This window comes from Metopolophium dirhodum, chromosome 1 (genome assembly GCF_019925205.1).
Source record: "Metopolophium dirhodum isolate CAU chromosome 1, ASM1992520v1, whole genome shotgun sequence".
Classification (NCBI taxonomy): Eukaryota; Metazoa; Arthropoda; class Insecta; order Hemiptera; family Aphididae; genus Metopolophium; species Metopolophium dirhodum.
The window spans coordinates 156,252,098-156,320,632 of record NC_083560.1 but is presented as its reverse complement, the minus strand read 5'-3'; the positions used below and the strand labels follow the sequence as shown (position 1 = coordinate 156,320,632).

General features: G+C 31.3%; 11 protein-coding genes across 11 annotated transcripts in view; 7 read left to right on the top strand and 4 right to left on the bottom strand.

Annotated features, from left to right (window-relative positions):
- The first annotated feature begins 9,564 nt into the window (after positions 1-9,564).
- On the top strand, positions 9,565-10,041 carry LOC132933437 (uncharacterized). Its single transcript, XM_060999723.1, has one exon. It carries the CDS (start codon positions 9,565-9,567, stop codon positions 10,039-10,041), a length of 477 nt encoding a protein of 158 aa, XP_060855706.1.
- Positions 10,042-12,461: 2,420 nt separating this feature from the next.
- On the top strand, positions 12,462-12,938 carry LOC132933435 (uncharacterized). The gene has a single exon (XM_060999722.1). The coding sequence runs from the start codon at positions 12,462-12,464 to the stop codon at positions 12,936-12,938; it is 477 nt and encodes a 158-aa protein (XP_060855705.1).
- Positions 12,939-22,800: 9,862 nt separating this feature from the next.
- Positions 22,801-24,278, top strand: LOC132937518 (uncharacterized). The gene is made up of 3 exons (XM_061004334.1): positions 22,801-23,959; positions 24,023-24,085; positions 24,144-24,278. The coding sequence occupies exons 1-3, from the start codon at positions 23,258-23,260 to the stop codon at positions 24,228-24,230; spliced, it is 852 nt and encodes a 283-aa protein (XP_060860317.1). The 5' UTR covers positions 22,801-23,257; the 3' UTR covers positions 24,231-24,278.
- Positions 24,279-24,402: 124 nt separating this feature from the next.
- LOC132933434 (uncharacterized) lies at positions 24,403-25,650 on the bottom strand. Its single transcript, XM_060999721.1, has one exon. It carries the CDS (start codon positions 25,648-25,650, stop codon positions 24,403-24,405), a length of 1,248 nt encoding a protein of 415 aa, XP_060855704.1.
- A 5,342-nt stretch (positions 25,651-30,992) lies between these two features.
- On the bottom strand, positions 30,993-34,949 carry LOC132935001 (uncharacterized). Its single transcript, XM_061001433.1, has 7 exons — positions 32,853-34,949; positions 32,677-32,787; positions 32,308-32,618; positions 31,945-32,254; positions 31,763-31,867; positions 31,232-31,706; positions 30,993-31,169 (listed from the first exon to the last, which is right to left on the bottom strand). The coding sequence occupies exons 1-7, from the start codon at positions 34,696-34,698 to the stop codon at positions 31,100-31,102; spliced, it is 3,228 nt and encodes a 1,075-aa protein (XP_060857416.1). The 5' UTR covers positions 34,699-34,949; the 3' UTR covers positions 30,993-31,099.
- Positions 34,698-35,824, bottom strand: LOC132933433 (uncharacterized). Its single transcript, XM_060999720.1, has 3 exons — positions 35,164-35,824; positions 34,952-35,096; positions 34,698-34,827 (listed from the first exon to the last, which is right to left on the bottom strand). Exons 1-3 carry the CDS (start codon positions 35,552-35,554, stop codon positions 34,698-34,700), a joined length of 666 nt encoding a protein of 221 aa, XP_060855703.1. The 5' UTR covers positions 35,555-35,824.
- A 6,708-nt stretch (positions 35,825-42,532) lies between these two features.
- LOC132933432 (uncharacterized) lies at positions 42,533-43,009 on the top strand. Its single transcript, XM_060999719.1, has one exon. It carries the CDS (start codon positions 42,533-42,535, stop codon positions 43,007-43,009), a length of 477 nt encoding a protein of 158 aa, XP_060855702.1.
- A 2,420-nt stretch (positions 43,010-45,429) lies between these two features.
- On the top strand, positions 45,430-45,906 carry LOC132933431 (uncharacterized). The gene has a single exon (XM_060999718.1). It carries the CDS (start codon positions 45,430-45,432, stop codon positions 45,904-45,906), a length of 477 nt encoding a protein of 158 aa, XP_060855701.1.
- A 2,419-nt stretch (positions 45,907-48,325) lies between these two features.
- On the top strand, positions 48,326-48,802 carry LOC132933430 (uncharacterized). Its single transcript, XM_060999717.1, has one exon. It carries the CDS (start codon positions 48,326-48,328, stop codon positions 48,800-48,802), a length of 477 nt encoding a protein of 158 aa, XP_060855700.1.
- Positions 48,803-52,961: 4,159 nt separating this feature from the next.
- Positions 52,962-68,535, top strand: part of LOC132935453 (uncharacterized) — a 20,070-nt gene continuing 4,496 nt past the window's right edge. Inside the window, exon 1 of the mRNA XM_061002003.1 lies at positions 52,962-53,165. The gene's annotated coding sequence lies outside the window, so the exon portion shown is untranslated. The remainder of the gene's footprint in view (positions 53,166-68,535) is intronic.
- On the bottom strand, positions 63,455-64,102 carry LOC132934055 (uncharacterized). Its single transcript, XM_061000334.1, has 2 exons — positions 63,867-64,102; positions 63,455-63,659 (listed from the first exon to the last, which is right to left on the bottom strand). Exons 1-2 carry the CDS (start codon positions 64,100-64,102, stop codon positions 63,455-63,457), a joined length of 441 nt encoding a protein of 146 aa, XP_060856317.1.

The following is a 68,535-nucleotide window of genomic DNA, read 5'->3' as shown; positions in this document are numbered from 1 at the left end:
CTCTACCGTGTACATTTTTTTATACATATAGATTTTATATAAATATAAGATAGAGTCTATAGCAAATTAGTATTTAGTACAGAGTCTGCACCACGCAGTCACTAACTTCTCGGGCAGATGCTTTTCGCTCTGTCCTCAAATTTATCTAATTTCTTTATAAATGTTTAATTATTATTATTTTGTCTTAACAATAAAGTACTATAAATAACTTATACAACTTGTCTCTCTCCAACCTTCTCTCCTACATTAACCATCAACGTCGACGAACTCAAAATATAAGCGAGCAGTGAGGGATCACTACACGTCTTTTGGTGTCAGGTGTGGGGTCACCTGAAGGAAGAATTCTAGTATCCAACCTAGAATCGAGTACATCAGCGGACCTCGAGTTCAACCACGTTGCTGACAATAGGAGGACCGAGCCAAGACATCAACTACATTCAACATTTGCAACTGCAATCAACAGTTCAACTACATTCAACATTTGCAACTGCAATCAACAGTTCAACTACATTCAACATTTGCAACTGCAATCAACAGTTCAACTACATTCAACATTTTCAACTACAATCAACAGTTCAACTACATTCAACATTTTTAACTACAATCAACAGTTCAACTGCATTCAACATTTCAACTTCACTCAACTAGCCAAGCAGAGCATCAGCGACGAGTCAGCAGAGCCGTCAGCACGCAACCATTTAGGACCGGACAAAAGAGCAATGAATTTCGCACTGTAAGTTGTTATTTAAGCAATTATATAGTATATGTCTGAGAGTCCAAATAGGTGTTGGTCAGTAGTTAGATATAACCCGCAAACTTTACACACGACAATTATGAGCGTAACATTAGGAATTGACTCCGCCTTGCGCGGCATACCTAACTTTAGCGGGGGCACTGAGGCAGATTTAGCCTCATACATAATCGAATGTGACTATGTAATGAACAATATTCACGAAAATCTTAAAACGGTAGTTTTTAACAATATAGTAGCTAAATTAAAGGGGACCGCTTTCCAGTCTGCCCGATACCGAAATTTTGCAGACTGGGCCGAACTTAAAGCCCACCTTCGAGCTGTTTTTGGAACACCGCATTCCATTAGTTATTTACAATCGCAAATGAGCAATATTAAACAACGTTCCGACGAAGACATACGTAGCTTCGCCGGGCGTACGGAAAAATGTTTTCATGAATTAGTAGGAGCACTAACTGTAGGACTAGAGCCAGCATCAGCCACAGCAGTAGCTGCATCTTATAAAACGGGAGCGCTTACCGCATTTGTTAACGGGACGCGACCCGAAATCAGAGCATTATTAAAAGCACGCGACGTATCCTCTTTCGAAAAAGCCGTTTCTATAGCAACCGAAGAAGAACAGGATTTACAACACATTAATCGCCGTTTTAACACTAACAAAAATTACGGGAAAAATAACGCGAATAAAAAGAATATTAAATGCAATAAATGCAGTAAGATGGGCCACTATGCAAACGAGTGCCGTAGTAATACAGGTACTTCATACAGCACGAATTTTAGAAATCCCATTAACAGTCGCGACGATAAAACCAGTATAGTAAAACACGAGTATCAAGGGCAGGTCAGGTTCTGCGCGTACTGTAAGAAAACAAATCATAATATAAAAGATTGTAGGAAACGTATTTACAACGAAAGTAAAAAAACCACTAGTAAGGAAACCGAAAGTCCTAGCACTAGCCGTACCGTAAACGAAATCAACCAAAATCATGTAAGAATTGTAGCCAATTTCGAAGAAGAACATATAATGTGTGGATCAGATAATTTCCAACCTCATAATATTAAATTATTAGTCGACTCCGGCGCGGAGATGAATCTCATTAAAATAACCGCACTAGAAGGACAAGTTGTCATAAACGAATCCGAGAAACGTACGATAAAAGGCATTAACGAAATTCCAATATTTACCGTAGGCACTATGGTAACCACTATGCAAATTAACAACGTCGATGTGCTCATCAAATTCGACGTCGTTTTTGGCGATTTTCCAATAAACGAGTCGGGCATCATCGGTCGTAACTTTTTAAAACAAAACAAGGTTATCATGGACTATAGCCAAAATCTATTAACAATACCAGAAGAAACTGGTTTTAAAGAAATTATATTACCGCCGCGTAGCAATTGCGTACTTCTCATAAAAAACGACGAAAACATAGGTCACGAGAATATAACTATAAAAAAACAAGACGTGAACGAAAACGTAATAATCGCGAACAGTATCAGTCCGGTTAACAAAAATAGCATTATTAGTAATATAATAAATATTTCAGAAGAACCTTTCGTGATAGACGAGCTTACCACACAACATATCGAGTGGGAGCCATATAATGAAACAGTATTTACAGCATCTTTTATAGATGACAAACAAACCGATCGTATAACACAAATCAAACGCGAAATTAAAACCGACGATTTGAATAAAGAAGAACGGGAAAATATTTTAGCACTCTGTTGTAATTACGCGGACCTGTTTTATTTACCGGGTGACTATCTTAGCGCCACGGAAATCGTGACTCACACAATAAACACACCGCGTTGCACAAAACCCATTAACATACGCCCGTATCGTTTACCTTGGGCATACCAAGAAGAAATCGAAAAACAAATTAAAGAAATGAAACATAACAATATTATACGTGATTCTAAATCACCTTTCAATTTTCCACTCGTGGTAGTGAAAAAGAAAAATTTAGATCCGACAGGGAAACCCAAACTGCGAGTGTGCGTAGATTTCAGAAAACTTAACGAAGTAACCGAGAATGAAGCTTATGGCCTCCCAAACTTACTAGAGATATTAGAATCCCTAGGATCATCCAAATACTTCAGTACTTTGGATTTGGCGGCAGGTTATCATCAGCTGCATATAGACCCGGCCGATACACATAAAACTGCTTTTTCTACAAAATCCGGTCACTACGAATTTTTACGCATGCCTTTCGGGCTGAGCTCAGCTCCAGCCACTTTAACGCGCGCAATGAAATCTGTACTCATGGGACTTGAAGAAATGTGCACTGCATACCTAGATGATATTGTAGTACACGGATCTAGTCTCATGGACCACCAGAAAAAATTAGAACAAGTATTCAATAGGCTGCGCGTACACAAACTTAAATTACAACCTAACAAATGTTCTTTCTTACGAAAAGAAGTATTGTATTTAGGGCACGTAATAAACGAAACCGGAGTTTCCCCGGACCCGAACAAATTGAAATGCATTCGGGAATATCCTAAACCGAAAAATGCAAAGGATATTAAGTCATTTTTAGGACTATTAAATTACTATAGACGTTTCGTCGATAATTTTGCAAAAATAGCAAAGTCATTAACTTATTTACTTAAAAAAGACGTACCATTCGTTTGGACCGATAATTGCGAACATAGTTTTGAAGAACTCAAAAAAGCTTTAATGAACCCACCGTTACTAGTCTATCCCGACTGGGAAGCGGGAAAGTTCAATTTAATGACAGACGCAAGTCAGTATGCAATAGGAGCCGTTTTATCTCAGGGGGAAGTCCCTAAAGACCAACCTATCGCGTACTCCAGTAGAACATTAAATAAAGCGGAGTGTAACTATAGCGTTATTCAGAAGGAATTATTAGCCATCGTCTGGGCCGTGAAATATTTCAGACCATATTTATACGGTCGTCATTTCAACATTATAACCGACCATCGACCTTTAACATATTTATTCGGCATTAAAGACGCGTCATCACAGTTAATGCGCTGGCGATTACAACTGGCCGATTACGATTATGACATTACGTACCGGGCTGGCCCCGAGCACTCGAACGCCGACTGTTTATCACGAATTCGAATGATACAAACCGGTCCGGCCAACGCAATTAACGGGTTCAATGAATTCGAAGCCGCGGAAAGCAAACCCATCTTCAATTCAAAAATTATCGAAATCGACAATGATATAATCAAGGCCGTAGAGACAGAGAACGTTATAATACTAGTTTCGGAAGACAAAGTCATAATTAACCCGGCAGTGCGTGAAGTAATAAAAAACATTGACGTAGGTCAAATACAGTTTTCCGATGAAAACAAGTTTTGTACTATCCAAAGAGACCCGAATTTATTAATAATTTATGGTTTTAAGCCTACGTATACAACACCACTCGAAGCCGAGGTCATTTACCAAGCCATAAACAATTTAAAAACGTTTTGCATAACAAATAAAATTAACTCGTTTTCTACGAATAAATTAGACGCGTCCACCTCACTCACCAGTTACTTACGTATTCGAACAATGTTTCGGCATATTTTTAAAGCAACCGACATTGTAGTAAAAATTTATACGGGTCAGCAATTAACCGAAGACGAAAAGAAATTAATAATTTACGAGCACCATAACTCACCGTTAGGGGGACATGCAGGTGTATCGCGCACAGTAAAAAGATTAAAACTTTATTATAATTGGCGCCACATGAAAAAAGACGTCAAACATTATATTAAACATTGCGAATTATGTCAAAAAAAAAATAAATTGTAGGATACATTAAGCCATACAATTATATTCATTTTATTTTGGAGACGGGTTATTATTATATTATTATTTTTTTTTATTAGTATTATTATTATTATTATAATATATTTAAGATTTTATTATCAAATTATTTTATGAGGATTACGGGATTTTATTAATTATAATACTATTTTATTATCATTCTATTTATTTTACACTCGTAATCATATTACTATTATTAGTAGTTTCCTGAACAGTAGAACGGGTATATTGAATACTATTAAGTTAAACTTTTATTATAAAACTATATTTAACTAATAAGCTGAAACGATTTTCAGACTTATGCTTCTGATAATACCATTCACGTCGGGGACTTTTCGATACACCGACGAACCACTAACACGACACTCTGGCCTATACTACGAGAACCGGGGACCTTTGAAACTTATTACGTCTCAATGGGATCTTACTGCATACATTAATCTTACTAAATATAACGAAGAATTCGAATACATAAACGAAGTAATAGATAAAACGAACGAATTGTGTGTTGCATACATGCACGACCCAGTTACCAATAACTTTAATTGTAACAACTTACTTAAAACAGCCACCGCTATAGTTGATAATTTACACAATAAAAAGACACAAGTCTTAGATTCTATTGGTCACATAATTACTAAACGTAATGCTTTAACTAAACTCGTTACAAAAGCAGCTAAATTAATATACGGAATATGCAATTTAGAATGCATACAAAAATTTAATTTTAATATAGCAAAAAGCCAAAGCACTTCGCAATCTAAACTAATAAAAGAACAAATTAAAGTAGTACAACTACAGAATAATATAGTGTCACACAACATTATATCTTCGGTACCTTTAACATTAATGGTGAACGAAACGACAAACAGTACAAGGGAACAACAAATAAAAAATTATTTGACAAAACATTTTATACACGTTAATTTATTAATTACAAAACAGATAGAAGAAACAAACACACTATTAGAGGTGATACAACAAGCTAAAATGGGAATTATTCATCCAAGTTTAATATCTCCAAAAGAGTTATTAGAACACGTTAAAGACGTTAAAGTATCATTACCTGGGGGCACCGATTTACCAACTGATTTAGACATACAAAATATTTACGAATTGATAAAGCTCTCAGACATTACTATATACTATGCAAATGACAACTTAGTGTTTATAATTTCTTTACCTTTAATTTATCAAAATGATTTTAGTTTGTATAATTTAATACCTGTGCCAGTGTGCACCGGAAACGATTGTTTTTATATAAAACCTAGTAATAAGTATCTAGCTATAAGTAAAACGAAAGAACACTATGCTCTTTATGACGAATTGTATTACACACATTGTAAACACGCTAGAGACTTCCTTTTGTGTCCTGAGGGTAATCCGTTACATCCACGTGCTAGTAGACCAGCATGCGAAGTACAATTACTCCAAGATCCTATAAAAGTTCCAACAAACTGCGAAATCATGCACGTACAAATGGGTACATCCATCTTTCACAAAAAACGATTCAAAAACGAGTGGATCTACGTCACTAACTACGATTTAGTATTCATCACCTGCGACGAAGATAAAGAATCCACCAGCCATACACTAAAAGGTGTAGGTATCTTAAAACTAAACGAAACTTGTAAAGGGTACGCCGCTAGAGACGTACTCTTACCAGGAAAAGTCGATTACAAATCAGAATATATGGATTTCAACCCAAAATCAGCTTTGGAACCCATAAGGGATATGCCGTTCACCGACAACGACAACTTAATGGAAAACTACCATGTTAAAACAAATAATATGGAGGACCTACATAAAGTGTCAGGTTCGAACAAACAATTAGAAAAACAACAAAAAGTCGACAATAAAATCAACGAGCTACAAGACACGCAGGAACGTAACGATTATATACTATATGTAATAACAAGTAGTATTTTTATGGCAGTAATCATATTAATAATAAATATGGTTAAAACAAAAACAGTAACAAATCACACGGAAGTAGCACAGTCACAGGAAGAAACAGAGGAACTTAATGCAAACCCAGTGATGTCATTAAGAGGAGTCGACATGGTCGAGTTTCCACTCGCGCCAAGAAACAGCCCTACCGGCTACCCAACACTGCGAACATTCTTGAATTAGTGGAAGTCGGGGACTTCCATCTTCGAGGGGAGGAATGTAGTAAACCTGCGTTTCTACGAATATATTAAGTACTTTTCCGCGGTAGGACAACAACAACAAGGAGATTAACTTTCAACTATTCGATTCCAAGAATCGCGTACATGTACGTACCTAGAGTTTTACGACGTAATTAAAACTTCGACATCAAATATCTGCAAAACAAACCTATAATAATTTAAGTGCCAATAAAGAAGAGTGCCAATCGTACATTCGGGTTGTTTTGCAATAACAACGTCCAGCTCCGGTTCCCTTTCAGATATCCACCTCCTGGGCTCTACCGTGTACATTTTTTTATACATATAGATTTTATATAAATATAAGATAGAGTCTATAGCAAATTAGGATTTAGTACAGAGTCTGCACCACGCAGTCACTAACTTCTCGGGCAGATGCTTTTCGCTCTGTCCTCAAATTTATCTAATTTCTTTATAAATGTTTAATTATTATTATTTTGTCTTAACAATAAAGTACTATAAATAACTTATACAACTTGTCTCTCTCCAACCTTCTCTCCTACATTAACCATCAACGTCGACGAACTCAAAATATAAGCGAGCAGTGAGGGATCACTACAATAATAATCTAAAATATTTAAATAAAGTGACAGTTGACTATAATTACGAGAGTTGTGTAAAAGTGCATGCTGTAGTAAACCATGTTTACTCGTATAGTTGACGTTTCCTGGTATTAGGTATTTTTACATATTATTTTGTCCTTTGGCCTTTTTGATTAGGAAACGCGTATTCATGGATACTGGGAAAAACGTAATATAAAATATTACATTAATTATAAATGTTTTTGTAACTAGTGCTTATTCATGAATATTCGGCGTAAACAACTCCTATGCATGTATTTTAGTGAGCCTATCCGGTGGCTTTGTCGGGGTCACGCCACGGATAAGAGGTCATGTGTATATAAGGGTACTAAATTAGTACATAGATTTAGAATTACTTTTTACTAGCTTACTGCACGTAGTTCTCAGGTACCGAGCGTAAACTCTGCCTACAAATTTTAAGTGCAAATGTATTTTACTTTGTGACTATTTTATTTTACTTTATTTTATTAAACTTACTGTTTAACTTATAATACAATCGTGAATTTATTTACTATTTCCAAACATACCTTTGTGACTCTACCAACTTATCAACAACAGGACATCGAAGCACGTCATTAAATAATTAAAGTGTACAAGTGTAGCACGAGAGTACTACAATGCCCACGGGTCTATTAAGTGTTTATAATAATTATTGTTCACCCAATGATAGAGGTCTAGGCCTAGGCGTCTAGCTAACTAAAGTAAAACAAGCTTACGATATACGCGCTCTGGTGGCGTACTCCTCAACTCGCCGATTATATAGTTTTATACTTAGAAATTTATTTTGAAAAAAGTAAGTTATATAAAACATCTTGGAGCTTATATTGACGATCAACTCAAATGGAATATGCATATTAATTATATAAACAATGTTTTATGTCTTTTGTATCCTGTGGAATATCTTATCACCTAATTTGAGAATCTTAACATACATTAGCTTGGTACAGTCTACTATTACTTATGGTCTACACTTTTTGGGAAGTTCTTACGTGTCACATCTAATTTCTACTATAATTAATTCTCTATTAAAATTTATATTTTTCAAGCCAACGCTACACCACTCTAGTCATAATATATACAAAGATTATAATCTTCATAGTTTAGATTCTTTATATTTTAAAAATGTTTGCCTTTTATGTTTAATTACAGCAATATTATTGATTCACAACTTTATAATGCAGTATTGTATATCTTAGAGTCTGTATGTCTGTACATGTGCCATGTTCTGTGTCGGCATTCTAACGAAAAACGGTTTATGTGTGTTGTAGAAAAGTGTGAAAAAAATCCAAAAACATTTTTAAAATGTTCACATTATATGATACACATAAGGGCACATATAGGCTGTAAATATAAATGTAACATGTGTAATGATAAGTATTCGACTAACGGGAACGTTAATCGGCATTAAACACGCAACAATAATGTTTTGCCAAAATAAAATTAATAACAATTTGTTTAATTTTACTGAATCTTTGCAATTCTTCTAATGTAGTTATAAACCAATTATACATTTACTTTAATTTTGAGCGGGGTCATGAGTCAGAATAAAGGTTGACGATCGTGCGATGACTCTGTTTTCTACTGTTCTTCAAGAATATCCAAAAAGTGTATTAAATCTGATCCAATCTGCTAAACATTTATATGAGTAGTAATTCTCTTTACTCTGGTCATTATCCGACATTATACCAGGTATAACATAATTTTTAAGGATATAAACCAATGCTTGTCTACTATCAAATGTATTTTACGCCACTGTACTGTATTATACCGTATAGAACCTATTAAATTGAACACGGGTTATAAAACCATTGTTAATTATGAAACACGAATAATTAAAAAAATGGCCAAAAGTTTGGAAAAAATTTAAAAAAAACACACAATATTGTTATACTGCTAAATCATAATATAGTATTACTATTGTAAATGGATTTACTCCGTAAATAAATAAATAAAATAAATTATTTTAGATCATTTTTTCGAATCATGCTACCAATTATGATGTACCATAATATTATGTCCATATACCTAGTGACTAGAAATGATTTGATATAAAATATTTTAATTACAATTCATATTTCATCGTAAATTATGTTCTTAAAATATTACATAAATCTTCTTAATACATTTCGAAATAAATTTGGATTTGAGTAACCTTATTATTTGCCAACTAGTTAGTATATCTACTAACTTTTTGTTCTGTAAATGTTAATTAGCAACAAGCCAATAAATATGATATTAAGTCATAATAATGATATAATAATGAAAAATTCTGGTAAAGATTTGGAGACTTACAACTTGACTCTTTTATGTCCAATAAATAAATCAAAAATGAAACTGCCTGTCAAATCTGTCAAATGTAATCATTTGCAGTGTTTTGACTTGCAAGCTTTCATTTCTTTGAATGAGATAGAACCCACATGGCTGTGCCCTATATGTTCGAAGTCCTGTATCTTGGCTGATTTGAAAATAGACTCTTTCCTTTCGTTTATTATCAATAGTATAAACTTACCTAAAACTTGCGAGGAAGTAGAGCTTGATGCGAATGGTAAATGGAAACCATGTATATTGAACAGTGATAGTCGTGAAGGTATTTTGGGTACATCTTGTGGCCCTTTAGAAAAAACTATTCTTGAAATTGATTTGGGTAACTCAGATGATGAAGATCTCGGTGATATTGTAAAAACAGTATTACCGATAACAAGTGCAGGGAATTCCAATGGTTCAATAAGATACTAATAATTAAATTAGATAATACGATACGGCTTTTTAAATTTAGTACAAATGATTATATAACATTCAGATATTCAAGTGTTTTTTTTATCGATTGTTAATCATTTAATCAAATAATGTTTAAAATATTGTATGAAAAGCAAAGCAACGGACTTAAAGTTGCGTATTTCGTCGTCATTTGATTTTTCTATTTTTTTTCTACAAAAGCTTCAATTCTATCGAATGGTTAAAGACGTCTATATTGGATTATAGTTTTAACTAATGCATTTTTAATTTCTTGGAGTAACTATAATTTTTTTGATCAAAATCACGATTAAAGTTGCAATGGTTGCCCGACGGGCTATGGCACAAGTGATATAACATGGTAGTTGAAATTGCTCGCAGAACCAGCTGCTTAACTGAGTCTCTATCCGTGAAAATAATATAATTGCTAATGATTTAAAATTTCATATTCACAAACATTTAAGTATTGTGAATTGCGACAACGATATAATATAGTACATAAATATTCTACTACGGTCCACGAGCACTACAGAATTGTTTAATCATGAGAATTAATATTATGAAGACACCAATTCCGTAGCTCGTCGGACAATCATCATATCTTTAATCATGAATCTTATTTGTGAAGATAGATCCAGCCTAGTTCGCTCTTATACCAAAAATGAAAATTAGTTGTCATCAGTTATATTAAGTTGCATTGTATTTTTATTTAATTTTGTATTTACGTTTTTCAATATTATTAATTATCAATTGATGTGTTATTATTAATGACATTTTATAATTTAATTCTTGTGTATGGATTATATTGTATAACTGTAAAAGAAAAATAGTTTTTAATTTGACTCAATAGTATTTTATGTAGAATTAAATTCATTAGAATTTAAATAAAACTTGTATTTATCATTTGAATGCATAACTAATTGTATTTTATTTATTTGTATTCAATATTTATTTTGTAAGTAATTGAAGCAATTTTTTTTATAAGTTGGAGTTGGAAGTATTATGCCAATTTATTTTTTGGGTGGGGGTAGAATATTTCCCTCACCCAACCCTGTTTTAAATAAGATATTATAATTAAGTGGAGGTGCGGGCCCTGATTTTAAATGTCCGACCAGGCCATTTTTTTTAAATCCGCCACTGGTAGGTAACTAAATGTTTGAACACAATATAATATTATTATTATTTATAATAAAAATTATAATAGTAGGTACTTATAATTCTAGTATTATAGTATGTTATAGATATGTGGAATTTTTAGGTGTAATTTTTGTTCTATTTTCAAATAAATCTTCCGTACCAATTTCTTACCTTCTTTAACATTTTTATGTTATGTTTAAATGTAGGATAAATATTTTTTTTAAATATTTTTTCAACCTCATGTGCCATGTTCTGTGTCGGCATTCTAACGAAAGACGGTTTATGTGTGTTGTAGAAAAGTGTGAAAAAAATCCAAAAACATTTTTAAAATGTTCACATTATATGATACACATAAGGGCACATATAGGCTGTAAATATAAATGTAACATGTGTAATGATAAGTATTCGACTAACGGGAACGTTAATCGGCATAAAACACGCAACAATAATGTTTTGCCAAAATAAAATTAATAACAATTTGTTTAATTTTACTGAATCTTTGCAATTCTTCTAATGTAGTTATAAACCAATTATACATTTACTTTAATTTTGAGCGGGGTCATGAGTCAGAATAAAGGTTGACGATCGTGCGATGACTCTGTTTTCTACTGTTCTTCAAGAATATCCAAAAAGTGTATTAAATCTGATCCAATCTGCTAAACATTTATATGAGTAGTAATTCTCTTTACTCTGGTCATTATCCGACATTATACCAGGTATAACATAATTTTTAAGGATATAAACCAATGCTTGTCTACTATCAAATGTATTTTACGCCACTGTACTGTATTATACCGTATAGAACCTATTAAATTGAACACGGGTTATAAAACCATTGTTAATTATGAAACACGAATAATTAAAAAAATGGCCAAAAGTTTGGAAAAAATTTAAAAAAAACACACAATATTGTTATACTGCTAAATCATAATATAGTATTACTATTGTAAATGGATTTACTCCGTAAATAAATAAATAAAATAAATTATTTTAGATCATTTTTTCGAATCATGCTACCAATTATGATGTACCATAATATTATGTCCATATACCTAGTGACTAGAAATGATTTGATATAAAATATTTTAATTACAATTCATATTTCATCGTAAATTATGTTCTTAAAATATTACATAAATCTTCTTAATACATTTCGAAATAAATTTGGATTTGAGTAACCTTATTATTTGCCAACTAGTTAGTATATCTACTAACTTTTTGTTCTGTAAATGTTAATTAGCAACAAGCCAATAAATATGATATTAAGTCATAATAATGATATAATAATGAAAAATTCTGGTAAAGATTTGGAGACTTACAACTTGACTCTTTTATGTCCAATAAATAAATCAAAAATGAAACTGCCTGTCAAATCTGTCAAATGTAATCATTTGCAGTGTTTTGACTTGCAAGCTTTCATTTCTTTGAATGAGATAGAACCCACATGGCTGTGCCCTATATGTTCGAAGTCCTGTATCTTGGCTGATTTGAAAATAGACTCTTTCCTTTCGTTTATTATCAATAGTATAAACTTACCTAAAACTTGCGAGGAAGTAGAGCTTGATGCGAATGGTAAATGGAAACCATGTATATTGAACAGTGATAGTCGTGAAGGTATTTTGGGTACATCTTGTGGCCCTTTAGAAAAAACTATTCTTGAAATTGATTTGGGTAACTCAGATGATGAAGATCTCGGTGATATTGTAAAAACAGTATTACCGATAACAAGTGCAGGGAATTCCAATGGTTCAATAAGATACTAATAATTAAATTAGATAATACGATACGGCTTTTTAAATTTAGTACAAATGATTATATAACATTCAGATATTCAAGTGTTTTTTTTATCGATTGTTAATCATTTAATCAAATAATGTTTAAAATATTGTATGAAAAGCAAAGCAACGGACTTAAAGTTGCGTATTTCGTCGTCATTTGATTTTTCTATTTTTTTTCTACAAAAGCTTCAATTCTATCGAATGGTTAAAGACGTCTATATTGGATTATAGTTTTAACTAATGCATTTTTAATTTCTTGGAGTAACTATAATTTTTTTGATCAAAATCACGATTAAAGTTGCAATGGTTGCCCGACGGGCTATGGCACAAGTGATATAACATGGTAGTTGAAATTGCTCGCAGAACCAGCTGCTTAACTGAGTCTCTATCCGTGAAAATAATATAATTGCTAATGATTTAAAATTTCATATTCACAAACATTTAAGTATTGTGAATTGCGACAACGATATAATATAGTACATAAATATTCTACTACGGTCCACGAGCACTACAGAATTGTTTAATCATGAGAATTAATATTATGAAGACACCAATTCCGTAGCTCGTCGGACAATCATCATATCTTTAATCATGAATCTTATTTGTGAAGATAGATCCAGCCTAGTTCGCTCTTATACCAAAAATGAAAATTAGTTGTCATCAGTTATATTAAGTTGCATTGTATTTTTATTTAATTTTGTATTTACGTTTTTCAATATTATTAATTATCAATTGATGTGTTATTATTAATGACATTTTATAATTTAATTCTTGTGTATGGATTATATTGTATAACTGTAAAAGAAAAATAGTTTTTAATTTGACTCAATAGTATTTTATGTAGAATTAAATTCATTAGAATTTAAATAAAACTTGTATTTATCATTTGAATGCATAACTAATTGTATTTTATTTATTTGTATTCAATATTTATTTTGTAAGTAATTGAAGCAATTTTTTTTATAAGTTGGAGTTGGAAGTATTATGCCAATTTATTTTTTGGGTGGGGGTAGAATATTTCCCTCACCCAACCCTGTTTTAAATAAGATATTATAATTAAGTGGAGGTGCGGGCCCTGATTTTAAATGTCCGACCAGGCCATTTTTTTTAAATCCGCCACTGGTAGGTAACTAAATGTTTGAACACAATATAATATTATTATTATTTATAATAAAAATTATAATAGTAGGTACTTATAATTCTAGTATTATAGTATGTTATAGATATGTGGAATTTTTAGGTGTAATTTTTGTTCTATTTTCAAATAAATCTTCCGTACCAATTTCTTACCTTCTTTAACATTTTTATGTTATGTTTAAATGTAGGATAAATATTTTTTTTAAATATTTTTTCAACCTCATGTGCCATGTTCTGTGTCGGCATTCTAACGAAAGACGGTTTATGTGTGTTGTAGAAAAGTGTGAAAAAAATCCAAAAACATTTTTAAAATGTTCACATTATATGATACACATAAGGGCACATATAGGCTGTAAATATAAATGTAACATGTGTAATGATAAGTATTCGACTAACGGGAACGTTAATCGGCATAAAACACGCAACAATAATGTTTTGCCAAAATAAAATTAATAACAATTTGTTTAATTTTACTGAATCTTTGCAATTCTTCTAATGTAGTTATAAACCAATTATACATTTACTTTAATTTTGAGCGGGGTCATGAGTCAGAATAAAGGTTGACGATCGTGCGATGACTCTGTTTTCTACTGTTCTTCAAGAATATCCAAAAAGTGTATTAAATCTGATCCAATCTGCTAAACATTTATATGAGTAGTAATTCTCTTTACTCTGGTCATTATCCGACATTATACCAGGTATAACATAATTTTTAAGGATATAAACCAATGCTTGTCTACTATCAAATGTATTATACGCCACTGTACTGTATTATATCGTATAGAACCTATTAAATTGAACACGGGTTATAAAACCATTGTTAATTATGAAACACGAATAATTAAAAAAATGGCCAAAAGTTTGGAAAAAATTTAAAAAAAACACACAATATTGTTATACTGCTAAATCATAATATAGTATTACTATTGTAAATGGATTTACTCCGTAAATAAATAAATAAAATAAATTATTTTAGATCATTTTTTCGAATCATGCTACCAATTATGATGTACCATAATATTATGTCCATATACCTAGTGACTAGAAATGATTTGATATAAAATATTTTAATTACAATTCATATTTCATCGTAAATTATGTTCTTAAAATATTACATAAATCTTCTTAATACATTTCGAAATAAATTTGGATTTGAGTAACCTTATTATTTGCCAACTAGTTAGTATATCTACTAACTTTTTGTTCTGTAAATGTTAATTAGCAACAAGCCAATAAATATGATATTAAATAATAATAATGTTCGCAGTATGCAGTTATTTTAAAAATAATTGTATATTGTAACGGCGCGTCCCTGCATGATGTATTTAAGTACTTCAAGTTGTATAAATAACTAAATAAATAAATTAATTAAGAAATAAAGGGCATTTATAAATACATAAGAATAGAATTGAACTTTCAGTCTGTGAGTAGGTAATTGAATAAATAAAACAAGAAGATGATTGTTGATAATGTAGTAAACCTGCGTTTCTACGAATATATTAAGTACTTTTCCGCGGTAGGACAACAACAACAAGGAGATTAACTTTCAACTATTCGATTCCAAGAATCGCGTACATGTACGTACCTAGAGTTTTACGACGTAATTAAAACTTCGACATCAAATATCTGCAAAACAAACCTATAATAATTTAAGTGCCAATAAAGAAGAGTGCCAATCGTACATTCGGGTTGTTTTGCAATAACAACGTCCAGCTCCGGTTCCCTTTCAGATATCCACCTCCTGGGCTCTACCGTGTACATTTTTTTATACATATAGATTTTATATAAATATAAGATAGAGTCTATAGCAAATTAGTATTTAGTACAGAGTCTGCACCACGCAGTCACTAACTTCTCGGGCAGATGCTTTTCGCTCTGTCCTCAAATTTATCTAATTTCTTTATAAATGTTTAATTATTATTATTTTGTCTTAACAATAAAGTACTATAAATAACTTATACAACTTGTCTCTCTCCAACCTTCTCTCCTACATTAACCATCAACGTCGACGAACTCAAAATATAAGCGAGCAGTGAGGGATCACTACACGTCTTTTGGTGTCAGGTGTGGGGTCACCTGAAGGAAGAATTCTAGTATCCAACCTAGAATCGAGTACATCAGCGGACCTCGAGTTCAACCACGTTGCTGACAATAGGAGGACCGAGCCAAGACATCAACTACATTCAACATTTGCAACTGCAATCAACAGTTCAACTACATTCAACATTTGCAACTGCAATCAACAGTTCAACTACATTCAACATTTGCAACTGCAATCAACAGTTCAACTACATTCAACATTTTCAACTACAATCAACAGTTCAACTACATTCAACATTTTTAACTACAATCAACAGTTCAACTGCATTCAACATTTCAACTTCACTCAACTAGCCAAGCAGAGCATCAGCGACGAGTCAGCAGAGCCGTCAGCACGCAACCATTTAGGACCGGACAAAAGAGCAATGAATTTCGCACTGTAAGTTGTTATTTAAGCAATTATATAGTATATGTCTGAGAGTCCAAATAGGTGTTGGTCAGTAGTTAGATATAACCCGCAAACTTTACACACGACAATTATGAGCGTAACATTAGGAATTGACTCCGCCTTGCGCGGCATACCTAACTTTAGCGGGGGCACTGAGGCAGATTTAGCCTCATACATAATCGAATGTGACTATGTAATGAACAATATTCACGAAAATCTTAAAACGGTAGTTTTTAACAATATAGTAGCTAAATTAAAGGGGACCGCTTTCCAGTCTGCCCGATACCGAAATTTTGCAGACTGGGCCGAACTTAAAGCCCACCTTCGAGCTGTTTTTGGAACACCGCATTCCATTAGTTATTTACAATCGCAAATGAGCAATATTAAACAACGTTCCGACGAAGACATACGTAGCTTCGCCGGGCGTACGGAAAAATGTTTTCATGAATTAGTAGGAGCACTAACTGTAGGACTAGAGCCAGCATCAGCCACAGCAGTAGCTGCATCTTATAAAACGGGAGCGCTTACCGCATTTGTTAACGGGACGCGACCCGAAATCAGAGCATTATTAAAAGCACGCGACGTATCCTCTTTCGAAAAAGCCGTTTCTATAGCAACCGAAGAAGAACAGGATTTACAACACATTAATCGCCGTTTTAACACTAACAAAAATTACGGGAAAAATAACGCGAATAAAAAGAATATTAAATGCAATAAATGCAGTAAGATGGGCCACTATGCAAACGAGTGCCGTAGTAATACAGGTACTTCATACAGCACGAATTTTAGAAATCCCATTAACAGTCGCGACGATAAAACCAGTATAGTAAAACACGAGTATCAAGGGCAGGTCAGGTTCTGCGCGTACTGTAAGAAAACAAATCATAATATAAAAGATTGTAGGAAACGTATTTACAACGAAAGTAAAAAAACCACTAGTAAGGAAACCGAAAGTCCTAGCACTAGCCGTACCGTAAACGAAATCAACCAAAATCATGTAAGAATTGTAGCCAATTTCGAAGAAGAACATATAATGTGTGGATCAGATAATTTCCAACCTCATAATATTAAATTATTAGTCGACTCCGGCGCGGAGATGAATCTCATTAAAATAACCGCACTAGAAGGACAAGTTGTCATAAACGAATCCGAGAAACGTACGATAAAAGGCATTAACGAAATTCCAATATTTACCGTAGGCACTATGGTAACCACTATGCAAATTAACAACGTCGATGTGCTCATCAAATTCGACGTCGTTTTTGGCGATTTTCCAATAAACGAGTCGGGCATCATCGGTCGTAACTTTTTAAAACAAAACAAGGTTATCATGGACTATAGCCAAAATCTATTAACAATACCAGAAGAAACTGGTTTTAAAGAAATTATATTACCGCCGCGTAGCAATTGCGTACTTCTCATAAAAAACGACGAAAACATAGGTCACGAGAATATAACTATAAAAAAACAAGACGTGAACGAAAACGTAATAATCGCGAACAGTATCAGTCCGGTTAACAAAAATAGCATTATTAGTAATATAATAAATATTTCAGAAGAACCTTTCGTGATAGACGAGCTTACCACACAACATATCGAGTGGGAGCCATATAATGAAACAGTATTTACAGCATCTTTTATAGATGACAAACAAACCGATCGTATAACACAAATCAAACGCGAAATTAAAACCGACGATTTGAATAAAGAAGAACGGGAAAATATTTTAGCACTCTGTTGTAATTACGCGGACCTGTTTTATTTACCGGGTGACTATCTTAGCGCCACGGAAATCGTGACTCACACAATAAACACACCGCGTTGCACAAAACCCATTAACATACGCCCGTATCGTTTACCTTGGGCATACCAAGAAGAAATCGAAAAACAAATTAAAGAAATGAAACATAACAATATTATACGTGATTCTAAATCACCTTTCAATTTTCCACTCGTGGTAGTGAAAAAGAAAAATTTAGATCCGACAGGGAAACCCAAACTGCGAGTGTGCGTAGATTTCAGAAAACTTAACGAAGTAACCGAGAATGAAGCTTATGGCCTCCCAAACTTACTAGAGATATTAGAATCCCTAGGATCATCCAAATACTTCAGTACTTTGGATTTGGCGGCAGGTTATCATCAGCTGCATATAGACCCGGCCGATACACATAAAACTGCTTTTTCTACAAAATCCGGTCACTACGAATTTTTACGCATGCCTTTCGGGCTGAGCTCAGCTCCAGCCACTTTAACGCGCGCAATGAAATCTGTACTCATGGGACTTGAAGAAATGTGCACTGCATACCTAGATGATATTGTAGTACACGGATCTAGTCTCATGGACCACCAGAAAAAATTAGAACAAGTATTCAATAGGCTGCGCGTACACAAACTTAAATTACAACCTAACAAATGTTCTTTCTTACGAAAAGAAGTATTGTATTTAGGGCACGTAATAAACGAAACCGGAGTTTCCCCGGACCCGAACAAATTGAAATGCATTCGGGAATATCCTAAACCGAAAAATGCAAAGGATATTAAGTCATTTTTAGGACTATTAAATTACTATAGACGTTTCGTCGATAATTTTGCAAAAATAGCAAAGTCATTAACTTATTTACTTAAAAAAGACGTACCATTCGTTTGGACCGATAATTGCGAACATAGTTTTGAAGAACTCAAAAAAGCTTTAATGAACCCACCGTTACTAGTCTATCCCGACTGGGAAGCGGGAAAGTTCAATTTAATGACAGACGCAAGTCAGTATGCAATAGGAGCCGTTTTATCTCAGGGGGAAGTCCCTAAAGACCAACCTATCGCGTACTCCAGTAGAACATTAAATAAAGCGGAGTGTAACTATAGCGTTATTCAGAAGGAATTATTAGCCATCGTCTGGGCCGTGAAATATTTCAGACCATATTTATACGGTCGTCATTTCAACATTATAACCGACCATCGACCTTTAACATATTTATTCGGCATTAAAGACGCGTCATCACAGTTAATGCGCTGGCGATTACAACTGGCCGATTACGATTATGACATTACGTACCGGGCCGGCCCCGAGCACTCGAACGCCGACTGTTTATCACGAATTCGAATGATACAAACCGGTCCGGCCAACGCAATTAACGGGTTCAATGAATTCGAAGCCGCGGAAAGCAAACCCATCTTCAATTCAAAAATTATCGAAATCGACAATGATATAATCAAGGCCGTAGAGACAGAGAACGTTATAATACTAGTTTCGGAAGACAAAGTCATAATTAACCCGGCAGTGCGTGAAGTAATAAAAAACATTGACGTAGGTCAAATACAGTTTTCCGATGAAAACAAGTTTTGTACTATCCAAAGAGACCCGAATTTATTAATAATTTATGGTTTTAAGCCTACGTATACAACACCACTCGAAGCCGAGGTCATTTACCAAGCCATAAACAATTTAAAAACGTTTTGCATAACAAATAAAATTAACTCGTTTTCTACGAATAAATTAGACGCGTCCACCTCACTCACCAGTTACTTACGTATTCGAACAATGTTTCGGCATATTTTTAAAGCAACCGACATTGTAGTAAAAATTTATACGGGTCAGCAATTAACCGAAGACGAAAAGAAATTAATAATTTACGAGCACCATAACTCACCGTTAGGGGGACATGCAGGTGTATCGCGCACAGTAAAAAGATTAAAACTTTATTATAATTGGCGCCACATGAAAAAAGACGTCAAACATTATATTAAACATTGCGAATTATGTCAAAAAAAAAATAAATTGTAGGATACATTAAGCCATACAATTATATTCATTTTATTTTGGAGACGGGTTATTATTATATTATTATTTTTTTTTATTAGTATTATTATTATTATTATAATATATTTAAGATTTTATTATCAAATTATTTTATGAGGATTACGGGATTTTATTAATTATAATACTATTTTATTATCATTCTATTTATTTTACACTCGTAATCATATTACTATTATTAGTAGTTTCCTGAACAGTAGAACGGGTATATTGAATACTATTAAGTTAAACTTTTATTATAAAACTATATTTAACTAATAAGCTGAAACGATTTTCAGACTTATGCTTCTGATAATACCATTCACGTCGGGGACTTTTCGATACACCGACGAACCACTAACACGACACTCTGGCCTATACTACGAGAACCGGGGACCTTTGAAACTTATTACGTCTCAATGGGATCTTACTGCATACATTAATCTTACTAAATATAACGAAGAATTCGAATACATAAACGAAGTAATAGATAAAACGAACGAATTGTGTGTTGCATACATGCACGACCCAGTTACCAATAACTTTAATTGTAACAACTTACTTAAAACAGCCACCGCTATAGTTGATAATTTACACAATAAAAAGACACAAGTCTTAGATTCTATTGGTCACATAATTACTAAACGTAATGCTTTAACTAAACTCGTTACAAAAGCAGCTAAATTAATATACGGAATATGCAATTTAGAATGCATACAAAAATTTAATTTTAATATAGCAAAAAGCCAAAGCACTTCGCAATCTAAACTAATAAAAGAACAAATTAAAGTAGTACAACTACAGAATAATATAGTGTCACACAACATTATATCTTCGGTACCTTTAACATTAATGGTGAACGAAACGACAAACAGTACAAGGGAACAACAAATAAAAAATTATTTGACAAAACATTTTATACACGTTAATTTATTAATTACAAAACAGATAGAAGAAACAAACACACTATTAGAGGTGATACAACAAGCTAAAATGGGAATTATTCATCCAAGTTTAATATCTCCAAAAGAGTTATTAGAACACGTTAAAGACGTTAAAGTATCATTACCTGGGGGCACCGATTTACCAACTGATTTAGACATACAAAATATTTACGAATTGATAAAGCTCTCAGACATTACTATATACTATGCAAATGACAACTTAGTGTTTATAATTTCTTTACCTTTAATTTATCAAAATGATTTTAGTTTGTATAATTTAATACCTGTGCCAGTGTGCACCGGAAACGATTGTTTTTATATAAAACCTAGTAATAAGTATCTAGCTATAAGTAAAACGAAAGAACACTATGCTCTTTATGACGAATTGTATTACACACATTGTAAACACGCTAGAGACTTCCTTTTGTGTCCTGAGGGTAATCCGTTACATCCACGTGCTAGTAGACCAGCATGCGAAGTACAATTACTCCAAGATCCTATAAAAGTTCCAACAAACTGCGAAATCATGCACGTACAAATGGGTACATCCATCTTTCACAAAAAACGATTCAAAAACGAGTGGATCTACGTCACTAACTACGATTTAGTATTCATCACCTGCGACGAAGATAAAGAATCCACCAGCCATACACTAAAAGGTGTAGGTATCTTAAAACTAAACGAAACTTGTAAAGGGTACGCCGCTAGAGACGTACTCTTACCAGGAAAAGTCGATTACAAATCAGAATATATGGATTTCAACCCAAAATCAGCTTTGGAACCCATAAGGGATATGCCGTTAGTAGGATAAAAAAGAGAGTTCTGGAACCCCAGCCTGCTGGCTCAGCCCTATACCTGATTGCTCAACCCGCGAAACCCGTTGCTCAACCCATATACATCTATACACCTCTGCTCAACCCATATCACATACGTACACGACATTCCCCCGCTACCCCGCTCTTCATATACCCCCACCACCAATCACGCACTTGTACGATATTCCCCCCGCCACTCTTCCCTATCAATTAGCCGCGGAAAATAATTTAAAAATTTTTTTGCCGAACCGGGATTCGAACTCGAACAGGTCGCTTCCCATACGACAACCACACCACTGCGCAACTTACTCGCTTATGATTACAAGTTATATTCTATCTCATTTAACTGGTGTTTACGACAATCGTTCACATACGTACGAGATGTATAATTTCCCCCACCACCACCACAGCCACTATACCTTACAAAGGGCCGCCGCGAACGCGCGCGAGCCCGCCACCGCGTTATCATACCTATGTTTTCAGTTATCACATCTATAAATACCTACATACGCACTTACGTACAAACACACATACATACATATATTATAATATAGTTTACATATAATATTCCACTGATATTTCTAACAATAAACATTCTATAATTTCCCCCCCCCCCCACCACCACCACCACCAACACCACCAACGCTACACCTTACAAAGGGCCGCCGCGAGCCCGCCACCGCGTTATCATATCTATGTTATCAGTTATCACATTGACGTTAGCATAATCTTTAAATGTTTTCGCACGCATGGCATTCGAGAATTATTACAAAAATGTTTACCGTTTGTAAACGTAAACAACTTTAACGAACATGTAGCTTCCTGCATAGCATACATTAATATTAAAACACACACACACACATAAAGGCACATTCCTTTGTAAACATCATCAGCGTTAACAGACCTGTAGCTGCATGCATTACCACGATAACTCTGTAGGGACTATTCGATGTCCCCCCACCAATTAATATTTAATATAATCGTCTAAGAACACAGTTACACTTCATAAAATCAGTCGCTCTTCATCATTCCAAGTGTCTACATCGCTCCGAGTGTCTACTCCGCCCGTGTGCTCGTCTCGTATTCAACGTTTAAATCATAATTATTTTTCAGTGTTTAAAATTAAAATGGCTGGTCCAATCGAAAATATGGCAGATATTTACAAGAAAACTTTTAAATATACTCCACCGTCACCACCACCCAAGCTCATCGATTGCAGTAATCTAACCATCGACTTCACAGCTCGTAAATTTTTAAACATTGGGTTAGATCCTACCGATGAATTCAAAACCGTGATTCATATTATAACATCTTCGCGGTATGTAAATATTCCTATCGATTTTCTACAAAGTATATTCAGACTTATGGGGAACATTCTATCATTCATACTCGATCGTCCAGAAAAATACAAACGAAATTTATTTTTGGATAACGACGTAATTTCAATGTCTAGTATGACATATCACTCGGAGAACACACTTGTTTTAGAATCAAAAATTCAAGACGGATGTCGTGTTCTGTTAAATCGAACGGATCTTTTGACCTTACAAGATTTAGAATACACCATTTTTGAGATTATCAATAGAAAATCTATTATAATTAAACCGATTGTAATACACCAAATTGATCTAATCGCTTCATTCTTAAAATCAAACGTAGCGTTAGAAAATTCTAAGACTGATATGAGAACTCATGTGAGGAACATCGATAATAATTATCTTTCAATACATGTTATTGGCGAGAACGACTACATTTTCACAAATCAACTAAAATTATATGCAACTGATTCGATCGTTCAAAAATGGATGGAGAAAATAAAAAAATATGAGGTACTAGCAATTTTCCTTTTAGCTTATATTATGTTATGTTAATAAAATATTTTTTATTTACAGGGATACAATGACGAGTGTTCCATAGCTTTTTCACCACAATCGTACTTCAGTTCATATCCGCAGGTAATAATCATTTTTAAATCCGACATAACATATTTTAATTAAAAAAAAAAAATTACAGGGAAATCCAGCACAAGAGAGCCACCTCGAAAACATTCAGGAAGGACGTTCGGAAAACGATGGGCCATTTGGACCACAATATAATTAATTTTTCTGTATTATTATTTTTCTTATTGTGTAAAATAAAAACAAGCGTGATATTTAAAAACAAGTTTTTTTTATTTATTAATAATGATAAGGTTACAATATATATATATATATATTTAGCATAAGGTTACAATATTTTACATAAGAGGAAAAAAAAAAAATTATATACATTTTTACAATTTTCTAACTTCGCCACTAAACGGGCTATAATTTATAATCTGGTCATGTAATATTAAGCAATACGCTGTAGTTTTTTCCGGAATAACGGTATCAGTTTCAAATTCAATACGTAGGTCTACGGTTGACGACTTCACATTATCGTTTTGACACGATAAATCAACAACGATGATTGGTGAATAGTTTTGAAAAATATGTTTTGACAATAAAGGTTCACTATACTCTTTCTCATAATATGATTTTTGAAAGTCTGCATAGGCCTTATACAGTATACTAGTTGTATTATTTTTAAAATCAGCACGAAAGTCTTCATATGGATACACTTCAGAATTTAAGTGAACCTTAAGATTTTTTAGTTGACAGTGATCAAAGCGTCCAGCGTCTATTTCAATATTTTTTTTTCGATCTGTTTGTAATCCGAATAACACAAACCTCGGTTTTTCTAACAAGTTGCTGGACTTTACCGTCCACGAATGTGAGGTATTTCTAGGGAGAATAGGATATTCGCAGAGATCCCAGGTTCTGAACGCACATGATAGTGTTTTACACGAATCTACCACTTTTATCAACCTTAATTTTTCTTTATCACTAACTCTGATAATAGGCATTTTCCACACCACCCTAGTAAGTTCAATTGTAATTTTTCTATTTTTTGAGACTGCTTCGGTTGCGCCCTCGCCAACAACGTGTATCGCATCCAGGTCGGTAGATGCGCGATTTAAAATCAGCTGTTGATTACAATTAAGTAATATTTTTTTATAGTCTTCACAAAATCCGAATAAATGTTTTAGAGGGATACACCCGGTAAATACATTGTTGCTCATAAAGTTTTTATTATCTTCACCATCCATCGCCGAGTCCCAAGCAGCGTTCTCCAACGTATTCAAATCGTTTGGAGTATACGAACAATATGCTTTCAAGCAAGATGCAACTCCAGGTGTTTTTAATTTTTGAATTTCTATTCCGTTTATTTCATAGCGCATTTCGGAGAATAAAAATGCCAATCCATTATTTGAAAAACGTACATCTCCCACTGCATCGGACGGTTTATTTACTCTCCCCTCTATATAAATATAGCTTTCGCATGGTAGAGTGTATGCATCCATATTTAAAACACTTATCCTAATTTCATCGTTATTCGATAAAGACATGTTTGAGTATGGAGTGAACGAATGATAATGCTTTTGTGTTATTTTACACTCATCGACATAATCGACCCCAACGTCTAAATACGAGTCGTCCATAATTATTTTTTATACTTGCAACGAACGTAGAAAATTTAAATTATTTTTCGTGAGCTTGATCTCGCCTTTTTTCGGTCTAGATGTTGACTTCTTCACGACAGTCGGTAAACTAACTGGTTTTTTGATTGTAGATCTTTTTATATTAAACTTTAATGCCATTTCCACTCGTTATTTGTAATCGAATTGTAATTGGTTCACCGCGCAGATTTATTAGACAATCGTTCTGATCTTTTAACACGATGTATACTCTAGATATTGAAGTCGTATTGAGAGCATAAAAAACTAGATGTCTAGGTACTTCGATGATTTTATAACCTGGTGGGACAGTTGGATAAAGTTCATGTATGATCTGGCTCGGTGCTCCATCACAGAATGAACCAGTAATCAAGTTGCACTCTACTTTTATACTATTGATTTTCATTATCTTAACTGTACTTTCAGATTCATGATTAATACCAGAAGTGTATAAATAATTTCTAAAACCCAATAACTTCGCTATACTATTCTCAACTGATAAGTCTACGTCATGACTACACGAGACTATACACTTTAATGTGGTATTGTCTGCTTTTAATTCAAACCAGTCGATATAATCGGGCATATTTTTTTTTATAACAGTCTCTAAATTTTCAAACTCATACGAGCCTGTGGGTATAATAACTTCCTCTCTTTGTCCAATCATATTACGGAAACCGATAGTATTGCAACCGGGTTCAATGTTCGGTATCGAATTATTTGTCTGTAGACTCAAAAGACATATTTGTGCTGTGCTTTCTACTTCTAGCGGTGGAAAAATGTCGCATGACAATTCACTCGAGTTCCCGTTTAACGTTATCGTATACATGATAAAAATTTTAAACACAAGTGTCCACAGTTTGTAGTATTATATTTCTGCTCTCTGCTGTAATTGAAATTTATGTCACATCCGTGAAAATATCGTTGTACTTCTAATGGAGGTGGTAAATTTCCAAAACTGTCATAATATTCAACTTGATTTCCGATTTTTCTATACGCTACCCAGTGAGTACCTGTACCGTTTTCCGTATCCAAGTTAACAATCGCTGATTCTACTCGTTTACGACGTACGGGTAACCTATCTCGAGTAAACACGCCGATGAAATGAGGTATTTTATTCAAACGTGCAAATTTTATAAGTTCGAAATCGTACAGCGCTCTTCTGGGTAACGTAGTTATTAGTTTTTTTTATTTTTTTTAGTTTTTCTAGTTTTTTTCGTTTTCAAATCCCCTCCACTTTTATATGGTGCAAGATATAGACTTGATCCGATTTTATACGAGTTACCTTTATACGGCGCGATGTATAATCCGCCGCCCAAATGAGATTGCGTATTTCTTTTAAATTCATTCGCAACCTTGACAACGTTGGCAACACCGCCACTCAGTGCTCCTAGTGCTGATAAACCGGCGAAAATCGGGATTAACGGCAACACTCCACCCTTTTTTGGTATTGATATAACCCTTGGAACTTTAGTCTTTTTATTTTTGAATGTTTTTCGTGCGACGGTTATACACTTTTTACTTAATTTCATCAGGTTTTTTTCACCGATATTTTTCTTTATTACGTTTTTAGCTGCTCTGATGGCTGCTTTAAACCCACATCCAGCCCCGATTTTACGTTTCACTTTCATGGCGGTAGTCACGCCCCAAGCTACAGCCTTTTCTTTTAAACTCGAATCTTTAGACTTGAACCTATCCCAGGCTCGTTGCTCTAATATATAATCGGCCTCGTTGCGATCTGTGATAGAGTTACTAAGATCGTATGCAATATCGTGTTCTCTACACGCAGTGTCTAAAGGATTTACCCCTTTATCTCCGCGAGCTAATCGTTTTTTCAAATTTGTGCCAGGTCCACAATATTGATAACCTATAAAGAAATATTATTTTTATTATTACTATTACCACGTTAATATACGTGTATTTACTCTCACCAGGTACGTGAAGCTCTAATGGTAATTTATTTATAAGCGTGTTTATAAGACCAGCACCTTTATTCTTGGTCTTTCTTCGAGCGAGTGACATCGTGTACTGATTACGCTCTTAGTGTTACAGGGATATTTATTTAAAAAATGAAATTCATTAAACAAGATATACAACTCACAGTTGAAAACGTGGACCCACCTACTTCGTATAAAAAACAAAGACATGGTGTGCTTCTACCTAATACGATTAGAGCGCTTATCATGGGCCCTTCAGGCTGTGGGAAAACTAATTTAATATTCACATTATTAACACATATAAATGGTATACGATTTCACAACGTATACATATATTCAAAAACATTGGATCAACCAAAGTATAAATTATTGAGTGATATTTTATCAGGTATTAATGGAATACAATTATTCACGTTCTACGAAAACGAGCAAGTTATCGAACCTGAAAAAGCTTTACCAAACTCTGTGTTTATTTTCGATGATATTATTACTGAAAACCAGAAGATTGCAAGGACTTACTTTTCCAGAGGCCGCCATAATTTAGTAGATGTTTTCTATTTGGCTCAGAGTTATTCAAAAGTACCTAAACAACTTTTACGTGATAACGCAAATTTTATTGTTTTATTTAAACAAGACGAGACAAACCTAAAGCATGTTTACAACGAACATTGCTCTGGTGATGTGTCATATCCCGAGTTTAAAAACTTTTGTACTTCATGTTGGTGTAAAGGAGGATTTGAATTTATTGTCATAAACAAAGACAGTGAACGTGACAATGGTCGCTATCGTCACGGATTTGATACATTCGTTGTTATATAAACTATTGTTTTTTTATAAGACACTTCATTCACAAATATGTCGTCTAAAGGTGAGGTACTCGGAGAATTGATTAAAGCTAAAGAAAATATTAAACGTAAGTATATTGCATTAAAACATGGAAAAGCTGATATTCAATCTTTTGTATCACAAACACTTCAGCCAATAATCGAACCTCTGAACAAATTACAGACTTCCAAAGTCGATAATGATATGGTTTCCAACGCATCCGACAACCGGTTTACAAATTTTCGTAAATTAGAAGACCAAGAAAAAGATAAAGTATATGGCCCAAAAAAATATTCTAATGGCATTATCAAATTAGGTACAGAAGTAATACAATTTAAAAACGGTGCAATAGTTGTGAGAGAAAACTCTTATCCACTGACACAGGGGCTTAGCGAGTTATTGTGCTCCAGATATCCAATGCAATACTCCGCTAATGACTTAAATACGTATAAAGAAATACTGATTCATACTTCGGCACATTTAACACAGGACGGGACAAAAATTAGGAAGGGTGGTACAAAGTATGAGCAAATTATTAGCAAGCTATTCACCTCGGGTTCGGGTGTGAAATTACAAGCGCATAATTTAGTATATTGGAATGATCCAAACGAGTTGGTTGATAGGTTACGACTTCTTTTAGCCTCACAAGCTGCCGGTAATACAGGGCTTTCCAATGAAATACTTTCAATTTACGAAGAATTGTATGAAACGGGTTTAATAAAACGAATTCCAAATGTCTAAACGCGATATAGCAAACGAACTACACAAACCAGCAAGAAAAAATTATACAAGGCGAAGAGTTAATGTGTATGGTAAAAACGATCTATGGCAGGCAGACTTGGTGGAAATGATACCTTATTCTAAAAAGAATAAAGGCTATAAATATTTTCTAACTATCATAGATTGTTACACGAAATACTCTTTCGCTATACCTTTAAAGTCGAAAACGGCTAAAGAAGTTTCAAATGCAATGTCAAAAATACTACTCAAGCGCTCGCCAAAACTATTACAGGTCGATAACGGTAAAGAATTTTACAATGCGACATTCGATGCGTTGATGAAGAAACACAATATACATAAATATTCTACGTATAGTACAACGAAGGCCTGTATCGTTGAACGTCTTAACAGATCAATTAAAGAAAAAATGTATAGGGAGTTCACTGCACGAGGAACACATGAATGGGTTTCTATTTTACAATCTATGATTAATGAATATAATAATTCAAAACACAGAACAATATCTATGACACCCAGACAGGCTGATAACAATCCTTCTTCGGTAAAATTAAAGCAACGTCCGATTCTTAATGGAAAAATTAAATTTAACATTGGTGATAACGTCCGTATCAGTATATATAAAGGGGTATTTACAAAAGGTTATCTACCGAGCTGGTCCACAGAAATATTTAAAATAACCAAAATAAACAAGACATCCCCCACTACTTATCAACTACAAGATTATACAGGAAACCCGATTTTAGGTTGTTTCTACTCTGAAGAAATTCAAAAGACCAATCTCCCAAACGATTATTTAGTCGAGAAAATTATCCGTAGGAAGGGAAAACAGATGTTCGTAAAATGGCTAGGGTTTGATAATACGCACAATAGTTGGATAAATACTAGTGACATTAGAAAATAGCATCAGTCGAGCTCTAGGTATGAACGTGTTCGGATGTTCACAGGCTGGTGAAACGAGAAAATTTGTAACAAATCTCGAACAAACCATCAAATCATATTGTATAAGACTAGATAAATTTGGAAATTTACTCGAGGAAAATCATAAGTCTATTCAAACACAAGAAGAACAAGTTGAAACACTTCAATTAACGTGTGATGATATACAAGAGCACCTTATAAAAATCAAAGCATTGTTACAAAATATCAAAGAAAATACAGACAAGTTGAAACAAATTCCTGAAGTACTGTCGTCCAAATAATAATTATGTCTACTGCCATCATTGATTTCCATTGCATTCTCGGGAGGGATAATAAATACATGATAAAAGAAATGTCTATAGTAGATGTAGAAACATGGGCCACTCAACATTGGATTTTTAAAAATTCAAAATCAATACAGGATAACAAGAGTCGGAAAACTAACAAGTGGTTGGAGCGTAATTATCACAAACTATCTTTGGAATATGGGGATGTTGAGTATGAAGAACTAGGTAGAGTACTGAATTCACTAAAGTTCAGTTTCATATACGTTAAAGGCGATCAGAAAAAACAACTTCTTTTAGAGTATATTCCTCACATCGGGATCATCAATATTGACGACATGGGGTGCCCTCCACTAGACCAAATATGTGATGAAGAAACTTTACCATGCTGTATTTTTCATATGGATTTCAATCCTAAACAATGTTCATTTTATAAAGTATTTAGCCTAAGAAAATGGTTTGTAAATAATTTGTAAAAATAAATATCATATTTATTTATTTTTTTTATATCAATGAGTTATTTCTTTATACTATACTATCCTATCCTATACTATCCTATCCTATCCTAACTAGAATCAATTCAATAATAATAATAATAATAATAAATATAATATCCACATAATATCTACAGAGATATTTTACAAAATAAAAAAAAAAATAATAATAATATCTACAGTGATATTTTACAATATAAAAACAAATCATCTATAATAAATAAAAAAAAAAAAACTATCTGTCTATCTCGGCTTCCGGAAGTTGTATTAATTCGGCTTCTGCTTGCTCTAGTGTTCTGGTGTCCCTATACAATTCAGAAATATTTAAAGTACAATAAATTAAAATATACAATTATTTCTAACTCACTCTATAGAGTAGTGACCGTGAGCCAAGGTATGTATTTGATCCTCAAGTATAACCCTCTTGTCATCGAAACTATTATAAGTTAATTTGGTTGATTTAATAGTCTTCAATCGATGATTGAACGACCGGATAGAGACATTCTCCGTCATCACATCCAAAGTTGTATCACCAAACAGACAGCGATAATGATCGTTGAAATTCATATGGTTTCTGACTACATGCCCGCGGATTCCTTTCGCCCTGATCTTCTCCTTGCCATTGATCTTATATGAATAAGACTTTGCTCTGAGCCCACAAAAATGCGTCATAACCTCTGAATTTGTTTCATCGGAAAACAAACCAGGGATTTTCTTTCGCTCAGCAATGTAACATGGATGATCTTGTGGTAAGTCTGATGTATCCATTCGATCGAGTAAATTGGAATTATTCTCCAGGTCTTTGTAAAAATCATCGGTTTGAATATAGTATACCAGTGAATCTAAAATTACAATATAAATTAATATATGAAAATTAGTATAGTTTGAAAACATTTACCTGTATCAGTATACATGAGCTCAATTTTATCCCTATAATGAGCCTGCATAACGTTATAATGATAATCATACATGACGGTCTTGGAAATTTCCAACACTGCAAAACCTGGTGAAAATTAAAAAAATATTAAAATATGTTTGATAATAGTAAATTAGTTGTATATATATATATATAATATTTACCTATATATATTGGCTTGTTAAACATGATAATTTTGTTTTCTAATGAGACAGCGTTGAGGGTTTCGTCATACGTAGTACAGTGTTTGAATGTAGTAAGATTTATAAGTTTTTGCAAACGTTTTTCACTACAAACAAGCTCCATTTTAAAACGTTTCCTTAAAGATTCCATGGTTTTTCCAAAAACGGCATTGTTTAAGAGTTTGAAGAAATCCTTTTCAAAGTCGTTCCTCGCTTTTTTCCGCATCTCAGTGTTTAATTCTATGTATTTTTTAAGCCAGTCCGACTGATTAAACTGCACAACTCTGTGAACCTACAATAAAACAAAATATGCAATAAATAAAATAAATAAAATAAATATGCTACTTTTTCCACAACGAGTCCGTTGGCTATAGCCTGCTGCAGGTTCCGATAATGAATCACATAGTTTTTCTTCGATTCTAAAGTCGCCATAAGTTTTTTAACTTTTGAACCAGGTGGAATACTATTTTTCGGTAGGAATGGCAGATCATTATGCTTGTCGTGAAGTTCTTTTGGATATGATATATCGACCTCATACATCCGCCCGATTGGTGATCTATCGTTTAAATCATTTAGACCCTCTAGTTTCGGCTCAACCCACTTAAATCCTCCGTATGGCATGAATTGTGACATTGCGTAACCGTACAAGTTGTTACCTGCAATTTAAGTAATATAATAAATTTAATATTAAATTAAATATAACATTATACTCACAATCCTGATAAACAAGCCATGATTTTGGTTGTGTTGGATCATAATCTGGTGTCTTTTCATTATTCGCCTTTGCATATCTCATGCTCGCCTGGGTCAAGCCGCCACGAATTCCTATAATAAAAACAGATATTTTATCACATTATTTTTTATTTTTTTAATAAATAACCTGACCTCACCTTTCTCGAACATTAACAAAATATCATAATCCGAAATCAGTTCAAGTTGTTGACCCGTGTATTTCAGCATACAGTCAAAACTAAATCCCGGTGCTGTGTAGTAAAATGATGGGTCCAGATGGTAAGTTCTTATACAGAGATCTCGGAAATTTTCAAACACATCAGTCAGCAGCAGCACGTCGATTTTTAAATAAAGATCAGAGTATTCCCCGAGTGTTTGACAGTTGAAATGATTCCAAACTGTATTTGCATGCTCAAAATCCTCATGTTTTATATGTGATTCGTCCAATGTACTGTAAAAATATTTTTTCGCCGGTAAACTGGTTTCTTCAAGCTTATCCCATTCATCTGTGTAGTCATACGGGTATACCCCCTTACGAGTAACTAGTGGTAAATCTTGTGTAGAAAAATGTTTTGCACTGTCTCTAAACTTTTCAAATCCTGGTGTAATTAAATTTTTTGAAAGTGTTGATAAACTGGAGGCCATAAATCTTAGTGTGTCGATAAATCTTAATGTGAAGAAGTTGCTAATGTATTTTGAAAACGTAATAAATTTTTCTTCGCTGTTTGGTATTACCGAGATAGAGTTTGTATCATACCCGAGACGAGTGACAATAAAATGTGCATCATAATTTGATAAATTATGAAAAAATACTGGTACGAAGTTAGGTGTTTGAAGTTTAAGATTACACGTATTGCATAATGACTGTCTAAATTTCCCTGATAAATGACAATGATCAGCCACTTTATGATTTTCATGAGAAAATTTGGTTTTGCATAAATTACAAGTATTACATGTTTCATGTGTTCTCCGCTGTTCAATAGTGAAAATTATAGGGGTGTTTGTTTTGAGTAGTTTTTCAATTTTTTGACCTATATTCACAATACTATCTATAAAATGTCTCGCCACGTCTTTATTATTTTCATTTCCACGGTAAATTACAGGCGATGTCGGAATTCCGAATTTTTCAAGCAGTTCCACTGGTATTTCTTCATTTGCTTTAACCATAAACCCATAGCTCATGGGCTCGTGTTCTTGAAAAGCTGTTGTTTTTTCTCCAATTTTCTCATCACTTTTCTTTAGAATTGCTTCGAAATCCGCGTAAATTACTATAGGATGACGTTGCGTTTTATCCCATGCAGTAAACTCGAGTATTGATCCGGGTTCAGGTAACTGAGGTAGTATGGGCTTGTGTTCCCCACATATTAATTTATGTTGTTCAAGTCCTGCAACTCCGTTTAATTTATATTTGTATTGTTGTTTATCGAATGATGTAAAGCACCGTTTGCAGAAAATTAACTGCCCATTATGTTTGGTTTTTAGAGTGCTAATGAGTCTTGAAAAATTAGAGATGTAACTATAGTGTGTGTTATCGTCCTGGTCTGAAATTAGTAAAAGATCGAAGTGATCGGGTTTTTCTTCATGTACTACTCTTAGTGGAAATACTTTATATTCCGGAAATTTCGGTGGTTGAAATTGTTTATCGATACCGTAAACATTGACAGAGACGTTTGGATTATTTTTTTCAAAAATTTTAATCTGATTTAGTGGTGTTGGAAATGATAGATTTGTAAAATTATATTTTTCTTGGTGTTTAAAATAATTATCACCAACACGATGTTTATTATTTCCTGTAACATGTTTTGCTAGGATCGCCCATTTGAAGCATTGTGAGTCTAAGTTCTGCGGATTAATCACAGCTTTTTTATTTTCTATTGCGCCTGGTAGTTGTATGTATGATGAGCCGCCTATAGGTTTATATTTATACACACCTAACATTAAACCATCTATACATTGTAATGTGAAACCACTACCCTTGCTTGTATACTCGTCTTGCTCTTTCATTAATTTAGCGAATGCCTCTTCGACAATTTCCTGTACTCCGGTATCACAGAAAATCGCCTTAGCCGATGTTTTAAAAGCACGGTTTTCCGATGAATATTCCACATTCGGTATATTATATGTCGCCTCAAGCTTTAAATTAAACTTGATCGGATTTTTACTCACAATTGATTTTAGTAAATTGATTAGTTCGGATTTAATCGAATCAAGAAAGTAGATATAGTTTTGAATATTGTTGGTATTTTTCACGTAATACCAGGTAATTGTATGATTAGATGATGTAGAGATTTGTGTAAATCCCGAAGACTTTACGAGATTTAAACGTAATTTTTTTAGCCTAACAGCCGACGTTGTATTTGCACTGGAGACACGTTTGCCATTAACGAGCGTAGTGTATGAATCTTTTATTTTTAAAAAAAAAAACTAATTAGTTTATAGCACGCTTATAAAAAAAAAAAAAATGCTAACCTTGAGAATCATAAAGTCCGAGATTCTCAACGGTGTCTAGAACTTCCAAGCATTCAGCGTCATTCACGTTACTCCAAAATTCGTCCATCGTGTTATCTCGTTCTGGTGATAAGCGATCATTTTGTCCGAAAAGATCAATGTCGTCTAGAACCTCCCAGCATTCATTCGCGTTACTCGTCAATTCGTCCCTCGCGTTATCTTGAATGGGTGATAAGCGAACGTTTTGTTTATCTCGTGCAGTTGATACGCAATCTTTACGAACGGATGATGGACCAGGCTGTAAGTCTGGTACAAAAACGTGTGGCGCGATTTGTACTATACCTGATAAAACATTTGAAATATAATAATAATAAATATTTAAAGTGGATACAAAAATACATACCATGAGCATTTTTCAAATGTTTATTGAGACTGGCCTTATAACTGAACGTAATACCACACCTAATACACGGGATACGCTCGGCGTTGTGATTTTTTTCGTGTCTAGTTAGATTACGTTTTAAAGTGAATTCCGAAGGACATTGTCGACATTTAAACATTTCGAGATGTGTTTTTCGGTGAGCGATCAAATTTGACTTGTATACGAATTTCAAAAAACATTGCTCGCATTTAAACATTTTAAAATAAATGAACAAGAAAAATTAAAACGTTATATTATGATAATATTACATGCGTAGTATTGACACAGAGCGATCGAGAGAGATATAGGTTAATATGGTACGACAAAATATCATCAACTACGGGGAGTAATGAATAGCGACTATTCATTCATTCATTCAAAAAATCCCTACCTAAGACCTGCCGCCTCCGCCGCCGCCGCCGCCGCCGCCGCCGCTGCCACCACCGATACTAGTTATACAATGCAATACAGGGTCGTCGGTTTATTGTATATATCGGGTGTGTTAATATCCTTATGGTAGAGTGTTCAAGCCGCCTGTTTTAAAAATACTATAAAATCGAGTTTAAACGTATAATGAAAGATTGTATAGTTACCTTTTCTAGATGCGGTATACAAATTGCATGCAAGGAAATATATTTAGGAACTAGACATAAAAAAAAAAACCATAATTAGGTTCAATTCGGATAGCCATTATTCCAGTTTTCGAAGCGATTTGACCCGAATGTAAACTCCCTTAAATTTAATAAACTGTTAAAACTTAAATTACCTAATTCTACATCTAAATTATATGCTAAATTATTATTATCACTATTAATATGTGCATGACTATTTACATTATTTACAGCTAAATCTAAATATTCTAAATTATTAATAATACTATCTAAGTTAGGTCTACATTTTAATTCTAAAATTTTGTACAGTAAAAGCCCCCAATAATTTGTTCCCACAGTCGTCTCTCTTAATTCTAAATGTTTTATATTGTAATCCCTACATCGTCTAATTTTTAATAATACACCCGCCCAATATTGTCTTATTATACCTTGTGGCCATATCACACTTCCGTATAACAGATTATTGTTCCAGATCCGGTGACCACGGTCGCATTGTAATTCATATGTTTGTTGAAATATTTTACGGAAAAAATATTCAAAGTCACAAATAGAATATCTAACTAATTCATACTTAATAAAATTTAAATTCGAGCTCAAATCTAAATTAAATTTACCCCAAACAAAGTCACGCCACTCGGGTCTCCGCGACATGTGGTACATGGTATGGAATTTTTTTTTTTTTTCCTTGCATGCAAAACAATTTTCATTAAAATGTCGGTGATTGTTTAATGGCACCTCACAGTGAGGTGTCATTAAACTTTCTAGAGAGGTACGGAAATACCTCTCAATTACTTCTAAGACTATAAAAAAATTAAAAATAAAATTCTTAAAAATATAAATAATATAAATATTAAAAAATAATGATACTTACTCGAATCAGCGTCCATAGTGTTAAGTTTCGTGTAGGTTCTCGTATTGAACAGTCGACGAGAAGCTCTGGATACGACTAATTCGAGTTCGAAAGATATGTTTTTGATGAGAAACAGTATTATCATACAAATGTAATAATAATAATACAATAAGAGATTCCTTATGTTAACACCTTCATTTATCAAACATAGATACAAACCTAGTAATAGTTCATGAACTGTTGAGATCACACATTTTTTTTAAATTATTACTATATATATTAATGCGGAGGAAGATCTTAAACCTCTAGACAACAAACTAGTGGTGTATAGTATCAGTTGTATGGTATAGCACATTTTCCTATCAGGTGTGTAGGATGTGTTTGGATACATGTTTTTCAAATAAATCTCTAATTCATGTGCACCACTATTTTTGGCTATGTATATTGCACGTCCTAGGAAAATAGAAATATTGTATACCTGTAGCAAAACTTTAGGTCGTATTACACACGTTATTCATCTCGAGTACTTCCCATATGATATGTTCCATTTGAAATAAATACGAGACATTTTTGGTACTTAGCTTAATACAAACGTATTCAAGTTGATATATATATATATATATATACCTGAATATTATAAATATGTAAATACGTAAGGGGAGAAAAAAAAAAGCGTGGTAAATAGTTATAAATAAGCGTTTATTAGTATCTGTATAAACATCGTTTACTTATCTACAATTCACTTATCATGTTAAATATTCGAGACGTTAATAATTCTATTTCTGCTGCATCTAAGTCTACACGCATAAAACCTTGCATTTTTTTTAACTCACTCGTTCCTACCCATATCTGTAGGCGGCGCCCACAAGTTTCGCATTTTTTAAATTCTCTTATTATACCTAGCATGGTTGACGGTTGACCTGTATACTGTTGGAAAAGTTTTTTTTCAGAACTTAACATAATTTTATTTGGGTTCATAAAATTGAAGATTGTCTGGCAACGGTTATTAATCCTACTACAGAAATATTTCGTGGTATGTTCCAACCAGTCGTCAGTCTCTGTGACGTATTTTGTTTCTAAATATAATGTTAAAATCAATTCCGTTTCATTTTTATTTAGATTTGTGACATATAATATATAAGTTAACTCTTTAAATGTATAACAAAAATAATTTGCTCTAATTATCGGTAATACGCGTGTTGTGCGGGCTATTCCTAAAGCTATTGACAGGGGGTTAAATCTCAACTTTCTAATAATTTTACGAGTCGTAGCAATGAAATTATTATGACAATTGGTTCTCTCGCACCATAATAAATTTTCGTGTACATTGTTAGTTGAAATAAAATTATTAACCTGTCTCACCAATTTAATGTCAAAAATAAATGGATCCTCATGATTATTAAGGTTAAAATATTCAATGTGAGTTTTCGCTAATTTTAAATAAAAACACATAATATCCTGTAATTGATATGCATCCATTGTCAGTGCTAATGATACTATGGGTGATCTATATTCTTCTTCTTCATCTTCGGAGGAGGATGGATATACGATTTCGTTTGATATCATAGTCCTATAAAAAATAGGTATCAGAATAATTTATATAAAAAAAACTAGTGGTACTCACCGGAAAAATTCAGTTGGGCGAGTCATATTTCAAAATAATGATATCAGTGTGTTGAATGTTTATTGTTAGAAATATCAGTAGAATATTATATGTTCAAGTCACTGTGATAACTGATAACGCGGTGGCGGGCTCGCGCGCGTTCGCGGCGACCCTTTGTAAGGTATAGTGGCTGTGGTGGTGGTGGGGGAAATTATACATCTCGTACGTATGTGAACGATTGTCGTAAACACCAGTTAAATGAGATAGAATATAACTTGTAATCATAAGCGAGTAAGTTGCGCAGTGGTGTGGTTGTCGTATGGGAAGCGACCTGTTCGAGTTCGAATCCCGGTTCGGCAAAAAAATTTTTAAATTATTTTCCGCGGCTAATTGATAGGGAAGAGTGGCGGGGGGAATATCGTACAAGTGCGTGATTGGTGGTGGGGGTATATGAAGAGCGGGGTAGCGGGGGAATGTCGTGTACGTATGTGATATGGGTTGAGCAGAGGTGTATAGATGTATATGGGTTGAGCAACGGGTTTCGCGGGTTGAGCAATCAGGTATAGGGCTGAGCCAGCAGGCTGGGGTTCCAGAACTCTCTTTTTTATCCTACTGCCGTTCACCGACAACGACAACTTAATGGAAAACTACCATGTTAAAACAAATAATATGGAGGACCTACATAAAGTGTCAGGTTCGAACAAACAATTAGAAAAACAACAAAAAGTCGACAATAAAATCAACGAGCTACAAGACACGCAGGAACGTAACGATTATATACTATATGTAATAACAAGTAGTATTTTTATGGCAGTAATCATATTAATAATAAATATGGTTAAAACAAAAACAGTAACAAATCACACGGAAGTAGCACAGTCACAGGAAGAAACAGAGGAACTTAATGCAAACCCAGTGATGTCATTAAGAGGAGTCGACATGGTCGAGTTTCCACTCGCGCCAAGAAACAGCCCTACCGGCTACCCAACACTGCGAACATTCTTGAATTAGTGGAAGTCGGGGACTTCCATCTTCGAGGGGAGGAATGTAGTAAACCTGCGTTTCTACGAATATATTAAGTACTTTTCCGCGGTAGGACAACAACAACAAGGAGATTAACTTTCAACTATTCGATTCCAAGAATCGCGTACATGTACGTACCTAGAGTTTTACGACGTAATTAAAACTTCGACATCAAATATCTGCAAAACAAACCTATAATAATTTAAGTGCCAATAAAGAAGAGTGCCAATCGTACATTCGGGTTGTTTTGCAATAACAACGTCCAGCTCCGGTTCCCTTTCAGATATCCACCTCCTGGGCTCTACCGTGTACATTTTTTTATACATATAGATTTTATATAAATATAAGATAGAGTCTATAGCAAATTAGGATTTAGTACAGAGTCTGCACCACGCAGTCACTAACTTCTCGGGCAGATGCTTTTCGCTCTGTCCTCAAATTTATCTAATTTCTTTATAAATGTTTAATTATTATTATTTTGTCTTAACAATAAAGTACTATAAATAACTTATACAACTTGTCTCTCTCCAACCTTCTCTCCTACATTAACCATCAACGTCGACGAACTCAAAATATAAGCGAGCAGTGAGGGATCACTACAATAATAATCTAAAATATTTAAATAAAGTGACAGTTGACTATAATTACGAGAGTTGTGTAAAAGTGCATGCTGTAGTAAACCATGTTTACTCGTATAGTTGACGTTTCCTGGTATTAGGTATTTTTACATATTATTTTGTCCTTTGGCCTTTTTGATTAGGAAACGCGTATTCATGGATACTGGGAAAAACGTAATATAAAATATTACATTAATTATAAATGTTTTTGTAACTAGTGCTTATTCATGAATATTCGGCGTAAACAACTCCTATGCATGTATTTTAGTGAGCCTATCCGGTGGCTTTGTCGGGGTCACGCCACGGATAAGAGGTCATGTGTATATAAGGGTACTAAATTAGTACATAGATTTAGAATTACTTTTTACTAGCTTACTGCACGTAGTTCTCAGGTACCGAGCGTAAACTCTGCCTACAAATTTTAAGTGCAAATGTATTTTACTTTGTGACTATTTTATTTTACTTTATTTTATTAAACTTACTGTTTAACTTATAATACAATCGTGAATTTATTTACTATTTCCAAACATACCTTTGTGACTCTACCAACTTATCAACAACAGGACATCGAAGCACGTCATTAAATAATTAAAGTGTACAAGTGTAGCACGAGAGTACTACAATGCCCACGGGTCTATTAAGTGTTTATAATAATTATTGTTCACCCAATGATAGAGGTCTAGGCCTAGGCGTCTAGCTAACTAAAGTAAAACAAGCTTACGATATACGCGCTCTGGTGGCGTACTCCTCAACTCGCCGATTATATAGTTTTATACTTAGAAATTTATTTTGAAAAAAGTAAGTTATATAAAACATCTTGGAGCTTATATTGACGATCAACTCAAATGGAATATGCATATTAATTATATAAACAATGTTTTATGTCTTTTGTATCCTGTGGAATATCTTATCACCTAATTTGAGAATCTTAACATACATTAGCTTGGTACAGTCTACTATTACTTATGGTCTACACTTTTTGGGAAGTTCTTACGTGTCACATCTAATTTCTACTATAATTAATTCTCTATTAAAATTTATATTTTTCAAGCCAACGCTACACCACTCTAGTCATAATATATACAAAGATTATAATCTTCATAGTTTAGATTCTTTATATTTTAAAAATGTTTGCCTTTTTATGTTTAATTACAGCAATATTATTGATTCACAACTTTATAATGCAGTATTGTATATCTTAGAGTCTGTATGTCTGTACATGTGCCATGTTCTGTGTCGGCATTCTAACGAAAAACGGTTTATGTGTGTTGTAGAAAAGTGTGAAAAAAATCCAAAAACATTTTTAAAATGTTCACATTATATGATACACATAAGGGCACATATAGGCTGTAAATATAAATGTAACATGTGTAATGATAAGTATTCGACTAACGGGAACGTTAATCGGCATAAAACACGCAACAATAATGTTTTGCCAAAATAAAATTAATAACAATTTGTTTAATTTTACTGAATCTTTGCAATTCTTCTAATGTAGTTATAAACCAATTATACATTTACTTTAATTTTGAGCGGGGTCATGAGTCAGAATAAAGGTTGACGATCGTGCGATGACTCTGTTTTCTACTGTTCTTCAAGAATATCCAAAAAGTGTATTAAATCTGATCCAATCTGCTAAACATTTATATGAGTAGTAATTCTCTTTACTCTGGTCATTATCCGACATTATACCAGGTATAACATAATTTTTAAGGATATAAACCAATGCTTGTCTACTATCAAATGTATTTTACGCCACTGTACTGTATTATATCGTATAGAACCTATTAAATTGAACACGGGTTATAAAACCATTGTTAATTATGTAACACGAATAATTAAAAAAATGGCCAAAAGTTTGGAAAAAATTTAAAAAAAACACACAATATTGTTATACTGCTAAATCATAATATAGTATTACTATTGTAAATGGATTTACTCCGTAAATAAATAAATAAAATAAATTATTTTAGATCATTTTTTCGAATCATGCTACCAATTATGATGTACCATAATATTATGTCCATATACCTAGTGACTAGAAATGATTTGATATAAAATATTTTAATTACAATTCATATTTCATCGTAAATTATGTTCTTAAAATATTACATAAATCTTCTTAATACATTTCGAAATAAATTTGGATTTGAGTAACCTTATTATTTGCCAACTAGTTAGTATATCTACTAACTTTTTGTTCTGTAAATGTTAATTAGCAACAAGCCAATAAATATGATATTAAATCATAATAATGATATAATAATGAAAAATTCTGGTAAAGATTTGGAGACTTACAACTTGACTCTTTTATGTCCAATAAATAAATCAAAAATGAAACTGCCTGTCAAATCTGTCAAATGTAATCATTTGCAGTGTTTTGACTTGCAAGCTTTCATTTCTTTGAATGAGATAGAACCCACATGGCTGTGCCCTATATGTTCGAAGTCCTGTATCTTGGCTGATTTGAAAATAGACTCTTTCCTTTCGTTTATTATCAATAGTATAAACTTACCTAAAACTTGCGAGGAAGTAGAGCTTGATGCGAATGGTAAATGGAAACCATGTATATTGAACAGTGATAGTCGTGAAGGTATTTTGGGTACATCTTGTGGCCCTTTAGAAAAAACTATTCTTGAAATTGATTTGGGTAACTCAGATGATGAAGATCTCAGTGATATTGTAAAAACAGTATTACCGATAACAAGTGCAGGGAATTCCAATGGTTCAATAAGATACTAATAATTAAATTAGATAATACGATACGGCTTTTTAAATTTAGTACAAATGATTATATAACATTCAGATATTCAAGTGTTTTTTTTATCGATTGTTAATCATTTAATCAAATAATGTTTAAAATATTGTATGAAAAGCAAAGCAACGGACTTAAAGTTGCGTATTTCGTCGTCATTTGATTTTTCTATTTTTTTTCTACAAAAGCTTCAATTCTATCGAATGGTTAAAGACGTCTATATTGGATTATAGTTTTAACTAATGCATTTTTAATTTCTTGGAGTAACTATAATTTTTTTGATCAAAATCACGATTAAAGTTGCAATGGTTGCCCGACGGGCTATGGCACAAGTGATATAACATGGTAGTTGAAATTGCTCGCAGAACCAGCTGCTTAACTGAGTCTCTATCCGTGAAAATAATATAATTGCTAATGATTTAAAATTTCATATTCACAAACATTTAAGTATTGTGAATTGCGACAACGATATAATATAGTACATAAATATTCTACTACGGTCCACGAGCACTACAGAATTGTTTAATCATGAGAATTAATATTATGAAGACACCAATTCCGTAGCTCGTCGGACAATCATCATATCTTTAATCATGAATCTTATTTGTGAAGATAGATCCAGCCTAGTTCGCTCTTATACCAAAAATGAAAATTAGTTGTCATCAGTTATATTAAGTTGCATTGTATTTTTATTTAATTTTGTATTTACGTTTTTCAATATTATTAATTATCAATTGATGTGTTATTATTAATGACATTTTATAATTTAATTCTTGTGTATGGATTATATTGTATAACTGTAAAAGAAAAATAGTTTTTAATTTGACTCAATAGTATTTTATGTAGAATTAAATTCATTAGAATTTAAATAAAACTTGTATTTATCATTTGAATGCATAACTAATTGTATTTTATTTATTTTTATTCAATATTTATTTTGTAAGTAATTGAAGCAATTTTTTTTATAAGTTGGAGTTGGAAGTATTATGCCAATTTATTTTTTGGGTGGGGGTAGAATATTTCCCTCACCCAACCCTGTTTTAAATAAGATATTATAATTAAGTGGAGGTGCGGGCCCTGATTTTAAATGTCCGACCAGGCCATTTTTTTTAAATCCGCCACTGGTAGGTAACTAAATGTTTGAACACAATATAATATTATTATTATTTATAATAAAAATTATAATAGTAGGTACTTATAATTCTAGTATTATAGTATGTTATAGATATGTGGAATTTTTAGGTGTAATTTTTGTTCTATTTTCAAATAAATCTTCCGTACCAATTTCTTACCTTCTTTAACATTTTTATGTTATGTTTAAATGTAGGATAAATATTTTTTTTAAATATTTTTTCAACCTCATGTGCCATGTTCTGTGTCGGCATTCTAACGAAAGACGGTTTATGTGTGTTGTAGAAAAGTGTGAAAAAAATCCAAAAACATTTTTAAAATGTTCACATTATATGATACACATAAGGGCACATATAGGCTGTAAATATAAATGTAACATGTGTAATGATAAGTATTCGACTAACGGGAACGTTAATCGGCATAAAACACGCAACAATAATGTTTTGCCAAAATAAAATTAATAACAATTTGTTTAATTTTACTGAATCTTTGCAATTCTTCTAATGTAGTTATAAACCAATTATACATTTACTTTAATTTTGAGCGGGGTCATGAGTCAGAATAAAGGTTGACGATCGTGCGATGACTCTGTTTTCTACTGTTCTTCAAGAATATCCAAAAAGTGTATTAAATCTGATCCAATCTGCTAAACATTTATATGAGTAGTAATTCTCTTTACTCTGGTCATTATCCGACATTATACCAGGTATAACATAATTTTTAAGGATATAAACCAATGCTTGTCTACTATCAAATGTATTTTACGCCACTGTACTGTATTATACCGTATAGAACCTATTAAATTGAACACGGGTTATAAAACCATTGTTAATTATGAAACACGAATAATTAAAAAAATGGCCAAAAGTTTGGAAAAAATTTAAAAAAAACACACAATATTGTTATACTGCTAAATCATAATATAGTATTACTATTGTAAATGGATTTACTCCGTAAATAAATAAATAAAATAAATTATTTTAGATCATTTTTTCGAATCATGCTACCAATTATGATGTACCATAATATTATGTCCATATACCTAGTGACTAGAAATGATTTGATATAAAATATTTTAATTACAATTCATATTTCATCGTAAATTATGTTCTTAAAATATTACATAAATCTTCTTAATACATTTCGAAATAAATTTGGATTTGAGTAACCTTATTATTTGCCAACTAGTTAGTATATCTACTAACTTTTTGTTCTGTAAATGTTAATTAGCAACAAGCCAATAAATATGATATTAAATCATAATAATGATATAATAATGAAAAATTCTGGTAAAGATTTGGAGACTTACAACTTGACTCTTTTATGTCCAATAAATAAATCAAAAATGAAACTGCCTGTCAAATCTGTCAAATGTAATCATTTGCAGTGTTTTGACTTGCAAGCTTTCATTTCTTTGAATGAGATAGAACCCACATGGCTGTGCCCTATATGTTCGAAGTCCTGTATCTTGGCTGATTTGAAAATAGACTCTTTCCTTTCGTTTATTATCAATAGTATAAACTTACCTAAAACTTGCGAGGAAGTAGAGCTTGATGCGAATGGTAAATGGAAACCATGTATATTGAACAGTGATAGTCGTGAAGGTATTTTGGGTACATCTTGTGGCCCTTTAGAAAAAACTATTCTTGAAATTGATTTGGGTAACTCAGATGATGAAGATCTCGGTGATATTGTAAAAACAGTATTACCGATAACAAGTGCAGGGAATTCCAATGGTTCAATAAGATACTAATAATTAAATTAGATAATACGATACGGCTTTTTAAATTTAGTACAAATGATTATATAACATTCAGATATTCAAGTGTTTTTTTTATCGATTGTTAATCATTTAATCAAATAATGTTTAAAATATTGTATGAAAAGCAAAGCAACGGACTTAAAGTTGCGTATTTCGTCGTCATTTGATTTTTCTATTTTTTTTCTACAAAAGCTTCAATTCTATCGAATGGTTAAAGACGGTTATATTGGATTATAGTTTTAACTAATGCATTTTTAATTTCTTGGAGTAACTATAATTTTTTTGATCAAAATCACGATTAAAGTTGCAATGGTTGCCCGACGGGCTATGGCATAAGTGATATAACATGGTAGTTGAAATTGCTCGCAGAACCAGCTGCTTAACTGAGTCTCTATCCGTGAAAATAATATAATTGCTAATGATTTAAAATTTCATATTCACAAACATTTAAGTATTGTGAATTGCGACAACGATATAATATAGTACATAAATATTCTACTACGGTCCACGAGCACTACAGAATTGTTTAATCATGAGAATTAATATTATGAAGACACCAATTCCGTAGCTCGTCGGACAATCATCATATCTTTAATCATGAATCTTATTTGTGAAGATAGATCCAGCCTAGTTCGCTCTCATACCAAAAATGAAAATTAGTTGTCATCAGTTATATTAAGTTGCATTGTATTTTTATTTAATTTTGTATTTACGTTTTTCAATATTATTAATTATCAATTGATGTGTTATTATTAATGACATTTTATAATTTAATTCTTGTGTATGGATTATATTGTATAACTGTAAAAGAAAAATAGTTTTTAATTTGACTCAATAGTATTTTATGTAGAATTAAATTCATTAGAATTTAAATAAAACTTGTATTTATCATTTGAATGCATAACTAATTGTATTTTATTTATTTGTATTCAATATTTATTTTGTAAGTAATTGAAGCAATTTTTTTTATAAGTTGGAGTTGGAAGTATTATGCCAATTTATTTTTTGGGTGGGGTAGAATATTTCCCTCACCCAACCCTGTTTTAAATAAGATATTATAATTAAGTGGAGGTGCGGGCCCTGATTTTAAATGTCCGACCAGGCCATTTTTTTTAAATCCGCCACTGGTAGGTAACTAAATGTTTGAACACAATATAATATTATTATTATTTATAATAAAAATTATAATAGTAGGTACTTATAATTCTAGTATTATAGTATGTTATAGATATGTGGAATTTTTAGGTGTAATTTTTGTTCTATTTTCAAATAAATCTTCCGTACCAATTTCTTACCTTCTTTAACATTTTTATGTTATGTTTAAATGTAGGATAAATATTTTTTTTAAATATTTTTTCAACCTCATGTGCCATGTTCTGTGTCGGCATTCTAACGAAAGACGGTTTATGTGTGTTGTAGAAAAGTGTGAAAAAAATCCAAAAACATTTTTAAAATGTTCACATTATATGATACACATAAGGGCACATATAGGCTGTAAATATAAATGTAACATGTGTAATGATAAGTATTCGACTAACGGGAACGTTAATCGGCATTAAACACGCAACAATAATGTTTTGCCAAAATAAAATTAATAACAATTTGTTTAATTTTACTGAATCTTTGCAATTCTTCTAATGTAGTTATAAACCAATTATACATTTACTTTAATTTTGAGCGGGGTCATGAGTCAGAATAAAGGTTGACGATCGTGCGATGACTCTGTTTTCTACTGTTCTTCAAGAATATCCAAAAAGTGTATTAAATCTGATCCAATCTGCTAAACATTTATATGAGTAGTAATTCTCTTTACTCTGGTCATTATCCGACATTATACCAGGTATAACATAATTTTTAAGGATATAAACCAATGCTTGTCTACTATCAAATGTATTTTACGCCACTGTACTGTATTATACCGTATAGAACCTATTAAATTGAACACGGGTTATAAAACCATTGTTAATTATGAAACACGAATAATTAAAAAAATGGCCAAAAGTTTGGAAAAAATTTAAAAAAAACACACAATATTGTTATACTGCTAAATCATAATATAGTATTACTATTGTAAATGGATTTACTCCGTAAATAAATAAATAAAATAAATTATTTTAGATCATTTTTTCGAATCATGCTACCAATTATGATGTACCATAATATTATGTCCATATACCTAGTGACTAGAAATGATTTGATATAAAATATTTTAATTACAATTCATATTTCATCGTAAATTATGTTCTTAAAATATTACATAAATCTTCTTAATACATTTCGAAATAAATTTGGATTTGAGTAACCTTATTATTTGCCAACTAGTTAGTATATCTACTAACTTTTTGTTCTGTAAATGTTAATTAGCAACAAGCCAATAAATATGATATTAAATCATAATAATGATATAATAATGAAAAATTCTGGTAAAGATTTGGAGACTTACAACTTGACTCTTTTATGTCCAATAAATAAATCAAAAATGAAACTGCCTGTCAAATCTGTCAAATGTAATCATTTGCAGTGTTTTGACTTGCAAGCTTTCATTTCTTTGAATGAGATAGAACCCACATGGCTGTGCCCTATATGTTCGAAGTCCTGTATCTTGGCTGATTTGAAAATAGACTCTTTCCTTTCGTTTATTATCAATAGTATAAACTTACCTAAAACTTGCGAGGAAGTAGAGCTTGATGCGAATGGCAAATGGAAACCATGTATATTGAACAGTGATAGTCGTGAAGGTATTTTGGGTACATCTTGTGGCCCTTTAGAAAAAACTATTCTTGAAATTGATTTGGGTAACTCAGATGATGAAGATCTCGGTGATATTGTAAAAACAGTATTACCGATAACAAGTGCAGGGAATTCCAATGGTTCAATAAGATACTAATAATTAAATTAGATAATACGATACGGCTTTTTAAATTTAGTACAAATGATTATATAACATTCAGATATTCAAGTGTTTTTTTTATCGATTGTTAATCATTTAATCAAATAATGTTTAAAATATTGTATGAAAAGCAAAGCAACGGACTTAAAGTTGCGTATTTCGTCGTCATTTGATTTTTCTATTTTTTTTCTACAAAAGCTTCAATTCTATCGAATGGTTAAAGACGGTTATATTGGATTATAGTTTTAACTAATGCATTTTTAATTTCTTGGAGTAACTATAATTTTTTTGATCAAAATCACGATTAAAGTTGCAATGGTTGCCCGACGGGCTATGGCATAAGTGATATAACATGGTAGTTGAAATTGCTCGCAGAACCAGCTGCTTAACTGAGTCTCTATCCGTGAAAATAATATAATTGCTAATGATTTAAAATTTCATATTCACAAACATTTAAGTATTGTGAATTGCGACAACGATATAATATAGTACATAAATATTCTACTACGGTCCACGAGCACTACAGAATTGTTTAATCATGAGAATTAATATTATGAAGACACCAATTCCGTAGCTCGTCGGACAATCATCATATCTTTAATCATGAATCTTATTTGTGAAGATAGATCCAGCCTAGTTCGCTCTCATACCAAAAATGAAAATTAGTTGTCATCAGTTATATTAAGTTGCATTGTATTTTTTGTTTTAATTATTTGTTTTGGAATATTTTAAAAAATTTTATTTTAAAAACTATTAATTTTGGTCTCCATAGAAATAAGAAAAGCATGTGCTAATTGTCACAACCTACAACGAAGTATAATAGATATAATTGTGTAATTTTAAATTCAATATTGGGGAATATATTTATTTCCAGATATTATAATAACAATTTTATTATTTTTGAAGAAGAGCTTAATTATTTAGAATCAGAAAAGGTTGAAAAATTAGAAAATACGATACAAAAACTAAATACAAAATTAAAAAATTGTCAAAAACTTGTTTCAAAAAGCAAAAAGACAGAAGTACCATAAGCACATTATGTGACCTCTCTAATGTAATAATTTAAGTTTTTATGTCTATTGATGGTCTTCGATCAGCAATCCATACGGATATGTGTAATATTCTCATTAGTCCTTCAAATAATGCCAACAGCGAAAAAGATGCTTCTGAATTTGTGGCTCTATCAAAATACATAAAAACTTCAATTATTACACTAGATAGGTAGGTCATTTAATGAATCAGAAGAAATAGATAATATTGATGATTATTCTAGTTCAATGAATATTGTGTATATTTTAATGAACGATGAAACTGCAAATAGTGTGGCTTATGTAACAGGTTGGGTTTGCAGTCAATTGGATCATAAACCATGTATTGAAAAATTGGCCACAAAAAATAATAAAATACTAATAAATAATTTTATCTTGACAATGCACACATTGGTATAAAATAATATGAAAGCTGTAGTTTATTTTATTCTCTTGCCAAAACATTGGAGTTTACTAAACATGTTTCGGCACTATTTCATGCAAACATTGAAAACCTGATTCTAAAAAAAAAAATGTACCTAATTTAAAAAATGATCTTGAACTTGTATATAATCCATGTTAGTAAAAGGTACTTGCTAAGTTATGCAAAGACTGCAATACACAACTTTTAGATAAATTTTTAAAATTTAGTATTTATTGCTATGTGAAGAAATACAATGATTCATTTAAACTATATAAATGTTCAAAAAATAAAAAGTTTAAAAGGTTGGTAGTTCATGTTTGAGTAGAATGTTTTTTTTTAAATATTAATTATTAATTATTATTATTAGATATTATTATTTGTTATAAGCACTTATGTTATAATTTCACATTTTAATTTGTGTTGTATAATTATTATGAAAAAGTAAAATATATAAGTAATATAATGTTTTGAATTACAATTAATTGATAGATTTGATAGACAATAGTATTAATCGATGTTACAAATTAAATTGTTTTCATGAAAATTTAAAGGAGTAAAATAGGCAACTACTATAACAATCTCGTGGGGCAATGATAAGAAATAATTCGCTAGTTTTTAATAGTTTTTATTTGCCAGTGTCCTGTATTATCGACTATGTCGTACATAGCATGACAATTTATTGACATATGTTCCAATTTGTCATGGTATATAGTATTTGATTGTGATTATTATGTTGTGTTTTCTCATCACATTTTGTAGGAGAAAAATACTTAAAATGTCAACGTTGAAGGTGGTTTATTCCTCTTTCTGGTTAGCAAAATGTCTTAATTCAGCATTGCAAGGTAGCCGGTAGATACTTGATAGGTAGTTCTGAAAGTTTTCCATTCCGAGCACTGCAGCCTTGGCCCCAAAATTGGGTCTGCGCTCTGCTAATAACTAATAAGTAATAAGTATTAACAACAATTACTCATTTAAGACTGTATTTTGGGACGCATAACCGCATTATTAATTATTATTATTGGGTTTGCTTCGTTTGAGAGAATTATGTGACTACTTCGCACATATGAGTGCGGGTTGGTGGTCGCTCTCTAAATTTTATTCATAATCTTTTTTTAGTCCAATCCAAATTTAGTTAGCAATTTTTACAATAATATTCAATGAAACTTGATTAAAATATGAAATGTATTATAAGCTCAATGCTCAAATCTCTATTCTTTTTGGTTTGTATGTATTGAGAGCTGTTCGGTGTTCACTACACCCGCATTTATTGTCTCCGTCTTACAAGTGTACAACAATTAACAATAAATGTATGCTGAATAGTTCCCGTTTAGCTTCGTTAGTTAAAAATTTAAAGTGAATCGACTTAGGTGATATTAAACTTAATAGTAAGAACATTATCTTTGTTCTTATATTGGTTTCTTACGATGATTCAATTTTCTAGAAACTTTTAGCACCCATATAAAAAAGGGTGATTTTAAAATTCTCATAGATAATTTGCTTAAAAACTGAATTATTGTAAAAAAAACCCAACCTTACGAACACACATAATATTCTTACCATTATGTTTCATAATAAGTTGATTCACTCTTATTTTTAAACTAACAAAGCTAAACGTGAATTGCTGAGTGTAAATTTTCGGTATTGTCAATGTTGCGCACTTGTAAGAAAAAACGCTAACGACAAAATACGTGAGTATGGTGTCCACTTAAGAGTATAAATTATAAACTGTTATAACTTATAGGTAAAAGCTTCAAGCATAGTATTGCATTTAATAAATTGTTAGTTGAACTTTTTTTTAAAAATTTTTTTAAGATAATACATATATATGTATTGGCGTATAGGCGTACCTATTTAGTCATTTGAAACTAAAAAGGTGGTATAGAGTCACACTAAAACGTCGATTCCGATAAATATAATTTTTTTGTGGTCCTCGTAGATAAATAAACAATTATAAAAAAAAATGTGGCTTGGGGGGCGGGGGGTTAACATATGATCAGCACCCTCACATCAACCCAACAAGTTACGACGTAGATATAGAACTGTCAAATGTGGACAGGGTAGTACATTTTTCCGGCCTGAATTTTTCTCCCAAGCCGTCCCTGGGTAGTTGTATAAAAAACATTGAATATATACAGAAATGAGACAAAGACCATGTATGGTAATTTATACAATATACATTTATGTCATAAAACTACAAATCTTTAAAATGTGCAGTTTTATTTGATATTTTAAACGCACCGATTAATCTAGATAAGTGAAAAGAATTCTGTAAAAGAATTTGAATAGGTTTTCAAGCCGATTTGAGCTTCTTTTCCACATATTTGATTTAATATCCCTCAATTATAAAAACAATTATATTAAAAAGTAGGAACTAAAAAGTTGTTGCACTTAAATTGGTTAACTCGCTTTGACGTAATTTTTTAGTTTTCTCAGTGGAATGCTTTGCCCGTCAAACGGTATATTATCAACATATTTCTGTATAGTGTAGTATAGAACTATAGAAGTCTGTAGTATAGACCAGACGCTAATCAATACTGTACTTGATAAATGGGGGAGAGGTAAACCGTGTTTTATTTTGTTTATTGTTTCTGCGCTACGATCGATAAAACACTGCTGCACGTTTCGGCCGCTGACACCGCCGCGCTGTTATCGATGAAGTCGTCCAATCCCGAACCAGCACACCGAGACAGCGACGCCGTTTAGAACGAAATCAATACGCCGCCCGTCGTTGTTTTTTGGTCCGTATTTCAACAAAGACTCGCTGTGTCGCCTCTTCGATTGGGTACTTCATCTTTGTTGTTCAGTCGCTTTCACGATTTGCCTCGTCTGCCCTACTTCATAGACGAATTCACAAGCAACTACGATTGACTACAACATATCACATCTCTCGCAGTAATTGTTTTTGAAGGTATGCAGTTATTATTAGTGTTATTATTTCTATCATTATACGTGCATGGAGCGTAGAATAATGATAGAAATATTCGATTAAGATTATGATCGTGCTGTCACACGATTACGCAGTGCGGTAGCGTCTTGTTTTCTACCTAGTCTCGGCCGACCCATCTGGGTGCGTCACCGTCAAAATGGCGGTCGCTCCGCCGCAGTTTGCCGATCGCGCAGGCTATCACCTCCTATGATACTCCCGTTACCTGAGATAATAAAACAATGGACTTCAGCTTAACCGTATAAAGAATAATGTGACTTAGGTAGGTTTATAAATTGATAATTCACCTCAGTTTGCTGCTGTTCCTGTCATAGAATTTTATTAAACCCGACCACTTGCATTTAGTATCGGTATGTCATCCATTCATTTATAATGTATACAAGTTAGTATTACTTGCGCATGCTTTTGTCGATTACGCTGTGTACTCACTAGTATTTACCTATACTACTACTACGACAACATTCCTAATTCCTATCAAAGCTCCTGCATTACAACGTCAATTAAATACTACTGCTTAGGAAATCCAAAAATGCAGCCATGTGAAACTTGTCTTGGTGAGATCAATTATGTCGGCGCTCGTATGTTATGTTTTTTGTGTATATTTTGTACATGTAGCCATTTTTCTTTGATAACAGATAATAGACAATTTGATAACGCAGTAGGTTACGCACTTACTAATCATAGATCATAGAGAAATTAATAGGACATTATCGGTTGAACTCAAATTTCTTCCTTGAAAATCTTGATTATCTGATTATCTTCATATATATTATATTCATACTAAACAAAAATGTAAGCAAACGGTCTTAATGTCTTATATGGTTGGACCGCAAAACTAGTACGAGACAATTGCGGCAGCTACTATTATACGTTCGTATCGTAAAATGTTTAAATGTTGGTGAAATCAGAATTTGGCGTTTCAAAGTTATAGCCAGTGTTGTAAAAAATACTTTTTAAAAGTATTGAAGTACTCAATACTCTTAAAATAAAGTATTTAAAATACCACCCAAATACGAAAGTAAGAAAAAATACAATTACAAAGTTTTTGAAATGATCTTCAAATACAAAAGAAAAATTCTTTTTACTTTTTAGTTCTGAAATAATTTTTTTAAATCAAAAATTTGTTTATTGCATTTTAAAACATGACTCGTTTAATAATCTAAATTCTGATCAGTCATGTTATTATTTGCACCACAACAGTGAACTTATTATTCAAAGCTATTTGTATTTAGATATTTCATCATACAGTCATCGATCGTCTTCGACGATAAATGATAATGATAATTATTGATAACAATTTTCTTGGTAAATAGGTAGTAGGTACTAATAATTAGTAATAATATTTTTGTATAGTTAAATAATTATAAAGTATAAACTATAAAGTATAATAGCCGTTAAGTAGAAGCTTTTTTACATAATATATATTTTGTTATTGACCTAAGCTAATAGTGATATCGAATACAGATCTGAAAAGTATCTTTTCGATCTGAAATAAACATTTAATCGACAAAAACTGATACCAAATTGTCCGTAAGGCATAAATGATAGATATATAATATTATATTGTTGTAATATTAAAGCAAAATCATGACGGCATGGTATTCTAATTTATCAAGAATAATTTTAAGTAGAAACAAATTAAGAAAAAAAAAGTATTTAAAATACCATTCAAATGTTTTAAAATAAAAAGTATTCAATAAGGAAAAATTATTTAAATACTTAACATCACTGGTTATAGCTAATCAAAGTTTTCAGTTTATATTAGGTAGGTATTATACCTCATAAATACTCGATATGCTACATTTTTCATCAGGTGAACTGTTGAGAAAAAAGTAATATCTGTGTTATCCTTGCCACTCGCTCAATGCGCTGTACTTGGACAAAAAATCGAAAATATCGCTCGATTTGTTAAGTAAAACAACCTTGGGTAGGCCTCGGAATTGTACAATGTTATGAAAAAGTAATTATCTTCAAGTAGATGACAGGCTAATGAATGATTATATAAAAAAATTAAAATCAAGTGGCGTTGCACGCAAGCACATAAACGTAAAATCAAAAACTTTGAAAAGCTATAACTTCTAAAATAGTTTCCGATAAAAAAAATGTACACTATCGTTTTGAGTATAATAAACAAGTCGTTTGAAAAAAATTTGTGAGGCAGTTGGTAAAGTGCATTTTAGCCCGATATACAAATATTGTATTGTGGAAAATAAACTTATACACTTTTTATTGTATACTTCAGTAGATCAACATCATTAACTAACACAATATAATGAATTTAAGGCGTCCTATCCATTTCTTTATCATCTATGCCCGTAATACAATAGTCTATTAGTTAGTCTATCAATTAGTTTATTTGTCATTGTTACAACACTTATGATATCAATCTATATTCTACATACATTTTATTCCATTTTACAAAATACAAATATAACTATTCTATTCATACTTAATAATATTATAATCAATTTAATAATCCTTATGATATGAACAAAACATATTTTATTAATATTATGTTATATTAAATAGATACATTTATCATGCAATTTTCAACATTATTCATATTAGTTATACTAGGCACAACAAAAAGACCTGACGTATGAAATAACTACTGTTCTAATCAATATTTAAACATTTTTTTTTTGTATTTATAGATGCTTGCGCTACAAGTACTATATACATTTATTATTTTAGATTCTGAGCGGACTCTGAACGCTTTGTTTATCATCATAGAAACGAATGAAAAATAATAATATTATAATATTAATTCAACTTACAGGATATAATAAATAATAACAGTATAAAATATGCAGACTGACAATCGTCTCCGCTCAGAATCGTTTTTTGATATTTTATCATTGAATTCAAGTTTAATACACTCCATTATACATTACATTACATTATACATATACATTAACCCACTTTTAACCTACTGTACATCAGAGCAACAGCAACTTTTTTATATTTTAATTCTAAAAATAAAAAAATGTCAAAATTGCCAATTTGTAAATCTATATTTTATACAGATGTTGATGGTAAAAATGTAGATTTAAGTCAACTATTTTACTTTTTACAACTTTAAAATATAAATTTTTCGGTTTTAGAGTAAATTAATTTGAAGTTTGAACTGTATTAACTTTTTTTGAATATACTCTTTTTAGGGAACTCTCAAACACAAGATATTTTTATCTATAATTATTCAATTTTCATAATTGTTGTCGTGCTTTTTATAGTATCAATTTTTTATTTTTTTAAAAAACATAACTAAATTAATATAAAATGATGTGATTAGAGTCATATTTAAAATGTTATTTTCACAATTTAACATTATTTTATTGGCTAGGTATATTTTTAGATTCTGAGTGAAACGATGAATGTATTGATTTTACAATGATGTGTGTTTTTTTTTTTATTTTTTTTTTTAATTTTTTATTTTTGTGTCTGTGTACACGATAAGTAGTCGAAATAATGCTTCGATTTTCGACTTCAGTATCTTGTTCGATGGGAAAGTGAATATCGTTGGTGCATTGGGGAGGTCAAAATTTCCCAGTAGTTTTCAAAAGCGATGTGAAAAACAAAAGAAAAATTAAGGAAAAACGGGAATTTTTACGCAAATTCGATTTTTAACAAAATCGATTTTGGTTATTGGTGTAACTCTAAAACAAATGACCGTAGATGCATGAAATTTTCACTGGTTGTTTATATTTGCATTTTCTATACACAATACAATTTTGAAAATATTTTGACTCTTTTTGAGCTGTTTACGGCCATTGTCAGTTTTCAATTTTTTTAGTTTTTTTTTCTATAAATATCAATAAAATTTTATCTGTTGAGTAAAAAAGCTTGAAAATTTAATAGAAGGCTCCTAGGTTATTGTTTCAAATGCAGATGAAAAAAATTAAAAATCCTTAGTCACAGTTTTTAATTATAAGCATTTAAAGTTCAAATTTTGACAAAATACGGAAAAATCACGAAAAATAGCAAATTATTTTGATGAGAATTCATAAAAATTTTTCTTTTTAAATCTAAGATTTTAAAATCTAATACAAGATTCCTCATAAGTTTGTCTAACTTTATCAAAAAAAAAATTTCTACAAGAAAGTCAAATTAAATTTTTATGAGCGTTTTAAATTCATATTTTTACAACATTAGATATTCACTCGATTTCTCATGTACCGATTTCCTTATTTTCTTGTAATTCAAAAACGAATAACTGTAGATACATGAAAATTTCACTGAATGTTTATATTAGCATTTCCTATACACCATACAATTTTGAAAATATTTTGACACTTTTTGAGCTGTTTACGGGCATTTTCAGTTTTCAATTTTTTTAGTTTTTTTTTCTATAAATATCAATAAAGTTTTATCTGTTGGGCCAAAAAGTGTAAAAATTTAATACAAGACTCCTGATATATTTTTACAATAGCAGTTGAAAAATATTGAAAATACATAGGCACAGTTTTTTTTTATAAGCATTTAAAGTTCAAATTTTGACAACATTTATCGAATTTATAATTTATTAATTATTTTGTAGTTAAAAATTAATAAATTTTTAACTTTTATGGCTAAGGATTGAAAATTTAAAACAAGGCTCCACGTAAATAGGTTATATATAAATTACTTTATTCACAATAATATCATTAAATATACTTGGTAAAATCATAGGCTGACTGACCGTTTTCGCTCAGAATCGTTTTTCTTATACAATGATATTATATCATTGAATTCAAATTTAACACCATCCATTACAGTGACCCACTTGTAACCTCCCGTACAGCAGAGCGACATCCACTTATCCACCTTTTTAAATATACATTTTACTTTAACTTGTATAATACACATATAACTGATATAAGTCTTGTTTTCATAAATTATCTATTAATAGACTTTTTTTTAAATTGCACTAAAATATTTCACATTAGTAGTTTGAGTTAACTGTAGCAAGTTAATAATCATAATTGTATACATATATAATGTAGGGCCTAACCTATGTGTATATATATAGTATATTGTATTTTTTAAATGTTTACTAATTGTACAACTTTTATTTCACTTATATAATTTAATTAAAAACAACTTGATTCAAAATTGAAAATCCCACATATGACCCCATTTTATATTTATAATATTATATAAACCACTTAATTTCAAATTATTCAATAGTGAAAGACTGGATAGTTAAATATTTTTAGTTTAAATTTTTATATTATGTTGTATTTTAAGATAATTTTCACAATATAATTATAACTATTGTTAAAAAAAATAAGGTAATGTGTAAGCAAACCACTTCCCTATTTCATTATACCATGACTAAAATCACCTCATTTTATATTACTATTATTATGAACCACTATAAAAGGCAATTATCTAACAGGTGATCTACTAATTTAATAGAAATGATCCACCACATGATTTAGATACCTATAATATGTACATAGTATGTATTATGTATAAATATTTCATTATTAATTATTAAGATATATTTTTTTAGGATTATAAAATCAAATTCTTAAAAAAATATACAAAATAAGCAAGTAAGTGGATGTTACTATGCAGTTGAGTAGGTTACAAGTGGGTCAATATATAATGGATTATATTAAACTTTAATTCTATGATATAATATGAAAATTGTATAAAAAAAACTATTCTGAGAGGAGACAGTTTGTAAGTCTGGAAGTCTTTGTCGAAGCAATCCTGGTAGAAATGTTGTATACAGGATAAAAAAAAATAATAATAAATAAACACCATTTTTTAAACCACTAGCTTCCTCGCTCCGCTCAGAATCTAATACACAGTTAATCGCCATTGACCAGTGTAACTATATTACAATTCTATTTCTATTATTATCGAAATTAAGCATACCCTTATAACCAACAATTAAATTGTTAATCAGGTATGTTTAAAATTCTTGGTAGTTTAATATAACATCTTAATTTTATTACCAGTTATATTATATATTAAATACAATTCTTTATTATTAATGCTAATAATCAAAAACTCTTTTTATTAATTTTATAAAATTAATCTTCTTTGGTTAGGAGTCATAACTTTGAACTTTTCGATTACATTATTTATGTCCACTGAGTTAGGAAATTCCTACACAACAAATACAAATAAGAGGGATTCTAAGCTATCTTCAGACATAGTGGACCTTAAATTAGACTAGTTACGGGTATCACTACAAACATTGATAATACTTGATTGAAACTGTTAAATACATTTTGTTGGTTTGAAACAGTCAACCAATATAACCATTTATAGACAGTATGTTAACATGTTCCGGTTGGAATATTTTCAGCTCCTGTTAATAATTTTACTTCTGTTAGTTCAGTTACATTTATTTTGAAATATCTGCTAACTTAGTATAATCATATTTAATCAGTTTTAACTTGATTAGATTACCTGTAATTACAGCACCTATAATGTCTAATGTTTTTGTTAAAAATCTTTTATTAATTTCTCCAACTAAATCATCTAGCAATAAGAAAAATACATTGGTCTTCATTTCATCATAAATTGTTTCTATAAAATACTAATTGGTTTTTTCTATTATTAAACATGATGACCGCGGCAGCTCTGGCTATTGGTCTGACAGTAACATGTTATAACATAATATTAGGGTATTTTAAATACATACATAAATAATTACATTTACTGAAAATGAATAAGGTTTAAATTTCATTGTACAAATTAAATTTTTTTTTAAATATAAATAAGTTTACAATTGGAGTAAGATTTGGCCTGAGAATTTTGTGAAGATGTGTAGAGCAGAGGGTTTCCTCTTAATATTTTTGATGATTTCTACATTCGGTTAGGATGTGCTTAATAAAGTTAGTTAGACACCACAGGTAGAGAAGTTGGGTGGATAGTCTCTAGTCATTAGAAGACAATGGATTATTGAGGTTTATAGTTTTAGAAAAGCATAAATCTAAAAGTTAAAAAAAAAACAGATTAATTGACCCACTTATATTTGAATCCCCCTGTATATATTAATTATATTATATATATCCCTAACTTAGATGGCTTCGTCACTTAGAAAATTTTACGCAGAATAGAAAAAAAATATTTCTTAAATTTGTAATAATTATCCATAAATAAATTATTATCGCTGTAACTTAATATCTTGAGCTATAGCTTTTAAAAAAATTTCTATTTTGTCTTACCTTACCTAACCTGGTAATTTTGAAGATATTTTCCCATGTTATTTCATGTTTGATTTCATTTTTTCAGCGTTCATCACATTTTCATTTAGCAAATTACTATAATTGTCGCAAATTAATTTCGACCATAAATTTGGATCAATTAAATCCTAACTGGTTGTAAAATTTTCAAAATGTTTTTATGACAATGCCTTCTGTTGTATATGGCTCTTGCATGTTTTTTTCTTGTATAAAAAACTTTTATATGCAACTTTAATGTTGCCTTCATTGAATTTTAAAATTTTCATTTTTTGAAAAATTTGATCTGTTTAAAACCTATAACTATTTAAAATCACTTTCTTGACGTACTCTGTCAGACCTACTGCTCTATACTATATACTAAACCAGATGTCACCATATGGTGTTATACACAGTGTAGTAAAAATAATAATGCGGTTTATAAGATAATATTTTATTTTATTGTATCACCCTCTATCATCTATAATCTGTATGTTTATCTATATATTATATGTATTATCTACTGACAATACCGTAGGTAAAAACAAAAATTATTGATTTTTTGTCTAGCCCTGTGCCTATACTATACAATTGAAATATATAGTAAACTTTATCATAATTTTATTTACAATTGTCCACACCAAACTAACCTATATTAGATATAATATGTGAATAGTTGATTTTATTTAAAATGTTCCAGACTGTACAATGTATATTTCAACAGTTTTATAAACTTTTTTTGCCTCGAGACTTGGAGACTTTTTTTTGTGTTTCCCCAGGTATTTAAATATTTGTTATCGACATTCATCAACATCCGTAGATACATAACAAATTGTTCGTTTCATATTTTCGTGCTATTTGTTATATTCACAACTAAGATATAATGGACTTAAATATCATTTCACTCTGATAAACACAAATTGTCAAGTTTTTTTAGCTAAATATGTAAAAACAAGTATATTACACACTATCTTGTAAACAATTTTGAAAAAGTATTAAGATACTAATAATAGTATTCGGTTAAACAATTTAAAAAATACTATTATAAAAATGTATTTTGTGAATATTCAGTGTTTTTTTTTTAATTATAGGTAGGTATACTATATAATATATATCAATATCAGTATACCTATCATGCAGTGTTGGGTAAATTACTTTTAAAAAGTAATGGAATTACGTTACTCGTTACTTCACATATTTTTATTTAAATTACATTTGCGTTACCTAAAATTATTTTTATCACGTTACGTTACTTTTTCATAAATAAAGTAGTGCGTGGTAGTGCGTTACAAATAACGTTACTTTTTTTTTATCTCTGATAACAGTTATCATTTTTTTTGAACCATATTCAATTCATAATATGATATATTTTACAATATATTTTAGACCTACTACCTATATAGTGATACACTGATACCTAGTATACAACATTCAAAATAATATGTAAATGTACAATCATCATTCATCTCACCTATTAATTATTATTTATTGTATGGTTATAGTAAAGTAGTTACCTACTACCTAGTTAAATTTAATTGTATACATTTAAACTCAATACTAAATACAACAATAAGGCAAGTTATTTTCTAATAAACAAGTGAAACTAAATGATACAGTGTAATAATGCTATAAATCATAATACCCAATTTTATTAATACAAAAATACAATTTCATTTATTTTTAATTTTAAAAGTTTTTCGAAGTTTTGGTCACTTATTTTACCACGTTTTTTTGTACTAATATCACCAGCAACACTAAATAGGCGCTCTATCGAAGCACTTGATGGCAATGCGGTATTATATTTTAAGAATATATTTTTTATGGTTGGCATGGTATTTAAAATTAGCAAGTATCCAATGAATGGTGTTGTCAAATATCGATCAATTTCTGTGTTGGGCTGTTCTACTTCTACATCATCACCATCGAAAAGAAAATCATCTTCGGTTGCAGGTTGCACATTGTCATTGACAATACCTTTTATTAAAGTTAATAGTTTAATAACATTTATCTTAAATATCAAATTTTAATTAATCACCTGTAATTGACTGTAGCTGCTCTACTTCAGCCTTAAAGAATATACTATTAAATTTAAATTTTGGATGGGAGACCGATGATAATATAATTGGTATTTCTTTAGTCATACTTGTGAATCGTTAATTGATACTGTCTAAACAAGCTTTTGCTAAGCTTTTGCATTTACCTGCCAATGATAATTCTGTTAGTTTCCTTTTCAGCCAACTGATAGTTGGTATTAGATAGCCCATAGCCATATATTTATCTCCTTGGAGAATATCCAATGCCCTCGATAAAGGCTCCATAATCTAAATATAAAAAATAAATAATAATTAATATAAAATGTTAAAAAAAAATGTATTTTTATTTAAGACTTCAATATTTATTTTGCAATAATCCATCATGAAAGCTAGATCATTTTTATCAAATCCTGGTATACCAGATTCATCACATACACGTTGAACCTTAGCTTCAGATTTTTGTAACTCATCACTCAAACATTTGACGGCATTGTATGTTGAATTCCATCGAGTTGTATTTGGTACATTTATATACACATTTAATGCGTCATCAATAGTATCTGCAACTACAGATGTCCTGCTTTGCTTGTTTCACAAGCCTTGCATTTTTGCAAACGATGATCTCATTTGCTTTTTATAAATGACATCAGATAATGCTTTTTCACTGTCTCTTGTTGCAACTAAGTTCAAAGTATGACTTGCAAAGTGATGATGTGGTGGAAACGAATATTCAGGATATTGTTCAAGACCATTAGCTAAAATTTCGTCTATTTCTATCATATCTATTTCATCGTCATTGTCATCTTCACCATCTTCATCATCGTTAGAGTTATTAACTCTTGATCCAGTATTTCTTGTTTCTGACGTCTGTGTGTGAACACTTATTTATAAAAAAAAAATTAGAATTAATAACAAGGTAAACATAGATGTTTATTTACATTCTTTAAATAAAAAAAAAATTAATATAAGTTGATTAAGTTGATATTATAATTATTATTTTTAATTTTGTTATTCCATTTTCAATTTATATATATATTATTATATTCAATTTACAAATCCCTTACCTAAAAGCTTTTATAAAGTTGGAACCATTATCTGTGACAACTCTAGATATTTTATTAATTATTCCATATTCACAAAATATAGAATGTAATACTTTTGCCAAAACATCAAAAGTATGTCGACCCTTTAGCCTCCGACAAGCAAGAGCTGCAGACTTTCGTTCACTAGTTATTGGGTCAAACCAATGAACTCCTATGTAGCTCCTAATAAAAAAGACTGTCAGTTAGCAATTATAAACAAACCATTTCAAAAAAATGACTATATATTTGTACATTTAATATATTTTATATTATTCTTATTTTGTACCACCGACCCTGTATATGAGCATAATTCATATTAATAAGTGTTTGGTAAGTATAATAAAATAAATAAATAATAATTGACATTTTATCTCATAAATAAAATCTTACTTTTTGTAGACAGACCAACAATCAGCAGTGGCACAAACATATTTAAGTTCAATAGACATCAGTTGCTCTTTAAGTTCTATTTTTAACTCCTGTGAAATATTAGATATTCTACTCATCAACGTTTTTCTTGTTAGACATTTCCTTTTAGGAAAACCCATGTTCATTAAGTATTTAAATTTTTCTTCTTCGACAATCGAAAATGTGTGATTACCCAGGACTACAAACTCAGTGATCATAGAATCTAACTTTTCTGAAAATAAAATAAACTATAGATGTATCTTTTTTTCTACATATTATATAATATATTAATAATTTATTTCTCATACAAAATTAGCCATCTATTTTGAAAATAGTAACTGCTATCAAATTATGTAAGTTATATAATTTGATAGTAGTTTAATATAATATAATATGTACATTTTTTATTTAATTTAATGCCTTTTAGTAAATATTAATACTTACAATAGTGGATTATAAAACTTTAATAATAAGTATAAATGTATAATATGAATTCAAATTCAAAAAAATAAATACATTTATACAGCTAATATGCTGTTGTACCTACCTATAAAATAAAAAAAAAATTCAGTTTGAGATTTTAATTTACCTTGGCTAACATATTGTGGTCGAGAAAATGATTCAGATAATGTTAGTTGCTTTTTAGTTTTGCAACTGTCATCAGTCTCATCTTGTTTGCGCTTATCAAAAGTTTTTTCATTTTTTAGTTGCTCTTCAAGTTCTTTAAGTTTTGAACCATGCTTTATCTATATAATTTAGAAGAGAAAATATTAATTATATTATTAGAAAATTATAATCTAGGTTAGGTCGGTATGCATTAAAAAACTGTGTACACTTTTTAGTAATCTTTTTGTCAAATGGTCTAACATAGCCAAAAAACAAGTACCTACTTAAAATTCAAAAATATCGGTCCATTTTTTTTTTAGATTAATTAAATAAAAACGTATAAATTAACTTAGCAACTGATTTTTTATGAAGAAACCAAAATATTTAAACAAATTTGAGGAAATTAGTATCAAAAAAATTAAAACCTGTAGGTAACAAAACATTGGCTGTCAGCATAAAAATAATAAAATAATAATATACTTATGTAATAATTATATTTTATTTCATGTAATTGAGTAATTTGCATTGCTTGAATAGGTATCTCAATAACAATTTTTTTAAATGAACTCATGCTATATTAAAATAAGTAGGTAGGTACTACTGTACTAGCCACTAGGTAGTAGTTAGATAAAACAATATTCAGTATTTTACGACCCCTTGGTATACCTCTTTATTCTTTAATAATTATGAATTCTACTTACTGTTATGTGTTTTTTCAAATTTGAACTACTTCTTATGGCAGTGGAATATGTTTTGGATTTGATACATAATTTGCATTTCACGAAAAAGTTTTTACTATCCGTAGATGTAATTTCAAAATATTTATTATATGTTGGCCACGGTAGTTCAGTGGTATTTGCCACACTTGCTGATACTTCAGTCTTAATCATTTCACTCATTGTTTTAATTTAGAGTTTATATAATTAAACTCAAACTAATATTTTATTATAACTATTACACTAGACACTAAAAAATTATTTTATAAACTATGTCGTAAGTAATAAGGTATCTAGTCAACTGTTGAACTGTTACTATTATCTATGAACTTTTGGGTTGTGCGAGGTCCGACGACAATAATTCGGCGTATACTGTGAGATGCGAGTAGTTAATTGTTAAATAACAAAATCAGTCCTTAACGACTAGAACTAATAAGTAATGGTAATACCCAGTGGCGGCTCGAAGGAGGTATATTTGAATCATGTGATTCATAGAAATATTAATGGGTGGGTGGGTGAGTGTCCTGTGGGTAGTTTGAAGAATTTTTAAAAGTTGGTAATTCAATTAGAAATATAATGTTCAGCTCTATATGGACTACATGTGTATCAGCGTAAGTCGTACAGTAACAGCCAACATTAGGTTAAGCCCGGTACCCGCATGTGTAAAGAATGGAATATAAATATTATATTTAATAATTCGAAGAAATTATCGAGGAAAGATAACTATTAACGTTAGTTAATAGTATGTGTAGAGTTTTGGAAAGATTTGTAGCAATTAGTTATAGAACGAAAGAACACTACGAGATTTGTCTGTCATACTGACGAATTTTATACTTTATTAACAAAAATAAAAGTGAAAGACGAGACTACGCTCAACAATGGGTGAAGAACAACTTGAAAGTCTTATTCTTTTAAGTTGTGAAAAGGATATAGATATTAATATTGAAGACGCTATAAATAGATTTGGTTGTTCTTCAGATTTACTAAAATCACACCTTATATTCAAATAAAATTAATAAATAGTAATATCACAATATAAGTTATTTACTTTTATTTTAAAAGAATTCCAATTTAATGTAATTATTTCAATAAAAAAATATTCAAATTTACTAAGTTGGAGCAGGTTAACTTTTTTTCTCATGAGGATAATGATTCATGGTTATATTAATAATGTATCCACATTAATTAGTTTTTTTATATTCACTCAATTTTCACAATTGACTTTAAACCGTTAAAATAAGTAAGAAATAAGAAATTATCTTGAAATTTTCAATAACTACAGGTTAGTGCATACAAAGTACAAACTGGTATCACATGAATTTTTTTTAAAATTAATATCATTAAATTAAATTTTTAGTTTAGATTATTGTTGAAAATATTACATTTAATACTTAATATTTAGAATATAATGTATTATTATATAATATTTTCTAAATGTAATGCATATATTGATATGTAATATAAGTAAAATTATTAATTGGTTCAGGGGTGATACAGGGTTATATAATATTTACTGTGTATACCAATTAAATATCTATCACTGACATAACTTATCCACTAAAAAACTATGAATTCACCTTTTGGAGAGCAGTGAAAAATTTTTTAGGGTGGTTGTTGTAAAAATATTAAATGTGAGTCAAGAAAAAAAAAGTTCAAGCCGCCACTGGTAATAACTATGGTATTCGTAAATGGTATTAATATAATATGTATAATATTTAAACTATATTATGTCTATATAGTATATAGTATTAATTGGAAATGGTGACTGCAATCTGGTAAGGTATTAACATCGAGGTATATCAGTTTTAAATTCGTACCTATAGCCATATAGGTTGATAGCCGATAGGTGGTTTATTCATAAGTCGTAAATCATAATTCGTTTTAATTAAATTTTATTTTTAAGCCGAACTCTTTTCTTTCTGATAATGAAAGTAATAGCATTAATTCCTGGAATGTTTAATAATATTGTTAACTATTATCAGAATCCAAAGTAAATAAAATTGATTTTTAATTTTTCTGGAATATCTTATTAGCTTATTTTTGTACTAGGTACATTCAAAACTATTATTTTAATAAGTAACGTGAAAAATAACGCATTAGTGCGTTACTTCATAGAAATTACTTTAAAAAAGTAATAGCGTTACAATTGCGTTACTGTAAGTAAAATGTAATAAAATTACTGCTGCGTTACTGAAAAAGTAATTGCGCTACAGTAATTTGTAATTTGCGTTACGTTACTACCCAACACTGCTATCATGTTACTTTAATAATTTCACAAATACTATAACATATCTGATGATTTAGCACATGTTAACATATTTAAATATTTAATTGACATATTTTTTTAACTAATATTGAAATAATTAAATAAAACATGGTGATAACTATTAATATGGAATTACTTACAAATTATTATTTTGTGACTGCTCGATCATGTTTGTCATGTTCTCGAGAGTCATGTGGCCGCCTCGAACATTTTCACGGTCGCCAACCACGGACCGAGACCCGAAAGTCGGAGTGCCGTGGATTTTTTTTTTATTATTTAAGAAACGTGAATACATTTGACACAGTAATAGGACAGGTGACCGACGGTGAAATAATAACACCTCAATTTGGGGAAAGATATATATATATGAGTTTATTTGAGTAAATTTGTATTAAGTTGGTGCCGAGAAAGCCGAAGGCATAAAACTCGGTCAGAGTAAAGCTATAAAGATAATAATAACACAAGTACAATAATAATAATATAATAATAATAATAATAATATAATAATAATACCCTAAATAAGTACCGGCCACGGTGAGAATAGTAATAATAATGTACCCAAAACGTTACCAGTAGATTAGTGTGGGTCCCGTGCCGCCCCTCGGCGCATCAGCGAAACGCGTGCTACTCGCTCATGGTACCGGGAGCTCAGACGGGAAAAAAGGTAGTGATGGCTTTTGCTGGTGTCGATCAGTTCTTTGCGACCTTTGGTGGCACGGGACACGACAGGTGAGGGAGGGGGGCACATATGTACAGATAACGTGAGTGGCCGGTACTCTGGGCCGTGGGTACTAGGAGGGGAGCGTGTGTGCGACTGCCGGAACGGTGGTGTAGTACGGCGGAGACTGAGGCGCGGGGGATAGTATTCCTTATCTATCTCGTCGCATTTCGCGCTCTCCGGTACCTGCTAGTACAATTATAAACGATGGTAGTATCGTTTGCGTTGGACGTCACAATTTTTTTTTTTAAATTTTAAACACTGTTATTTACTATAGGTTAGGTTAACCTAATTTTGATTTTAGTAGTTCCTTTAATAGATACTATTTTATACATTTTTGATATG

Excerpts from the sequence above, each read along its gene's own strand:
- LOC132933437 (XM_060999723.1), top strand. The coding sequence starts at position 9,565 with ATGAAAAATTCTGGTAAAGATTTGGAGACTTACAACTTGACTCTTTTA.
- LOC132937518 (XM_061004334.1), top strand. The coding sequence starts at position 23,258 with ATGGCTGGTCCAATCGAAAATATGGCAGATATTTACAAGAAAACTTTT. Across the intron at positions 23,960-24,022 it reads AGAAAATAAAAAAATATGAG|GGATACAATGACGAGTGTTC; the intron begins GTACTAGCAATT and ends TTTTATTTACAG. Across the intron at positions 24,086-24,143 it reads ACTTCAGTTCATATCCGCAG|GGAAATCCAGCACAAGAGAG; the intron begins GTAATAATCATT and ends AAAAAATTACAG.
- LOC132933430 (XM_060999717.1), top strand. The coding sequence starts at position 48,326 with ATGAAAAATTCTGGTAAAGATTTGGAGACTTACAACTTGACTCTTTTA.
- LOC132933434 (XM_060999721.1), bottom strand. The coding sequence starts at position 25,650 with ATGGACGACTCGTATTTAGACGTTGGGGTCGATTATGTCGATGAGTGT.
- LOC132933431 (XM_060999718.1), top strand. The coding sequence starts at position 45,430 with ATGAAAAATTCTGGTAAAGATTTGGAGACTTACAACTTGACTCTTTTA.
- LOC132935001 (XM_061001433.1), bottom strand. The coding sequence starts at position 34,698 with ATGAAAGAGCAAGACGAGTATACAAGCAAGGGTAGTGGTTTCACATTA. Across the intron at positions 32,788-32,852 it reads TTTGTTAATGTTCGAGAAAG|GAATTCGTGGCGGCTTGACC; the intron begins GTGAGGTCAGGT and ends TTTTTATTATAG. Across the intron at positions 32,619-32,676 it reads ATGGCTTGTTTATCAGGATT|GTAACAACTTGTACGGTTAC; the intron begins GTGAGTATAATG and ends CTTAAATTGCAG.
- LOC132933432 (XM_060999719.1), top strand. The coding sequence starts at position 42,533 with ATGAAAAATTCTGGTAAAGATTTGGAGACTTACAACTTGACTCTTTTA.
- LOC132933433 (XM_060999720.1), bottom strand. The coding sequence starts at position 35,554 with ATGCTCATGGTATGTATTTTTGTATCCACTTTAAATATTTATTATTAT. Across the intron at positions 35,097-35,163 it reads CGGACTTTATGATTCTCAAG|ATTCATACACTACGCTCGTT; the intron begins GTTAGCATTTTT and ends TAAAAATAAAAG. Across the intron at positions 34,828-34,951 it reads TCTAATCATACAATTACCTG|CTTGAGGCGACATATAATAT; the intron begins GTATTACGTGAA and ends TTTAATTTAAAG.
- LOC132934055 (XM_061000334.1), bottom strand. The coding sequence starts at position 64,102 with ATGATCACTGAGTTTGTAGTCCTGGGTAATCACACATTTTCGATTGTC. Across the intron at positions 63,660-63,866 it reads TGTTGGTCTGTCTACAAAAA|GAGCTACATAGGAGTTCATT; the intron begins GTAAGATTTTAT and ends CTTTTTTATTAG.
- LOC132933435 (XM_060999722.1), top strand. The coding sequence starts at position 12,462 with ATGAAAAATTCTGGTAAAGATTTGGAGACTTACAACTTGACTCTTTTA.